At 35.2% G+C, this 50,989-nt stretch overlaps 3 protein-coding genes across 5 annotated transcripts; 1 reads left to right on the forward strand and 2 right to left on the reverse strand.

Moving 5' to 3' along the window:
- Nucleotides 1-2,862: 2,862 nt before the first annotated feature.
- On the forward strand, nt 2,863-29,824 carry Ip3k1 (inositol-trisphosphate 3-kinase-like protein). The gene is made up of 11 exons (XM_076771624.1): nt 2,863-3,706; nt 21,299-21,583; nt 21,691-21,899; nt 21,986-22,457; nt 23,584-23,789; nt 28,131-28,301; nt 28,378-28,527; nt 28,586-28,688; nt 28,903-29,030; nt 29,110-29,374; nt 29,590-29,824. The coding sequence occupies exons 1-11, from the start codon at nt 3,590-3,592 to the stop codon at nt 29,668-29,670; spliced, it is 2,187 nt and encodes a 728-aa protein (XP_076627739.1). The 5' UTR covers nt 2,863-3,589; the 3' UTR covers nt 29,671-29,824.
- On the reverse strand, nt 23,894-27,388 carry Rad17 (Rad17 checkpoint clamp loader component). Of its 2 annotated transcripts, none has more exons than XM_076772005.1 (10): nt 26,831-27,388; nt 26,352-26,754; nt 26,127-26,283; nt 25,932-26,054; nt 25,683-25,861; nt 25,528-25,617; nt 25,245-25,435; nt 25,031-25,149; nt 24,807-24,943; nt 23,894-24,039 (listed from the first exon to the last, which is right to left on the reverse strand). In XM_076772005.1, exons 1-9 carry the CDS (start codon nt 26,843-26,845, stop codon nt 24,832-24,834), a joined length of 1,389 nt encoding a protein of 462 aa, XP_076628120.1. In that variant the 5' UTR covers nt 26,846-27,388; the 3' UTR covers nt 23,894-24,039; nt 24,807-24,831. The 2 variants fall into 2 exon arrangements, with proteins under 2 accessions (XP_076628120.1, XP_076628119.1); XM_076772004.1 differs by having other exon boundaries at nt 24,803-24,943.
- Nucleotides 29,825-29,834: 10 nt separating the features above from the next.
- On the reverse strand, nt 29,835-36,014 carry LOC143345147 (kinesin-like protein Klp61F). Of its 2 annotated transcripts, XM_076772000.1 has the most exons (18): nt 35,885-36,014; nt 35,499-35,646; nt 35,264-35,413; nt 34,991-35,151; nt 34,743-34,892; nt 34,390-34,626; nt 33,942-34,317; nt 33,604-33,875; nt 33,350-33,489; nt 33,161-33,279; nt 32,743-33,084; nt 32,436-32,663; nt 32,182-32,361; nt 31,901-32,123; nt 31,708-31,829; nt 31,391-31,637; nt 30,187-31,321; nt 29,835-29,972 (listed from the first exon to the last, which is right to left on the reverse strand). In XM_076772000.1, exons 1-17 carry the CDS (start codon nt 35,947-35,949, stop codon nt 31,311-31,313), a joined length of 3,171 nt encoding a protein of 1,056 aa, XP_076628115.1. In that variant the 5' UTR covers nt 35,950-36,014; the 3' UTR covers nt 29,835-29,972; nt 30,187-31,310. The 2 variants fall into 2 exon arrangements, with proteins under 2 accessions (XP_076628115.1, XP_076628114.1); XM_076771999.1 differs by having other exon boundaries at nt 33,604-34,317.
- Nucleotides 36,015-50,989: the final 14,975 nt, after the last annotated feature.

Below are 50,989 nucleotides of genomic sequence, written 5' to 3' on the forward strand. Positions count from 1 at the left end.
GAGGCGAAAGCAGTTTCAAGATTGTGTCACGAATAAATTAATTGATGTATTTACATAACGAACGTTTTCGTGCATATTCGTTTCGGAAAATGTGGGACACCGCGTATCTTGTTTTATACATTCAGCTATACAGATCGAGACTTCTTATACAAATTTTTTGCGTTAACAATATCGATCCGATACATTACAAGATACGTGTAACGACACTAATGAATGATTCATAAATCCTCGCAGGCAACCCTAGACCCTAATTGCATGGGGGAAAATGCATAACTCGGATATTGTGTAATACGAAAGATTCCAAGAACTACGAGAATCATCTCCTAGTACCGTTTCTTGTTCCTAGTGAACGGTTATTTTTAGTTAATTCGTGTCATTATGTATGCGTAAAGCAGATAATTACTATCGATTATGTGAATTACCTATCTGTTTCTAATTATTCTTCTTTTTACTGCGTTTCATTGTATCCGATAGGCGTATAAATTTAATATTATTCATCGTAGTGTTGAGAATGCAATCGCGAATAAGTAAATTTTCAAAAATTGTAAACACAAAGTATCGATGATTCAAAACGTGCAGTCTAAAGCTATTTTTAGAGTAAAATGAAATAACAGTACATAATTACTCGGTACATTTTTTAAAAAATGAATAAATATTTGTGTGTACTGTGAAAGTTAAACCACAACGGTACAAAGTGTTATTTTAATTATGTTTCTAAAATAATTATTCAACGTTTAATGGCATGAAGTCATATTTTGAAATATTAACTATGAAACCGTTGAGTAATGTGTCAACGATCATCGTAAAGTTCCATTCGCGGCAGAAATTTCGAAGCATGAAAAGGTTAATAAACTAAGAGGACTAAACGACGGTCATTTCAGTGCAATCTAAATACGCGATGATAACAGTATCAACGCCATGCGTCTAATTTAAACCGCATTGACGTAAGTTTAAGCGTGTATCTGCATGAATATCCACATCCCCGCGCAGAAACAGCGAAGATTATAAACCTTAAGGTCACCGGAAAAAATAATTTTCCAATCGAGTATATAATATTATTTCATTGATGTAGATAGGGTAATCTAAGACAAAACATTTTCAAAATTACGTCTAAAACAGACACATTGTGTTACAAGAATCATAATCCTGCACTAGAGATCAACGATACTTATAATTTATAGTCAAATGATGAAGCTAACCTCAACCATACAATCACGTTAAATATACAGGGTGTTCGGCCACCCCTGGGAAAAATTTTAATGGAGGATTCTAGAGGCCAAAATAAGACGAAAATCAAGAATACCAATTTGTTGATGGAGGCTTCGTTAAAAAGTTATTAACAATTAAATTCAAAAATTTCAAATCGTTCTGAAAAAATTATTTTAGGTTGCGGGGATCAATTACAATCATTTTTGGTGAATACACATACCGCCGAATTCCTATCCACTTTCGAGAAAAAAATTCAGGAAGGTGGTGAAATTTTTTGGCGAAATTAAAAAATTTCAAATCCTTTTGGAAAAAATATTTTCAGTTGCAGGGGTTAATTACAAGCATTTTTGGTGAATAGACATACACCCGAAATCCTACTCAGTTTCAAGAAAAAAATTCCTTACCGAAATTATAATTTCTGGTCAGAAATGTCTGCCCGAATTTTCATGCGAATCTTTAAAACATCATAACTCCTGAACGGATTGGAGGATTTTAATGTTTCAAATGGCAATCAACGCGTATTTTGGTGAAGTATATGTAGAAATGCTAACAAAATTGAAAAAGTTGTTCCTTGACCCTAAAAAATGAGAAAAACCCCATAAAAATGGCCCAATTTTCAAACAGCCATAACTCCTATAATAGTGAATATAGTTCAATGAAATTTTTTTCTAAACTAGAGTTCATGGATACTTACAAAAAAGTATTAATCAACTTTTCTGTATAGCGTCAAACAAATTTATTAAAAATCAAAAACGAATTTTTAAGGAAAATTGACAGGGGACAGGTGCTCAAATTTTTTGGCGAAAAAAAAAATTACTTTCGGCTGCGGAGGTCAATCATAATCATTTTTGATCAATATACATACCCCCGAAATCTTAGCCACTTTCCAGAAAAAAATTCGAGAAAGTGTGAAATTTTTCGATAAAATTAAAATATTTCAAATCGTTCTGAAAAAAATATTGTTAGCTGTGGGGGTCAATTACAATAATTTTTGATGAATAGACATACCCCCGAAATCTTGCGCATTTTCGAGAAAAAAATTCAGTACGAGCGGAACTTTAAACATTAATAACTTTTTAATGAAGCTTCCATCAACAAATTAGTATTCTTGATTTTCGTCTTATTTTGGCCTCTAGAATCTCCCATTAAAATTTTTCCCAGGAGTGGCCGAACACCCTGTATGTATTATTTTTTGTGCTCTAATCATATAATTATCTTCTAAATGTGTCATTTACAAAGAGATACGATAAAAAAACTTAATTAGCAGACATATTAGAGCAATTAGTTCATTAATCGATTATTAACGGAGTATTAGTTTCTAGCATAAAATCAGATTACAAAAGCCTACCCGTAATTTTTAAGGATACAATTCCTGTAAGATTCCAGAGGTCAAAAAACATTTTCATAATAAATTGCATTTAGTTGTCAATATTGATCTAATTTTCTATGCGGAACTATTCGATTTGTTAAAGTTGAAAAATTCTCGTCTAGCTCTATTCGTGAAAAGGGGCTGCGACCCGAATAATAGCCCTACTTGCGCCTCCGGCTTCAGAGTACGTACGCATGCATATACGCGAGAACGAGAATCGGACGTCGACACGAAATGGTGGGGAGAGAGCGTCGGGATCGAGACGATAAAACTACATGTAGCTCTCTCCGCTGACCAGTGCACATTCAGTAAGCAGGAGGAGGCGTTTCGCTGCAGCATTTCGAACTCGTTCACGCGGGAGCGAAAACTAGGAATAATTTGTTGAATCGTTGACAAAGAGTTCACCCCCCACCGATCACAAAGAATACCGTAACACCCTCTACAGGGTGAATTAGTATTCACGACGCACGCGCGCATATACGTCGAATGGTTCGCACGTTTCTAACGTTTGAGAAATATCGACTTTCCGTTGCGAATTTATCCGACTGCTGGAACTACGGAATATACGTTTGAAACGCCATCGTTTTCCGAACTGGACATAACAATCGGGCAACTATCGAGGCCTACGATTTTGGGAACTTTTGCTCGAACGTGCCGCGTGAAGTGACTTCTCGGCATGCACGACGTGAAAGCAACGGTATTCGAAAGCATTCACTCGTGGTATTCGTAAGCGATCCCGGAAATTATTAGACGAAAGGGACAACGGAAGTTTTACACGTGCAAAGAGAATTGTTTCGAAAAAAAACCGTATTCGATATTGTCATCGAGCAAGAGATTCGAGACCACGCCTACGGTAGACAACGATGAGCTCGTGAACGTCGATTGAGGTTAGCTTGCGTCCACAAACGATCGACGTGATTTAAGTGCGTGGCGGAGTGACGATTTTATTTGTACACACTGTACGTACGTGAGTGCGTGTTCCGGAGGAGTGTCAGCTCGAAGAGAGGAATAATGTCAAGCAGTATTTGCTACGCGCCCCTACCAGCACGAATGGAAGCGTTCACCACGCGGCTCTGTCTCCGTGCTGCTGACCAATATGAGCGGCTTCTGCAAGCTCACTTCAACAAGGTACGTGTATCGAAAACTACTCGGTAGTTCCCTCGTTCCCGTAGTTTACTCAGCGACCAGAACCTGTCGGATGGATTAATCGATTTACTGGATATCGTCAGTCGCTAATCGAAGTGCTAGAAGTATCGATATGCATGACCTAGGTTTCGTTGCAGGAGATACTGTTACTGAACGGTTTAATGTTTTCCGGTGCGTTAGTATGGTCGATATTACACCCTGTTTATTTGCACGTTTCTCGTATTTTTGTACGCGAAATATCCAAGGGAAATTGCACGTACAGACAAATGTGCCGGTGATTATGAAAGTGGCGTTTCATTATATTTCGTTTCAATGTTAGGCAGAAGTTATTTAGAATGACGAATAAATTCGATTTATTCATTGCTTGACACTTTAATAAACGGATAAATTTGTACACTTAGGATAATGCACTGCTATCGAAATGGACGAAATTTAAAGAAATATATGTAGCAATTGCTAGACATTAGATTTTGGACAGCTATGCTATGTGTTTCTTTTGCATGATTCTTGTTTTTTTATTTTTGCACAGATCATTTTGCTTATTTTAACAGAAACTACTTCATAATTGTTTGGTACTGTGTTAGACAATTCTAATAGTTATGTTGTATTGTTAGTATTATTTTTAAATATAAATTACTTATGTATTCCAGTGTATTGGAATAGAAAAACAATATTTCTCTTAATATTCGACTCCCCTGTGACATAACCTTTTATGGAACACCATATTTGCAACTAGATTGTGTTCACACTGTATGTGCTTAATGAAACCATTCATAAAGTCGATAACAGAAATGAGAATATTTTGTCCTATCTTACACCCAGCTAATTCTGCATGTATATGTATAAAAAAAAATGTGTAATACGAGTGAAAATGTTACGTCACTGTACAGTGAATGAGACGAAGTTATGCGGACAAAACGAGTATTTTTTCGTATCTGTACCGGCAAAGCAGATGAGATAAGTAGACGCACTGTCCTCGATGTACCAGTCTTTATCCAAGCCAATTAATCAATTTAATTTTTATAAAATATTCCTGCGAAACAAGTTGATTTTAAAATAATTCTGAAGCGACACGTGTACGCTGCAAATCAGTTAAACCTCCGATAACGGTGAAATTAAGCCTTGCAAATTGACGTTGTATGTTTAACGTGTTTTTTCCTACGGTTTCGATCGAAAGCCACGTTACTAATCGTACGTGTACGTAATTAAAGCGTCGTGTCACGTGTTTGCCCATAAATGTCACTAACGCGAATGGTGTATCGCGTTAAGCCCGATTGAAAAAGATTTAGAAGAGGCCTTTCGAAATTTGCCTCGGATACGACCTTCGACGAAGACAGATGAATGAATAAATTCAAGGCGGTATTCGATGACAAACTCAAGGATCGCTTGTATCTGGAGCAGGAAACGCGTTAAGCCATTAACCTCGTGCAATTTATGTTTCACGATAGGTGCCTGAAAATAAAAGAAGACGCCTTTTAATCGTTATCTTGAATATGAACTTGAGCGGTTGAAGCAGTATTTATTTATTTCGCAATTATAGTCTTATTCGTTGCAAAATTTACTGCCAGGCCTGCATTGTAACTTCATAATACAATGAGCCATCAATAACATATGTTATTGAATCAAACACAATGGAACGTTTGCAACTAAGAGTCGAATAAAAAAAGATATACAAGGTGTTCGGCCACCAGTGGGGAAAATTTTAATGGGAGATTCTAGAGGCCAAAATAAGACGAAAATCAAGAATACTAATTTGTTGGTGGAGGCTTCGTTAAAAAGTTATTAACGTTTAAAGTTCCGCCCATTCTGAATTTTTTTCTCGAAAACACGTAGGATTTTGGGGATATGTGTATTCACCAAAAACGATTGTAATCGACCTCTGTAACTAAAAATAATTTTTCCAGAACGATTTCAAACTTTTCATTTTCGTCAAAAAATTTGTCCACCTTTCTGAATTTTTTCTCAGAAACACGTAGGATTTTGGGGATATGTGTATTCACCTAAAATGATTGTAATCGACCCCTGTAACTGAAAATAATTTTTTTTGTATGATTTGAAAAATTTTTTTTTCGCCGAAAAATTTCAGAACCTACTCGAATTTTTTTCTCGAAAATGAATAGGATTTCAGGGGTATATGTATTCACCAAAAATGATTGTAATTGAGTCCTGCGACCAAAAATAATTTTTTCAGAACGAATTGAAATTTTTGAATTTAATTTTTTAATAACTTTTTAATAAAGCCTCAGTCAAGAAATTGATATTCTTGATTTTCGTTTTATTTTTGCCTCTAGAATCTCCCATTAAAATTTTTTCCTGGGTTGTTTGAACATCCTGTATATCAAGTTTGTCAGAGTTCATTATTTTCACGTTAAGCAATGGTTTCTTTAACTTTAAGATAAATATCTTTACTTAGGCATCTAAATTGTTCGACAATTTATTATTTTATATAAATAGACGAATATTCTTTCTTCTTTATATAAAAGTATATTTTTAGACCTGCGACTGTAGCTACTTCCTCGGTTTGTATCGGGACGCAATGACGCGTTCGTATCGATCTCAGAAAGATGACCATTAATCCACGGTAATTAAAAATGGATTACGTCGTAACGAACTTTCAAACGATGTCACGAAGAGAAAATGTATGTTGCTCGAACGTTTCTATATCTAATGGGAAATATTTCTTCCCCGTGAAATTGATTTACTGCTCGGCCAGGAAGTATAGCTTATACTCGTCGGAGCGAAGAGAACTAAAAGAAAAACATTCAATTGTCCGCCACGTGGTTCGATTTCAAATTGACTCTGTTAACCGACGCGGGCTCGTTTCGATCGTTTCAATTATTATAATCGCGATGTTTGTATGCCGTTCGAACGCAAACGAATCTTGACGCCGGCAATATTATTAAAGCGATCTATAAATAATTTAGGAGCAAATACAACGTACAAACTGCTGACACTGGATTTAGACACGAAGCATCGACCTTTTTACTTTCAAAAACAATTCTGTAATTTATATAAGAAAAAACAATAACTAATATGACTTATTTATTTCTTTTTTTATTATTTATAACTTCTGCATGCCATATTTATATACATATAAATAAATAGACATACAGAAACAAAAGTGGCATGCAGAAATTTTAAATAATAAAAAAAAATTTTTTAAATGAATAAGTCATATTAGTTATTGTTTTTATAACGACTATAGTAGATTATTGATTATTGCAGGAAATCAAGACTAAAAATATTGATATTAAATCCAGCGTTTTGAAGCTGGTGACAGTGAAAGTCATCGAAAACGTTAAATACTAAATTTATTATAAATACTTCATTGCTCGACGCACGACTATGGTTTTTCAATTTATGCATCAAAGGCGAGCACACAATTTCCTGCTGTTGACTCGAAGAAATTAATTTTCTGGAATATATAGCAGCATTTTATATAAATAAACAAGTTCTATAAGAAACTCTAACAAGCAACACGCAGAATATTTAGAAGAATGTGGCGATCCATAGCCTATGCGGTTATTGCAATTACTACATTCTCCTTGATTGACGTCGTCGGTTACGTAGTAAGAGTATGCACCTTGATTTCCTCGCCGCGTTAATATTATTCGATTTAACGCGGAAAAAAGATTAATAGTTACAAACACGAGTGATCATTTACATCTTCCTAATTTTGACTTTCCATTTAATTCTCATGAAAACTACGTTTCTTTTCCCACACTGCACCCAAATGGAAAAATTGAGGGCTACAACCATATTGATCACAAATTATCCAATGATCACTGAAAAACTTTTGTGTTCCACAATTTCCATTTGGTCCACTGTTAACATAAAATTAAGTTTAAAATTGGGCTTGTGATAAATATACATTATTTATAAAAACGTTTTACGTATTGTAATTATAGTCACGTATATAGAAGAAAGTAGTAAACAAATATGTATATACGGAATTTGTGCTGCCTCGGTTTGCCATCTAAATGACCTTCACGTTTAGTTTTTAAGTTAAATATTTATACATAGTTGAACCCCAGCGGTGCAAAACAACGTAATTAGAAGATTAATAGATGTTATAGGTCAATGTCAGTTAAAATTTTCAATTATTCCAAACTAAAATAATTTATCCTTGAAGAGGTTAATGCGATTCTGTGTTTTTGCGAAACGATAATACCAAGTAACTAACGTTGCGTAATGTTAAGGATGTCGAACTATTCGTATTATTCGTATTATTCGTGTAATTTCTTTCGATAAAGTAATCGTTGCATGTGACTCGTTACTATTGGTTCACCCTGTAGGTACGTTCCTGGCTCGTTCGACCTCCCGGTACAGCAGACTACACGTATTTTTCATGCCATAAGAATTATTTGATACCATATTCACGTATCTGCGTATGGTCATGGTGATGTCAACCGGTCTGCAAGTAGAAAGTATATCTGCAATCGCGGACAAAATCGTCGAATTAAAGATTAATTCTGTTGCGTATGAAAGTGATCGTGGTGAAAAAAGAATTACCGCGCGCGCGATAGATTTATGAGTTCGCTCGCGAGAGGCCTCTGACGCACTTGCATTAACCGTTTCGGTGTTGAGATTTGAACGCTCGACACGCGCCATGTGCGGAAATCCGGTAGTCAAGTTCATTAAACGTATGCGCCGAACGCCTTTGGGCGTTACACGCATGAATTTTACGGTTAAATACGAATTTAAAGTCGTTAACTTTGCACCGAAGGAAAGTCCGTATTTGTCTGCATTAAAATATCTTCTCTAAAAGTCTCCGCTAGGAATTTGTCCTCCCTACATTGAAAAACATTATTGCAATACATTTGAATAATAAAAGTTCTTTTGTAACTGTTTACATAAGCATTGTCATAAATATCATTGAAATCAAGTTTCTACGAATGTTTTGCTTCGTCGAGACAAAGAGGTTATGTTACAGGGTCCGTGATGTCCGAGATAACGACAGATTATTAAGAATCTAGTCTAGGTTAGGTACGCCTTTGGGTGTTACACGCATGAATGTTACGGTTAAATACGAATTTAAAGTCGTTAACTTTGCACCGAAGGAAAGTCCGTATTTGTCTGCATTAAAATATCTTCTCTAAAAGTCTCCGCTAGGAATTTGTCCTCCCTACATTGAAAAACATTATTGCAATACATTTAAACAATTAAACGTTCGAATAATGAAAGTTCTTTTGTAACTGTTTACATAAGCATTGTCATAAATATCATTGAAATCAAGTTTCTACGAATGTTTTGCTTCGTCGAAACAAGGAGGTTATGTTACAGGGTCCGTGATGTCCGAGATAACGACAGATTATTAAGAATCTAGTCTAGGTTAGGTACGCCTTTGGGTGTTACACGCATGAATGTTACGGTTAAATACGAATTTAAAGTCGTTAACTTTGCACCGAAGGAAAGTCCGTATTTGTCTGCATTAAAATATCTTCTCTAAAAGTCTCCGCTAGGAATTTGCCCTCCCTACATTGAAAAACATTATTGCAATACATTTAAACAATTAAACGTTCGAATAATGAAAGTTCTTTTGTAACTGTTTACATAAGCATTGTCATAAATATCATTGAAATCAAGTTTCTACGAATGTTTTGCTTCGTCGAAACAAGGAGGTTATGTTACAGGGTCCGTGATGTCCGAGATAACGACAGATTATTAAGAATCTAGTCTAGGTTAGGTACGCCTTTGGGTGTTACACGCATGAATGTTACGGTTAAATACGAATTTAAAGTCGTTAACTTTGCACCGAAGGAAAGTCCGTATTTGTCTGCATTAAAATATCTTCTCTAAAAGTCTCCGCTAGGAATTTGTCCTCCCTACATTGAAAAACATTATTGCAATACATTTAAACAATTAAACGTTCGAATAATGAAAGTTCTTTTGTAACTGTTTACATAAGCATTGTCATAAATATCATTGAAATCAAGTTTCTACGAATGTTTTGCTTCGTCGAAACAAGGAGGTTATGTTACAGGGTCCGTGATGTCCGAGATAACGACAGATTATTAAGAATCTAATCTCGTATGGTCCATGGGTCACTTGTCCAACTGAAAGATAGAATAATAATAAGTTGAAGGCATTGTTTTGTAAGTTTCAATGATTTTTCGAAACATCGAAAAGAGACACGTCGATAAACGACGATTTTTCTTTCAAACGCGTTTTAGAAACTAACGTGAAATTTTATAGAAAGAAAAGATACGTAAGATAAAGTGGAAAAATATTTCTGTTTGCGGAAAATCTTAAGCTTACGGTTGTCCCACGAAACTATATATGGTAATCGGTCGATAATTAAATACATAGAGATGCGTGGATCGTCGAATATTTTTAGAACGACCTTCGTTTTACCGTTTGCTGATTCCACTGTTTGTAAACACTAATGGCGCTAGGGATTCTGTTTACGCGAGTCGAGTTGGAAAATATTTTTAAACTGTGAAACATTTTTCTATATGGAAAACTTCTCTGCTACGCTTGATATATGCCTGATGTAAATTTATTTTCTTATATTCGACCCGTTCTAAATGAATAAATTATCAGGCATGTGAAGTCATATTAATGAAAAGAAACTTTACGAATAACTTTTTATTTGAATCCTAAAGGTAGAAATAATTAAAGAATAATATTGCACAAAGATACGAGACAATTCTAATGAGAACGGTATTAATTATACGCGACACTGTATAATTAACTTCTTTTTCGAACATTTTTATTTCAAAGGGTAGAAATGATCAGAGAATGCACAATGTAAATGCATACGAGAATTCTAATTAAAAAGATATGAATTATACGTAACAAGCACTTCATAATTAACTTTTTGTTTTACAAATTTTAATTTCATAGATACAAATGAGAGTATACACTGTTTACAGATACGCAAGAATTCTAATTAAAAACGTATTAATTATTCACTTTGAGGAAAAAGTTTACTTAATGAGAACCGTAAGACTGTTATTCTTTGGAAAAAAACTGAAATAGAAGTCATGAGAGGATAAAAGTGTTTACTTTATATCAGAATGACATGATCTTTATCCTTAATAAAACTTTTATTCAAGAGATATATTATAAAGAGTATTTCATTTAAACGAATTTCACTTATCAGATCTATATGCATCAGGTTTTGTATCTACAAGTCTGTATTTGTCTTGACAAGAAATTCTGTTTACGTAAATTCTTCAGCGATACTACTCGAACATTTGTTATTTAATGTTATCTGCTGATATCAAAATACAGGAATGTAATTTTTTAGATACACGTACTTCTTAAATTTGATCAATGAGTTTGAAACGATTTTAACGCGAAACCGTAACAACAATAATTAATTTTTAATTATTACAGTTCATTCGCAACAGAGTTACGAAACTCATAAATATATTACTTTAGTTGTTATCGATTTACTTGCGTGGACATTGCTTAGACTTGCCTTTTACTGATAGATATGTCATTATATTAATTACTAGCGTAATTAGGAATGTATTTAATACAAAGATAGCGATATGATGAAATATTTCTTACAATGTCTCCTTTTACAAAAAGTAATCACTTTTTGTTTGTTTTAAATATAGTCTTTTGTCAGATGTTTTGCTTAAGCTTCACTTTCTTCATACCGTAATTTAATGGCAATTAGGTTCCCGCAATGAATTACTTCAAAGCTGGTTAATTGAAACAATGGCGATTTCATTGATAAACAATTGTCAGTTCGACAACATTAATTATGAGTATACAGGGTAGTGAGCAGCCACACCTGGGAAAAATTTTAATGGGAGATTCTAGAGGCCAAAATAAGACAAAAATCAAGAATACTAATTTGTTGATTGAGGCTTCGTTAAAAAGTTATAGAAACATTTCTGGCCACACAGAAGATTTTCAGTAATGAATTTTTTTGTCGAAAACTGGTAGAATTTCGAGGGTATGTGTATTCACCGAAAATGATTGTAATTAACCCCTGTAGCTAAAAATAATTTTTTTAGAACGATTTGAAATTTATTTAATTTTATCGAAAAATTTCGCACCTACTTGAATTTTTTTCTCGAAAATGGATAGGAATTCAGGGATGTGTCTATTCACCAAAAATGATTGTAATTGACTCCTGCAACTAAAAATAATTTTTTTAGAACGATTTGAAATTCTTTAATTTCGCCAAAAAATTTCAGCGCCTACTCGAATTTTTTTCTCGAAAATGGATAGGAATTCGGGGGTACGTCTATTCACCAAAAATGATAGTAATTGACCTCTGCAACTAAAAATAATTTTTGTAGAACGATTTGAACTTTTTAAAGAAACCTCAATCAACAAATTGATATTCTTGATTTTCATCTTATTTTGGCCTCTAGAATCTCCCATTAAAATTTTCCTCAGGGCTGTATATGTACAATTTTGATTCGTTATCCACGAATAAAATTCATCCAACTCTGATTAAGAGAAAATTACGATTAGAGTTTTTAATTTTATACGTATACAGTAGAACCTCGATTGTTGCACGAGAGCTTCAATCAGGGCTGAAAAATCCTGCAATAATCGAGGTTCTACTGCACACAAGCGACGAGTACATTAACCGTGGTCGATAGAAAGTCAACTGTCGTTGGTTATGAAACAAAACCAGAATTAACAAACAAAAAACTAGACAAAATTATAATATCTGGATAAGTCGAATACTGCTAGCTTCCTAATAAGAGGCTCGTCTGCCGACATTATTCACGAAAGAAACGCGAATACGTGATCGTCTCGCTTCCCATCGACGGCGACATAAATTAAAGTCAAGCTTGATTTATAAATTGTTTTTTTCCTGTGGGGTCACGTTTGCAGGGGATCGTTTGTCGACATTTTAAAGCCCTCGTTTGCTTAAAGCGACAACAAGTAGCGCGTATGTATAATACTTACGCGTATGCATTGACGTAGTTCTGGCATTTAATTTCCGTGTCGGTTCGGGAAAAACTGGCTTTTTGTCACCTTTTCGTACCGGTAACACATTTATTGGCCGGTCGAGCAATTTTGCTACGCACATACGTGTATTTATTAACAAATTGTCGAAATTGTTACCGTACAAACGATTCAACGACCCGTGAACGACCAACGTTAAAGACAATTCCAAAGTGATTCTCTCGACCACGAAATTTTATGCAAAATAAATATTTATTTTACGTTTTCGACTCACTCTGACACCCGGAAACCTCTTGCATAATATTCTGCAAGGTCTCGTATTGTACATACAAGATCTTCCGCGTTTTTCACGGCAAACTGAACGTATATAGTCTACGAATGGAACAAGTGGAAATAAAATATGCGTACGAAGATTATAAACCTCGTTAATAGCTTTGTCAGAAAGGTACAAGGAAATATTGAATGTAATATAAAATAGGTAACAACGGTTATTCCATTGCAGAATGTAGAAGGCTGATCATGTTTATCTTATCTCTCTATTTGTATAATGTTTACTATCTTGAAGCGATTCAGTATGATTAATAGTTTGTATCAGTAATAGCGATGTCATAATAATTTCTCATTTTAAAATGTCATTGTACGTTGATAGAATCTTCGCATCGACCTGTCACAACATTCATTGCATAGCGTATTTCACGAAAGTTTTGCTAAATTAGAATTTACTTATTAATTCGTACGAACTAGTTTTTTACGCAGACACAGCGTAAATCTTTCGATTCAGAGTTTTAAAAATCAAGAGTCGTTGGATCTGGTTATCCTGACGCTTAAGGACTGGTCTCCCGCGACCACTTTTGTACATAAATTCCATCCAACCAGTTTCTAACTTTTTCTGCACAGTGAGATGAACAACCATCTAACAGAACACAAAGTTGTACGCGAACTGTTTCGACGAAAAAACAGCGACAAATTTTACATTAAGTTCAGTAAATATATATAAATTATAATATCGTGTTAATATATAAATTGAACAAACACAATCGACCTTTTCACATTTAAAAAAAGATCTACGAGGCCCCCCTTTTTCCTTCTAACAGTCACGTTGAGATTAGCCCCCGTGGACTGTTCAATTTAAAAAAGAAAATTAAGTCTACATGTTCATTGGTTTCTGAGGAAACACCTTGTATGTAACAGTTTACTTCGACCACATGGTATACAAACGCTATCACAAGTAGAAATAACAAATAATAGTCTGACGCGTGAGTCGAGTCGCGATCGAGCATACGCAAACCAGAATTTTCAGAGTAATTTCCCTCAAAAACGAAGCCTCGTATGAAAATATCTCGTTCCTCATTTACAATTTATCTTTAGACCAAGAATTATGCATGAATATTGCAGCACCCTGTACACCTGAAAAATAAAAACAGTTAATTAGTTTTGATATTAATGTTATCAATGTATTATAGAATATACTATACTTGCAAAATAAATAAATAAAATAATTGAAAGTAAATTCATTATACAAGAACGAAGATACATGTCTATTCATTATTAACCAGTATTTTTGTTTCAAAAAGTGCTAGTATGATTAATACGTAGGGTATAATAGATTTAAATACAAGAAAACTGTACAAAATGTACTTATTTCTAATAAAATAATAATAAAAAAAAGTTTCTAGTAAAATAGAAATTATATATCATTAACATTAACACGCGATAAATTACGATTTATCAGATCACAATTTCAGTACTTCTGTAAATCATTTTCAAGAATTTCAAGTAACACATAAATAATAAATAATTGATCATTGAAACATAATTTTGTTTACTCGTTTATTAACGTTTCGCCAGGGACCTTAAAGTTCGCACGACCCTGAGCGCACTAATGGATGCATAGTACGAAATCAAATTTCATTTTAGCGATGCAGGACGTCCGCGTATTTTCTGTCGCCGCTTCGGCATACAAATTCATTGTGAAACCTTGCTCGATCGACTTTATTCATATCGCGCAAGGATTCGTCGTGGCGTTAAAAAATGCTTGCGTATTTTCTTGATTCGCGATGGTTTAAAAGTCGTTTTTCGCAGCAACAATAATAACGTAGCTTATTAAATTAAGAATTTAACGTCGATAAATTCCAGAAACATTGCCTTTTCTAAATATTTATCATTTCTTCCTAGATTGCTGGCGCTTGCGTATCCAATTTCTTTACAGTATAATGAATGATGACTTCTTTCTAATTACAAGTTGTACGATTTGTATAATTCACTATTCATTCTCTTACCTAGTAATCTTCTGGAATCCTTAGCCAGAGTTCAAATACTTTTCAGAACTACTTCTGGTACCTTTTTTACAATTAACATATATATTTCATTGATTGAATGTTATAAATCTAAGCGTTTGAATACTTTAGTGTACGACTATATCTTCCTTCGATACAATAATAAAATCTATAGCTAAATTAAACGAAAGATTGATAATTTATTGCTCCTGATTACTCACGATCTGAATACAATTGATATTCAGTTACAATCAACTGCATTAAATTTCATTTAACTATTTTGGTACCGAATGCACGTCGAGCGTGCATGGAACGCTTTGCTAGATGTGGCGCATCCTAGCGCCACCTACTTACTTTTTTACGTATAAAACCAACCGTTACAGCCGTTACTAAACACGAGTGACCTCTACGCCGAGCATATGTTGTTTACATTTCAAGTTCTGAGGTTTACTTTATCCTATATTCGCGATTCGACGCCATGGACGATTGATTTTTCAGTTGAAATGCACTCTGCAGGTCGTCCAAGCATACGTTGAAATAAATATCGTTGACAACGATCAATTTAGAGGCTGTGAACGTTTCCGAAAGCGTGCCTCAACATCGACGACATCCTTTGGTCGAGCAATATTACACTCTCACAGAGGAGACAAGACACGATCGCATTTTTATCAAATCGTTTCGCTCGCGCATTGACGCACGCCGACCGAGGTCATTGTCGTTGGCCAGCGGAATTTAGTCCGGTTGAAAATTCTGTGATTCAGTTTATCGAGGACAACACGATTTTTTTTCGTGAAAGCGTGGAAATGTGCGATGAGATTTCACGTTCGTATCAGAGATGAGCAAAATCTTTATCTTAGATTACAATTTCGAACAACGATTAAGTATAACGTACGAATAAGTTAAAATTATTTTTCATCGATCGAAAAATTATATTCATTTGTCCGTATTACCGAAGCACGTATGTATAAACAGTGAATTTTGAGTATGATTTTCCTCCTATCGAACTGGATACAACGAGTATGCGTTATCTCGTGGCACTCGTTGTTAAGCGTTAAAACTGGAGCGGTACTCGATTGAAACTTATCTGCAACAATGCAATCTGAATACACCGGTGACGTCAATGCTCCGTAAAACACGGGTCTGCTTACGAAGCGAACACAAGTTACGAGCTTCTTTTTTCCGCTTCTCTGGCCACCAAGTAACCAGAAGGCTGAAACGAATGTGTGTGACTTATCTTTCCAGCAAAATCTTTCCCTAAATGGTGTTCCAGTTTTCGTTTATTCTGTTCGAGCAAACCGCCAAAATTCGACGTGGCAAAAAATACCTTTAAAAGTCCATACTTCGTGCGATAGTAGTATACAGGATGTTCAGCCAACCCTGGGAAAAATTTTAATGGGAGATTCTAGTGGCCAAAATAAGACGAAAATCAAGAATACTAATTTGTTGATGGAGGCTTCGTTAAAAAGTTATTAACGTTTAAAGTTCCGCCCATTTTGAATTTTTTTCTCGAAAATGCGCAAGATTTCGGGGGTATGTCTATTCACAAAAAATGATTATAATTGACCCCCACAAACGAAAATAATTTTTCCAGAACGATTTAAAATTTTTAAGTTTAATTGTTAATAACTTTTTAACGAAACCTCCATCAACAAATTAGTATTCTTGATTTTCGTCTTATTTTGGCTTCTAGAATCTCCCATTAAAATTTTTCCCTGGGTTGACCGAACACCCTGTATATGTGGAAGATTCTATGTTCAAGATAAGAAAAAACATTTTTATTTAAACTATTAATAAGTAAACGAAGAAAGGGTATTTTTTTCTTTTATTTTACAGAATAATCGTCAAATTTATTTCCTCTTTATTCGATAACGTTGTTTTCTTATCCCTAGAATCCCTAGAATCCCTAGAATCCCTAGAATATTATCCCCAGAGCGACGAATAATTTTAGCAAAACCAAACTTTAAACATACTGCAGAATTTCCGCGCAACTTTCCGATCCTCTTTCGATAACCGTTCCTCGAGAGCTGTTTTGCTGGTTATGCGTCAACATTTACATCGAAGACAACTCGTTATGCATTCCTGGCATATTTTACCCTGGGAGTGCTATGATTACTGCGTTCGAACGATCGAGATCGCACACAGAATGCAAATGTTCACGTGTGCCCGCAAACGTGATTTGAACTCTTCAATCGACTTGCCAAAGATCGCGTGATCCATTGAAAAATTGAAAAAGAATCTACATAACTTCTTATAGTTAAAATAAATTTTCGGATAAGTACAATTAGATCGAGTAAATAATTCCAAAAAAGTACAAAATTTAATATTAATAATCTCTGTTCTATATTTAACACTATTAAACAATTAAGTATCGGGGGATATTTATATCTTTCACGTTTGTTTTGAATCAAACCGGATATGCATATCTAATGGATGTGTTGAAAATACGAACAAAACAGTAATAAACTCCGGTTTCCATGTGTCACTTCAAGGATAAAACGTAAGCAATTGTGAAATACTGCACAATGGGATTGAATAACTACCGTTTTATTGTTTGAAGCTGCCGCTGTGTTTGCCATAACCTGTTCCGTTGATTTGTGCTTCCTAAAACGTGTAATTTTGTGGTTAGAAACGAAACCTTTTCGAGCTGCGAAGTATTTCAGGCAGGAAATACATTACGTTTTCTTGTAAAATTGTCTTTTCAAACGAAACGAGTGATCGTTATGAAAATAACAGAAGTTACATCAAAAACTATTAAATATAAAATACGATCATCGAAATATTTTGTTATACTCCGTTGGCAATAAAATTTAATCGTATTTCCGAACTAGTAATTAGTTCTTACGTCTCTCACAGAGGGAACGAGCGTAGGGTTCCAGTCTTCGTTGATCGGTGTAGAAAACGTAATCTATTTTGTTCGTCTCGTATGTGTTTACAAACTATTTTATATTGGTAAGTATTAAAGAAATCCTGTTAAAAAATAAAGAAAGCTTTAATCACGAAAAATAGTTCCATTAACTTCGTTATCTCCTTTAACTACGTTTCGCTTCTAATAAACACCATTTCATAACATACTCGTTAATGTCGAACGAAATCGTCCGGTGTGCTTCGTTTGCAATCGTTCGAGGTCTGCCACTGCGTACGTTCAGATGACTAATTGGGCAATTGTTGCAATTATCATCGCGACAACAATTCTGGTACCAGAGGAAGACGAGTTCGAATGCTCTCCGACCGCTGTACAACTATTACTGTTTTCCACGATCGATCTCGCCGGACTCGTAATACTATACGACCTTGTCTGCCCGTAATACGAGTGGCGCGAATCACAACAACGATAAAGTCGTAATCGAAATCGCCAGACGAGAAACTGCGAGCCCAATTTCGCGATGTCCTCACGTACGGACCTTGTCGGGTAGATTAAAATGAACGGCGTATCGCGAAATCGAAAACTACGTTGAACCACCTGCCCCTATACGAATATCGCCGTCGAAGCACGCTCCCTGCGATAACAACGTGCCAATAAGAATAATAATAATCAACCTTCGTCGCTAAGAAAGTGCAATACACCATTCAAGATGTCGAACCATTACTTTGTCGAATACGTTATTCAGGTACACGAAAATCGTTCGTTTGAATTTCGAAACATTTGTCAGGATGTAATCGTTTTCTCTTTGATCGTGTTTTTCGTAATTGTTCTGTCGTAGGTATGATATTTCATTGTGCAAACCATTATTAACACATTCACGTGTCACAATTTTCGTAATAGATTAACGTCACGTATCTGTAACAGCGATAATTGTCTATTTTATATCTCTGTGGTGTCGCCTCACGCGCTCGCCGCCAGAGGGATCGTGCTCTCACAAGCGCTCGACCAACCCCTCAGTTGCTATATGTATACAGGGTGTTCGGCCACCCCTGGGAAAAATTTTAATGAGGGATTCTAGAAGCAAAAATAAGACGAAAATCAAGGATACCAATTTGTTGATGGAGGCTTCGTTAAGAAGTTATTAACGTTTAAAGTTCCGCCAATACTGAATTTTTTTCTCGAAAGTGGGTAAGATTTCCGGAGTATGTCTATTCACCAAAAATGATTATAATTGACCCCCGCAACCGAAAATAATTTTTCCAGAACGATTTGAAACTTTTCAATTTTGCCGAAAAATTTAGGCAGCTACCCCCTGTCGATTTTCCTTAAAAATTCATTTTTAATTTTTAATGATTTCGCTTGACGTCCTACAGAGAAGTTGTTTAATACTTTTTTGTAGGTACCTATGGGCTCTACTTCAGAAAAAAGTTTCATTGAAAAATATTCACAATTGTAGGAGTTATAGCTGTTTGAAAATTGGACCATTTTTATGGGGTTTTTCTCATTTTGCGGGGTCAAGGACCAACTTTTCGGACATTCTTAGAATTTCTACATATTCTTTACTAAAATACGCGTTGTTTGCCTTTTTAAACATTAAAATCCTCCAATCCGTTCAGGAGTTATGATTTTTTAAAGATTCGCATGAAATTTCAGGAGAATCGGAATGTCAGGATCAGACATTGTACTTTCAGTAAAGAATTTTTTTCTCGAAACTGCGTAAGAATTCGAGGGTATGTCTATTGACCAAAAATTATTATAATTGGTCCCTGCAATCAAAAATAATTTTTTTAGAACGATTTGAAAGTCTTTTTTTCACTCAAAACTTTCAGCACTAACTCGAATTTTTTTCTCGAAAGTGCGTAGGATTTCGGGGGTATGTCTGTTGACTAAAAATGCTTGTAATTGACCCCCGCAACTGAAAATAATTTTTTTAGAACGATTTGAAAAATTTTTTTTTCGTCGAAAAATTTAGGCACCTACCCCCTGACGATTTTTCTTAAAAATTCCTTTTTCATTTTTAATAATTTTGTTTGACGCCCTACAGAAAAGTTGTCTAATACTTTTTTGTAGGTACCCATGAGTTCTACTTCAGAAAAAAGTTTCATTGAAATATATTCACAATTGTAGGAGTTATGGCTGTTTGAATATTGGACCATTTCTATGAGGTTTTTCTCATTTTGCGAGGTCAAGGACCAACTTTTCGAATATTTTTGCGATTTCTACATATTCTACACTAAAATACGCGACGTTTGGCTTTTTGAACATTAAAATCGTCCAATCCGTTCAGAAGTTATGATGTTTTAAAGATTCGCATGAAAATTCGGGTAGACATTTCTGGTCTGAAATTATATTTTCGGTAAGGAATTTTTTTCTCGAAAATGGTTAGGATTTCGAGGGTATGTCTATTGACCAAAAATGATTGTAATTGATCCTCGCAACCGAAAATAATTTTTCCAGAACGATTTGAAATTTTTTAATTTTGTTGAAAAATTTCACACCTTCTCGAATTTTTTTCTCCAAATTGGGTAGGATTTCCGGGGTATATCTATTCATCGAAAATGATTATAATCGCCCCTTGCAATCGGAAATAATTTTTTTAGAACGATTTAAAAATTTTTTTTTTTCGCCGAGAAATTTCACCACCTACCCGAATTTTTTTCTCGAAGGGGGATAGGATTTCGGGGATATGTGTATTCACCAAAAATGATTGTAATTGACCCCCGCAATCGAAAATAATTTTTCCAAAACGATTTGAAGTTTTTGAATTTAATTGTTAATAACTTTTTAACGAAGTCTCCATCAATAAATTGGTATTCTTGATTTTCGTCTTATTTTGGCCTCTAGAATCCCCCATTAAAATTTTTCCCAATATCCCAATCGTCTAAGGTCCTTACTGATGAGTCCACTAGCAAACCTGGACAAAACGCACCCCCTCCTTTCCTTTTCTGTCCTACGAATTCTCCAAGTTCCTACCCACAATATAAACTTGAAACGCAAGTTTCAAAATTGTTACAAAGTAATTCGATGAAGAAATAATATCGAAATAATGCTTGACCCAAAAAATTGTTAAATTCTCTGAAGATAAATACGAGTTCTCGCGAATGCGCTTTTTCTTTAACCTCGCGCTCGTAGCACGTGTTCGATCATCGTATTCACAATTGTCTGAACGTTACGCGTCAACCATCCAATTGGTCGAATCGCGTCTGTTCTCTCGATGTACAGAGGAGAGCATGCAACGCATCATAATTGGATCAAGTGGCAGCCGCGTCGCGTTAATTAGCACGAATCTTCCATCGCTAAATATATAACTTGCTAAACTCAATTAAACCTTTCGTTCCGAAGGGCGTATATTTACGTCGAGCAGTATGCAAAGATGCTCATACTTCCTAGTTTCGTTTCTTGCGATTTAAGAATCGAAGAGCAAGTTACTAAGTATTTGAAACTTGTACCATCAATTTCTTAAACGTTATTTTAACGCTTGCGATGGTAAATTTGTAAAATCGCATTTAACGTCGGCTGGATTAAATTCTTAGTAGATTTCTTTGGTTCCAGCCTTCGAAGAAAGAACAGGCGCGACTGAACCATAATTCCAATCAGAAGGATCACCGAAGGCAGAAAGATGCTTCGTCGGGCAGCACCTATAGTGCCTTTCGTCAATGGCGGAGGAACACTTCTACGGGCACGAATCGGTCCAACAGCGTTGGGTCCAGCTCGACCCGGGCTATCGCCAAGCTTCCCCATGATCCAGCGACGATACAGAAAATGGAACAATTCCCTCTGGTTCTCTCCGATGCTACCATGCCGGAAGAGGACCTCTCGTTGAAGTTCCTAGCGCTGGTATTGATCTTTCCTTTGATACCTTAACGGCCGTTGTCACGTGTACGTGATCGCTATTTTAATCGTAAAATCGTGTCGCTTACATATCTTTCGTCCTTTCGTTGCAGAATGCTTTAGATCTAACTGCACCAGCCAGCGACGTTCTATTGAAGAACAGATTAAAGTCTTGGTTCCAATTATCGGGCCATCCGGATGGCTTTGCGCCAGCCGGACCCGGCACAGTCTGGAAAAGAAAAATGGGAGGATCTGAGAATACAGAGAGGATCGTTTACGAGGCACTAAGCAAAGACAAGGAATTACGAGATTGTATACCAAGGTAAATAGAACCCAACGATGAAAGTTACGCGCGTAGGTCACGTATACTGTGTTCAGCCTTTTAAATGAAGCCTTCTGTTTTCGTAGATACTACCGAGAAGTGGAGTACAAAGGCGACACGTTCATAGAACTGCAGGATCTGCTTTTCGGCTTCAACGATCCGCACGTGATGGACATCAAGATGGGCACAAGAACGTTCCTCGAGTCCGAGGTGTCGAAGACGACCGCAAGACCGGATCTTTATCAGAAGATGATCGCCGTCGATCCTAGCGCGCCCACGAAGCAAGAACACGAGCAACGCGCCGTGACTAAGTTACGGTACATGCAGTTCCGTGAGCAACAGAGCTCGACTCGTAGCCACGGATTCCGGATCGAGGCTATGAAATTACCTGGAGCACCGCCCATTACCGATCTGAAGAAAGTGAAGTCTCACCAGGAGGTTCTCGATACCATGAAGCTCTTTCTAGGGACACGCGAGGCCACGCGAGAAAAGCTGCTCGTTCGCCTGAAGAATCTTCGTTCGAAAATCGAAGCGTCAGAGTACTTTAAAACTCACGAGGTGCGTATTGTTATCGCATCAATTTCTGTTTAAAAAAAATAATATTTAATTAATAGTACCAGTCCCAGCGCGAACACACTGAAACTTTGATTACCCTAACTTGTTTCGTACCGTATGTTCAGTTTGCATATGTAATTATGTTTCAAGCTAGTCAAAATGCTAAATAGTCACTCGTGTAAAAAACTGTTTCGCTTGGAGCGAGAAATGTACTGTTGATCTTGAACTCTTTGCCAGATCATTACTTTCAAAGACTTCGGTGTCACCTTCATCTTTTTTTTGTGATAGAATCGTATACTTTTATTGCACGCATCTCATTTGATAATGGAGTAATTAAATTTGCATTTCACGTACCTTGTTAACTTCTTGCATTTAACCCGTTCCCGTGCCATTTAGAACAGACCAGACTGATGCTAAACTGCTTTGTAACAGAGTTTATAAGAATCGTGACACCGGCTCTTGCGGCGTACCGATAGGAACTGAAACTCAATCACGATCGTGATTTGCTGTCCATGAGCCTAGCTCGTGATGTTTACGTTTGGGCCAAAATCTTCATCGCGAGTCAGACTCGTTAAAGTACGGGAACGGGTTAAGCAGTAGAATCTTCTTACGCAACAGTTTCTATTTCTCGGTGTGTATTTTATCGATATCCAAAAGAAAAAAACACGTAAAATACTCTAACTAAATATCAACGATTGAAAACAGCGACAGAACTTGCTTAGTACGTCGAGCAACGACGACTGGGACCCGGAATTTTACAGATGCTACCTGATAACTTTGTTTTGCTTCTGACATTCCCTTGAAATACCGGGTCCCAGCTGTATTATGTCTACCTCGCTTCTTCCCATTATATCTACAGTGATGCCTTGGAAAATGGCCTGTTGTTATCTCCGCCGGTTCTTGGAATTTCCGCTTGTCCCGTCGGCCAAGTATGTTTTGTGTTTTTAAATTTGCGAGATATCGATGTGCCGTGTTGTGCATCTCTATCTCACTCGCACGGTCTGAAAGAAGAAGACACTCCGGATTTCCTGGAAGATCTAGCGCCCAACAACCTTGGCCAGTTTCAGTCCCGAACGTCGAGCAATGTCCAAGGCATTGCTGATAACACGGGCAATAATTTGTGTTACAGATAATCGGCAGCAGTATCTTTATGATCTACGACGACGACAAAGTTGGCGTGTGGTTGATCGACTTCGCCAAAACACAGAAATTGCCGAATGGACAAAGAGTGACGCACAGAAAGCCCTGGGAGCAAGGCAATCACGAAGAAGGTTTTCTATTTGGTCTCGACGTTCTTATTTCGACGATAGAGGAGACTGCCCTCTCGAAGGCGGCGTAGTCTTTGTCACTTATTAATATTCCCGTTCTGGTATCATAATGATAACTTTCAATCATCATTATTCACGTTTATAAATTAGCCAATGAATATTCAATTTTCGCTTAAAAATGTACCTTTATTCGTTTTACAAATAGTTTTTTTTTTAACACGATTTATAATATACCTAAGACTTTGTAATACTGACAATTTAATCAATGGTCGCTCTATCATCGGTTCAGTGTTTTTCAAATTCCTTTCTCGTTCTTCCTGTGAATTCAAAGTAAGAGACTGTAATCGATATACAAATTATTTAAAATACTTTGAAATAACTTGGAACAATTTGACAAACACTGACGCATAAGGTATTCAAAGCGAAAGACTGCTTATTACTGCATTTTTTCTATAAGCCTTTTTAATCGAGGGTGATTCGCAAACGGTACCCCCGTCACATATTTAGTATATGTACAAAATTTATTAGTAATGTACAAATATAGTTAATTAAATGTAACCATTTAAAAATTATTTATGAAGGACAGTTAGATTATAAAATGTACACGTTTTTTAAACGAAATACTCGCTATCGGAAACAATATTGATTTAAACGTTAAATATATTCATATATCTGTATTAAATTATTTTCTTCTGTAACTGCCACAAATTCAATTTCGAAGAAAAATATTTGTAATAAAGACCATTTCTTTCAAACTACATAGACTATACAAAAGTCTATTTAATGGCGACTTCTGTTATTTTCGCTGCAACTATCAACATAATTCGGAACGAATATCTATTTGCTGCGTTAAAAGTAATTACTATACAGAATAAACAAACTATTACGAATATTGAATAATTATGTGAAAACTATTACAATAACGATGTATATAAATTTTTTAAGAACTGTTAAATAATCAGAGCTATTCGAAAAGTAATTCGTATTTATATTCTTCGCGTTGTTCGTTTCCCGCTGATATTATATTTGCATCTACATAATACTAGTAGAAAATAAATCTTAAATAAATACATAATATACTCACTTCCTTTTATCAGTTTCCATGAATGTCACTCGATAATTGATTCCATATCAATATTGAGCAATTCCTCCGCATGCTTTGGCTTTAAATTAATTATAGACTCGTACCATCGAACTTCGGCGGTTGCCAAACATCTTCGCCTGTATGTAGAATTTATACATATATAAAATGTTAAAAAATAACATAATTACGTTAAAAATAGACCACTGAAAAATTCATGTACTAACATGTCAATTCGATCGTTCTGTGGTTTTCTTACGGGATTCCAGCCAGACACTGGCTTTTCATTCGCTACCATCAGACCTCGGGTGACGAAAGATAAAGTAACTTTAGTCAGATTTGAGTCCTAAAATTATTCATTTAAAAAAACATTCGTTTCATGAAACTCAAATTTTTGTTAAACCTTTCTTTATTAATTTTTTGTGAAAGTAACGGACGTACACGCCATTCGGTATTCAAAACGTCTGCTAAACTTAAAATGTTTGCAGCGATGTTCGCTTCCTCTATCCCTCCTATAGTATTTAAATAATTCTCCTGAATAAACTTTAGAAATATTGTCGCTTGCGATTGAAAGAAAGCTGCTACGTCATCGGGATCGTGAACAAATTTCCACGAATTTCCACTTTGAATTCCTACAATTTTACTTCGAATTTACAATTATACTACTTGATTAATTAGTAAGATTCATCGATTTCGCCGTTTCTTTTTATTTTCTTGCACTCACTTTTTGGATTTATTACTCGACCAACGCCATGTAGAAGCCCTACGTTCTCTTCTCGAGAAATACATTTATTTTCAAGCTGTTCCTCAGGTACTAACAACAACATGACAATATTGCATTTAGAAATGAAACATCTTTTTACCGCTGATTACGCTTACCTCTCAGTGAAATGAAAATAAGATTTAAGATAACATTTCTAATGTCTCCTATACTATTAGACAATATTTCATCTATTTTATGTTGAGAAACATGTATCATGTGCCCAGCAATTAAATTTAAAGTATCACTTATTCGTTTTAATGCATTCTTCATTGCAGTTTGTGTAACAGAATTTATGCTAGATTGTAAAGAGTTTAATAAGCACATATATACAGTGAAATAAAACGATATATTATTAACTTACTCACTTGATTAGGTCTATATTAAACTTTTCTCTTACATCAACAGGAAATAGTGTTTGTAGCAATTTTGAATTTCCTGATTCCGAGCATACAAACACTATAGGTTCTTTTCCCATTTCAAAGTATTTTCTGAAAATATAAAAAGATCAGACATAAATAAATAAAAAATATATACGAACTAAATATAATAATTTTACTTACTCCAACAGAGAAAAGAAGCTATTTTTATCTTCAAGGTAAACATTTGGGAAATCCTTTACGAGAAGAAGACGACTGGAGTTGTTACTCAAAACTGAATTATAACGAGTAACTCTAATTAAAAAGTCCTCGAATCTATCTCCTTGACGCATTACCCTATCTGGAAAATAATGAATAATTAATGTATTTCTATTAAAATCATTACTTTGTGTTTATTAATTTGATTACTATTTTCATCCATGGCTTGATCAATTGGCGTAATCCACTCTGTAACATTAAAACCATTCTCCTTGGCAAGTAATCTTATTGCTGCTGTCTTCCCACAGCCGGATGGACCGGACAAAATCAATGCAGAAGGTTGACCCTTCAGAACTTTAAATTGTAACCATCCTGAAATATCTTTCTGTTTCTGTTTACTGACTACTAATTCAGAAGGCTTTCGTGGTTCGCAAGCTTCTAGCAAAGTGGACAGACTGCTTATAGTTTTTCTCTTAGGAACTATGTCACGAGTACTTGAAATATTGAATATACTGCTTTCCATTGTCTGCGAGATAGAACATTTGGTTGACAATGATGTCTTCGCAGATTTAGTTGGTGTATCGAACGATGGCATCAGCCAGCTGCTGTTTCTCTGAATACACATGTGTATAACGTATTATCATTTACGAAATATCGAAAAATATTGAATTGTACAGTTTTTAACATACCTTTAAATGAGCCATACTGTGAATCGTATAAATTTTTAATTCATAAAAAACATATCACTGTAAAAATACAAAGAATATCACGTGAAATAACTTTATGTACATATTTCGTAAACAGTCATGACTTCATTTTGACAAGTTACAATTTCTCGATTAAATACGTTCGTATTGTGTTTCTGTAATCAAATGTTTAGGTTGATATTTTGTCGATCATTAATAATAACAGTTATGTGAAATAACGTATACATCGTACGAGTTATTCAATCTACGTATGTTTATTCGTTATTATGAAATTCTTTTACAACTGCAATAAAGAACATTTTTACTTCGATCAATCATCGTTTGCTATTTGGAAATGCATTTAAGCTTGTGGGCTTGCAGAACAATTAAATATTTATATATTATAATAAGTAATACATAAATGTTTAATGAATTGCAATATCATTTACAAGTACAATACATTGCACATTTGGCATCTAAGTATTGTACATTTTTTGTATGTAACTTATGTTGTAATTATACTGTTCTCAATTAAAAGTAAATTATAAAAAGTTGAAACATTTTAAACGAAGCATATATTCGCTATAGTTCGAAGTCTGTATTAAATTTTGTTCAATCTTGTATCATATGATTTTATTTTTATTCTTATTTACAATTTATTTACATTGCATTTGAGTAAAATTAAATATATTTGATACATGTTTTTTCATCTTGCAAATGTACATAGTATAAATAGCTTAATACTTTTTGTAGGAAATATCGAGCTGTATCCATTAATTTGTTAAAAATTATATTTTCCTCGAAACCGTTATAATTCTTAAATTTAGGGGGGTAATTTTCGAATGATTCATATTGGTAGATTGAAAACAGGTATCCTGTATACAATATAGAAAATTAATATTACTAGAAACATGTGATACCAGTATTAAAACGAATATCTTTCTTTCAAATAATACACGAACTTTCTATACATAATTTATTTTTATCGTATAGTAATTTTTTAAAAAATAAACCAACAAACTTATGAATCTATATTGACTAGTTTTTCACGGAAAATATGAATTTAAGGTTAGAATCCAACTGTTATTGATAAGGTTAATGCTACCAGTTATACAGGCGTATAGCAGTTTGCAGTACCGTATAATTTGTGTACAGTAATAAGTTGAACCTATAGGTAAATACCGTGATTGTATTTAAACAGTTTTGTAAATTGTGAATACATTGTACACTTCTGTTAATACGAATTGTACAATACTTATATAAAATACATGTACGATGTCTTTGTTCCTATTTCCATTTGAATAAATGTTAATTATGCATTATACATTACATTGTATCATTATTTTACGTTAAATGTTAAGAAGTATAAAATGTCTATAACTCGATTGTGCGATTTCTTTAAGACATTAACTAATATGGCCCCGTCGTACTATGCTGTAGCCAAAGGTCATAAACCTGGAATTTACAGCACTTGGTAAACAAATGTCATTTTTCAATTTCATTAATTATTTTAAATTTATTTTACGAAAATTGTATTTACTTTCGATAAGGGACGAGTGTAAAACACAGATTTACCAATATTCTGGTGCTGTATTCAAAAAGTTCAAATCACAAACAGATGCTGATAATTTCATGAAAGAAAAGAGAGGTACAATTAAAGAAAATAACAGTAACGACACAATACCCGTAGAAAAGAAAAGGTACGGTAATTGTTATATAGTTTTAAGTAAGAGTATTTTAATTTAAAATCTATTTCAGACCGGAGTTAAGAAGAAAAGCACCTCCAATAGTTGATAATAAACAATCTAGTCCAAAAAAATGTAAATTAATAGACTTACAAAGCGAATGTGTTCAACGAAAAGTAAGTACTTGCATGTATAATTGCACACACAATGAATAAATAATACTTATGTATATTTTTTAATTAGTTTTAGAGCTACTGGAACATTCCAAGTACTTTTTTAAGTTTTCAAGAACAATTTAATTTTTTCAAGTAGAATGACCAGTTTTTTTTATTCCAGAACTCACGTTTAATCATATCGATCAAATTCATAACGTTTTTAATTCCTTTTTAGAAATTGTCAGATTATATTATGGATGATAAAGGATATGTGAATGTATATACAGACGGTGCCTGTAGTTCAAACGGTACTAAAAATGCGCGAGCGGGTATAGGCGTTTGGTTCGGCGACGATCATCCCATGTATATTTCGTTATAATTTTCTTACATTCAACTCTCAAGATGACGCAGTTACTGTATTTGACAAAGTTGATGGTTACAGGAATATATCACGACCTGTTGTTGGTAGAGCAACTAACAATATGGCAGAGATCCAAGCGGTTACCGCGGCTGCAGTACTAGCAAAACAAGTGGGCATTAAAAAATTAAAGATTCACACGGACTCAGAATTTCTCATCAAATGTATAACAGAATGGTTGCCGAAATGGAAAACCAATGGATGGAGGACCTCGGACAAGAAACCTGTTATAAATAAGATTGAATTGCTAGAAATGGAAGAAGCTCTCACGTCTTTAAACGTGACCTGGGTAAGAACAATACGCAATATATATCGCGAGATGAATTCTCGAAAACAAAGCCTCCGCGTAATTTCGTTATTTTTTTATTTTTGTCTTATTTCGAGCCGTACAATCTACCTGAAGAAATTTGACATAAAATAATTTTTTATAAGGATCACACTCTATCCATTAGTACTACATCTTGGATATCCCCTACAATTGCTAACTTTTCAATGGTGTTTTAGAAACATGTCAATGGCCACGTGGGAATTTATGGTAATGAAATGGCTGATAGATTGGCAAAGGCAGGCTGTTTAAAATATTAATTGTATTTATTTATTCCATGAAATATTTTTTTATTTTCAGTCGTGTAACTATTTATATATTTTCAGTTACATTGTGCTTGTTAAACCGTAATTATGGATAATATTACTTGATAAATATTTGAAACAATAAACAGAAATAAGAAAAATACAAAAATAGATATCGATTTGTGGTTCATGTATCAGTTCCGTCTTCAACATTCTTAACATCCGGTTCTCTGTCTTTTGTTTGCGGACATATTTCTTTCAGTAGAATATATATGTCCTCTGGTGATATTTGAAGTGCAAGAAGTTCCACTATAATACTAAAAGAATGATTTTTTTAAATTGTTAGATAATTTTAATATTGCTTTGACGTGTTTTCGTACGAGTTAATATATTAACTTACGTATGTATGGTATGCACTTTACAATTCTATAACCTCAAAAATACTACCCTTACCACCAAATATCAAAATGTAACTAGGGCTGTTAAAAACTATCGAAAAAATTAATTTATATACGTGTTGTAAATTATTACCGATAAACTCCCGGAACTGCCGATATTCCTGCCAATTCCGCCAGCGTTATTAGTTCTGTTTGATGAGCTTGTGGGAATGTCATTTTATCCATCGATGAAATTCGAATAGTACGGAAATCTAATTTGCTGCGTAAGATTCTGCTTTTTACAAACTACAATTGTATTTTTGATATTTGATCACAGAAGTCACCAAAATGATTTAATATACTTCGACTAGCGAGTGAACTTTTATAAACATAGCTACGCGATTTCCGGTAGAACTTAAATGATAGAACGCTGCACCCCAAATAAATAAATTCGATAATAGAAATAATTATTCACGTACAATGATTACAGTTTTCTAATGAAGGATCGAATAAAAGAAACTATATAAAGATATTAAATAAAAATATATTTATAATATATTTATCGATCAATTCGTCGGAATCCAACGGTCGGATTTATAATACGCCTCTAGCTGAAGATATCAATAATAAATTTCCGTGTAAACACATAGTTTTGTTTATAGAGTTTTATTATAGCTGTACAAATTTTAAAGAGTAGGAAACCTCAAATTAAAGATCGAATAATTCGACCTTCTCTGTTCGACTTTTCGACTGTAATTGGCTTGAGACCACAAGTTTCGAATGTAGAAAGGGGTTTGACGATTGCGTATAATTATACTGTGCTAATTGTCAATTGCCTGCGAGCAATTAATTTCAGCAATAAAGTCAATCACGATTAATTCCGATCATATCTTCATCCGTGTAATCGATTAATGTTCAACTTTGCTTGCAAGTGTATTAAACTTTTTATCATTTATTAAGAAACGCATGGACAACATTTATTATTCACAATCTTATTTTATTTACAAAATTTGTTCAAATTACTTATGGACTTTACCGAGTGTCATACACCTGTAACCATAATGTATAGAAGTTATTTTTAAAAAGGTAAAGTTTTGTATTTAATTAGAGGGAAGATATTAATCGATAAAATTTTCTTTCCTGTAATGTAAACGCAGTTTCGAATTACGAGGATCGTCGATATTTATTTTAATCGAAGTAAATAATGCAGTAGAGCTTGGTGTCCTGACGTTAACGACACTTCATATTGCAGTAAATCGTGGGAATTAATTGTTCTCCTCACCTTCGTTCTGCAAGACAGACGTATAATTGTTATTAGTGTACAGACACGTATCATAAAATTTCACTTAAATTCGTACCTTTGTGCGAGCTTCTAGATACGGATGAAACGCGAGATTGACAAAATATCGAGGAATTATCGAATGTCGATGTAATAGTTTCATCAGGAGAATCGAGAGGGTTGTACAAATTCAGATGCGATGATTCATCGCCGTTCGAAGTAGATGCAGCGCATATTGTAGTATTATCGAGCGAAGTAACATCGAATATACTAGTCGAATTAGCAACAGCTTTCATTGTCATGTCAGCGTCCATGAATGTGTCGTTCTATCCATGCGTTTAAGAAAAGTAACAAAATATTTAAACATGAATAACGACATGTATTATGATTACTTACATCACTTTCGGATGTTTCATCAAATCTCCTAGCTTCCCTAAATCTCTGAAGAATTCGTTCGTGCGGCGATGTTACTGTAAATTGACGAGGATAAGAAAATTCTTTCTTGGCTGGCGTTGTTCCTGAAAATTAGTAAGGAGAACGAATGTAATTTTACGCTTACCATTTTGTGCTTTGCATACGATATTATTACCTGTTGGGGCATCATGTTGTATCTCGACATCAAAGAATTTGTTAATTTCATCCGTTGCTGTACGTAATTGTTCAATATTTCTATCACAACATGCAGTCGATTCTGCAATTAAATTGTCCAATTTACAAGATATATCTTCGGAAATATTAGAAGCTTTAACTTCCTCACATTGCAGGTTGTCTACATGATTTTTATTTGCATCTAAAACTACTTTATTTGCATCCTGAAATCATAAAATGTTAATTTTTCATAAATTGCGTTCAAATATTTTTCAAGTTCACCTTTAATAAGAAAAGTGCTTCTTTTTTATCTTCGTTCATTTTTTGTTGTATTTCCTCAGTATTGTGCTCAATGAGGTTCTTATAGTGTTTCAGTACATTACAGCTTGTATTTATGTTTGATTTCAATTCATTTATCAGACTTTTTCCTTGCTCTTTAGTACTGATCGCTAATTCCTCGTTCTATCACGAAATACAGTGTAAAATATTATAAACGGCATAATCAATTGAAATTGCACATTATACTTGTAAATTACCTTCTCTGCTTCGATAACAGCATCAGTTTTAATCGCATTCAAATGATCTTGTGCCTCTTCTCTGAAACTGTTTCTCATTTTCACACTGGTATTACAAGTGTTCGTTGTATGATCGTAAACTTTGTTGCAGATTTCGCCGATGTAATCACATTTATCGCTCACGAGGGCGCGATATTCTTCTTGGCTTTTATTTAGAAGATTGAACTCGGTTGATACGTCTTCCATCATCTAAAACACAATATACCCCGAATATCTTTAAAACTGTACCAATGAAAACGTTAAATTTAGGCGCGACAATTTCTTGTACCTTCGCAAACGAACGCTGCGTTTCTGTCAATTCTTGCATTCTACAAACATCTTGCGCATCTCTTTCAATGTCCTTTATATTTTTAGTTATACGCTCGCAAGCTTCCAATTCACGCTGACATACAGAATCTATCATATCATTTAACTCGCTCGTAATTTCATTTATTTTTAACAATAAGTTATTTTTCAAAAGTTGCAACTTCTCGGCGATTTCGTTCTCAATTATGTCATTCAGATCTTGCGTAGTTTTCACAACAGCGGAATTTAAGAAGTCATTTTCATGTTCTACCGCGTCCACTGTACTTTTCATTTCGCATTTTATCCAATTCTGATCATTCGAGGACTGAAATATTAAAGGCATATGTTAAGTTGTATGTACAAGAATAATATTGTCTTAGTAAAATGCATTAAATACATACGAGCTCATTTATATTTGTTACTAAATTATTAGTCATGGTTGAATATTGATCGGTGAGATTTGTTGAACTTTGCTGTGTCCCTGTATTAATATTTTTGTATCTCGTAACAGTTTCCGTGCCTAATAAATACGGTAAAAATGTAAATCGATCTTCGCACGAAATCATATCTTACGTTAGAATTTTTATTACCTATACCAGTTTTCATGTATGTACAAAACTGTTCTACGTTCTTTCCGTATTCGCAAATATCCTTTTCAGCGCTTTGCATGGATTCGTAAATACTGTTTCTAAACTGTTCACCAAGAATTTCAAACGTCTCTTCCGCCTTGCTAAAAAAGAACGAATCATAGGAGGGAGTGCAATTTATTTTCTCTAAGTGAATCCAATAGAAAATCGAGATATATCGATTATAATCGATGTTGATCTGCTCATAGTTCACTTACGTTTTACGTTCAATTTTATCGTACAATTTCTGAGAATCTGCAGTTGCTGTATCTGCAACATTTAACAGAGATTGACCTTGAGACAGTAAAGCTTGTTCTGTACTAACATGCTTCTCTAGTAAATATTTGTGCTCGTCCCGTTCTTGTGAAACTACTTTTAACTGTTGATGCGTGGATTCCAAAGCATTTGTAGTACCGTCCAACTTTACTTTTACTTCGTGCAACTCTTCCATTTGAGTAAGAATCTCTACCTTAAGGTCGTTATATATTTTCTGAAAAAAGATAACATGAAAAGTGATATACAGTAACATCGATGAATAGCTAATAATGAAATCTACCTCCTTGTCTTCCATCATTTTTTCCAATGCTTTTATTTGATTATTTTTCTCCTCGATCTCTTTGGTCTGCTGAGAAAGTAATGTCTGCATTTCATTGTAATTTTCGTTTGGAACATAAATGCCGGTTTTATCGCGCGTCGCTAATAAATCGCGTCGTAATCTTTCGATTTCTGCTGTGTATTGATTAATAAATTCTTTCTTTGAAAGCTTCTGGTTTACTTCAGGACGATTTGTAATATTTTTCGCGCGGTGCGCATAATCTAACGTCGACAGAGTTTCTTCGAGATTGATACTAGCGGGAGACACAGTTGCAATAATTGACGTTTTTGTGCGACCACCCAGTGATTCTTGCAATAATCTGGTGAGTTTAGACTCTCTGCGTGATAGAAAGGTAATAGATTAGAATACTCCCTCCGCGGAGTAAGGTTAGAATATCTAGTTTTATTACCTATAAGGTATGTGAGGTGCACCTTCAACAAGGGCTGTTATAACTCTTCCGAGAGTTAATAAAGATTGATTAACACAACCAGCTTCTCTTGCTCTTTTATCAATGGAACCAGACCTTCCAATATTCTCACTACCTGCAAGATCCACCAAATTTAGTTTTCCTGTTTTTAAAACCTCTTCTCCGTCAATGGTATTCTCTTTCATGTGTACAGTAATGGAAAATACTGTATGAGATCGGCTAAAATCATTTCCATAAACATTATGCTAGTAATAATAATAGTATGTTTAGATATTGCAAACATACAGTAAATACATAAACATTCCATTAAATCAATAAATAATTAAAATAACAACCTAGAATTAGCATTCATCAATGTTGCAGCAGTTTGCCTCCTCAATAATCCCATTTCAAGAAATTTGTGAATTTCACTTTTACTATTTATTGTTACTTCTTCCAATCCATGAATAATTACTGCACCTTTCTTCGATGTATCTTCGTATAACCTATTCAAGAAGTTTTTATTCCAACGTATTTTATACAAATTTATTAAATAAAATAGTAAATTTCGTAATATATATCGTTTGTGTTTTGTACCATATACCTTATTTTAGATCCATCGTCATTAGCTGACAGAAGGTCAAATAACTCTTCGTTATAAAGTTCTAAAAAGCTAACTCTGATTGTATGTTCCGGTGCTTGTAGTAATTGTAACTCGTCAAATATATGACTCAACGAACGTGGAATCATACCAGCAGTCGAATCCTGTATGTTACAAATTTTTAAATCTTGTTTCCTTGACTTTACAATTAACGTATCCGATAAATTAAGATTATTCTTGTATCGAGTCGAGAAATTATACAAACGAGAATCTTACACTTTTCCAATGCAAAGTAGGATTAGTATTGATTCCTTCCATTGTGAAAGTTTTTCCTGTACCGGTTTGGCCATACGCGAATACTGTACAATTATAGCCAGCCAAAACTTGCTCCAATAATGGACTAACAACAGCCCTATACACGTCCACCTATCAATTAAAATTAAGAAAAAATATATGGGGGTACACTTGTTTGCTTAATATACATAGTATTTACTCGCTGAAAAGGCAATACCTGCTTCGAAGAAGGTCCAAATACATTGTCAAATTTAAATTTCTTTGAATACTTTTCTTTCGGACGTTCGTGTATTATTATCTCCTTATCACTGGGTATTTCTATTATAGTTGTAGATTTATTAGTTCGTTCGAGATTACTTATTGGTCTGTTCAATAGGAAAAGATCAACAATGATTTGATGGTGACAAAATATTAATAACAATGGTTGCCTGTTCATTGCATCTATTAAATCTTTATTTATATGTAAATCATTGTAAATTAATACGTACGTATTTCATCATATGTACGTAATAAAATTTGTAATAAATCACTTTGTGCGTTGTTAATAGTATGACAGACGAAACAAACTGGCGTAGAAAATGAAATTAATTGTTATTTACTCACCTAATGCGAACAAATACTTGTATGTGTTGAGATTTACTCTTTTTTCCAGTCCGTGTAACGTTCATGTTTAACTTTATGACGTTTCGACGAGAAAACCTATAAATCTATTTATCGTACGTCTGTGTTTCTGTCAGTTAAAAACTGCTACAACAGCATCCGTTAGAATTTGAATAAAGAAAACTTTGAAATGTAGTTCTGGGAATGGTCGATAGATGCCTTACGTACGCGCAGTTCGCAATGAACGTAAATCAAACGAGTTTACATGAAACCACTTTAGTAACGACAAAGTTTGTTCGGTAATTGGTAGAATGTAATGTGCAAGTTTCTTGAAATCAGTGATATACGTACAAAAACCATTGATTCTGTGTTACTATAGTGACCAATTTACATGATTTTTTGACGCTACGTTTAAAACACACCATATCGGTCAATGCGCATTCCTACCGCGCAGAATTTTTGTCCCGCGCAAAATTAGCCAATAGAAGACAATAAAAGGCGCGAAAACCCATGTCGATTGTGGCTTCTACTACCTTTACTTTCCAATTGAAACGTGCTGATTTAAACTACTTTGGATATGTTCGAAGTAATTACAAATTAAAACAACGAAATATTAATTATACAGTGTTATATCGATCATATCTGAGTCACGAGTGAGGTACAGCAGTGGTTCTTAACCTGTGATCTACGGATCCCAAGAGGGCCGTAGTTAGGTATTAGGGAGTCCGACGTTTACACATTTTAGCTATCAGACTAAAATAAATCTTTTATCGTTATGTCTTGTAGCTCTTTGAAGTGTAGAAGTTGCCTTTGGAAAGTTTTATACGTCGTGCGTGAAAATCGAAAGTTTCTCAAGAAGTGGCAGACATGAATCTGATATAAAGGTTTGCCATCTATGAACATTATCTGGGCCAATACAGAAGGTAAAACTAAATTTGTACTTATAGACCCGATACTATGGAGCCTACAGTTCCTCAAATTTGATATGGGATCTAAAGCCAATTGTGGTAGGATTAAGGTTAAATTCCAAGGGTGTAATCACAATTTTGTCTAGTAAGGGGTAAAAATGCTAAAATTTAATTACTAATTTCTTATTCTTTAATACAAAATAATTAAACAATGATCGACATGATATCAAATGCTTATGATTCTCGTTTTCTTTTATATTACAATTACATCAAACTTTCATTTATTAAAATAAATTTATTTTCAAAGAAAGTTTAATTTAAAATTTATTTATTTACAAATAACTAGAAGGGGGGAAATATCCCATTTGCTCCAATCTAGCTACGCCATTGTGACGTCCATGCAATTTGTCGAAAGAAACCCAGGCTATCCTGTGTATCGTCTTTCCACGAGAAGACACAGCGTGTTTACAATCCCTACTCTTGTTGCAGTCCGCTGACTCACAGGTATTGGTCGAAAACTGTGACGAAATCGGTGACAGCCAATCAGCGGACTGCAGCAAGAGTGGGGATGTAAACACGCTGTGCCTTTTTCTCGTGGAAGGGCGATAACTTTGTTCGTCCTTATTCTCTCACAATTTGTGGCAGTGAAATGTATCGTAATCGCTTTATCGTTGCACTAGGTCGTAATAATCTTTTACTACGCGCGCGTGTAACTTAACAAAATCGGATTGTCTCGTGGACCACAGGGTCAATTGTGCAATCATTCGATCGATTTCGTCCTCGTCTCGTTCCAGAGTTGCCGTTTTGTCGCGACAGTCTTCCAATTCGAAGTCGTTTGGATCGCGCTCGGCCCTCTCGCAGATCAACAGCCATTTCTGAACTTGCTTGTCGGAAATCGCCTCGTTCAAAATCGTTCTCATCGCGTCCTTGATCGCGGTAATATCCGCTTTCTCGTAACTCTCCTTGTTTTCTCCTGTAGCCTCTTCTTCCACCGTTGTACCGAATCCCACTAATCTTTTCCACGAATTGTAGATCTCGACCTGCGTGACGTCCGTCCAGGCTTCGTTTACCAAGTCGATGCAGTCCTTCACGTCGTAGTCCGTATAAAATTCCGCCACGCCGCCTGGAAAGTCCAAGATCCGACTCAGAATGCGACGACGGAAGGACACTTTCACGTTTTTTATTATCCCCTGTTGCATCGGATGTAGATTCGACGACGTGTCCAGCGGAAGGTATATAATTTCGAAGTTGGTCTCTTCCGTTTCTCTGTCACGCGGCAAAGTATGAGCTTTGCACTTGTCCACCAAGAGCAACACCTTTCCTTGGGTACCATTTTCCATCTGATATTTTCTAACGGCCGGTTTGAAGTACTCTTCCAGCCAATCGGCGAACAGGTTCTGGTCTATCCAAGCATTCTTTTGCGCCTTAAAAATTACAGGCAAACGATCCCTGCAATGCTTCAGCGCCTTTGGTGTCTCATACTTGTGGATGAAGAGCGGTGGTAGCTTGTGGGTTCCAATCGCGTTTGCGCACAAGGCCACGGTAACTCGATTCTTTTTGATTCTCTTTCCGTAGACTCTCCTCGCCGTAGCGTACATCACAGTTTTTCGGGGAAGAGCCTTCCACACGAGGCCCGTCTCGTCCATGCTGTAGACGTTCTGCAGCTGTATGCTTTTATCCTCGAGACGCTGCAGGAAGGAGTGGGTAAATTTTTTGGTCAATCTCGTGTCGAGTTTTGCGCCTCCGTTATTGTAATCGCGGAATGTGAAACCATAACGATGTTTGAACCGACATAGCCAGCCGTAAGAGGCTTGGAACGTCGACGGACCGCCAAATTCCTTGTGCAGTTCCATCGCCTTCTCTTGGATCATAGTACTAGAGACGCCATCGTCGACTTCTTTGTGCTCTTGGTACCATTTATAGAGACGAGTTTCTAATTCTTCCAGGAGGGACTTCCGAAATCTCTTTTTACCTTTGTCTACCGGCTTCTGCGACCGCCTTCGTATCTGATCCTCCTGGTTCTTGATACGGCGTATGGATACAACGCTGTTGCCGTAATCCTTGGCCAATTGGCTCATCGAAACACCGTCCTCCAATTGCCGCAAGACATCCAGTCGCTGCTGCAGCGACAAGCAAACGCGCGTTCGTTTCTGTCCAGGCAACATCGCGTTTTTTGTCGGTTGCTAATGGAAAATCGTAGCTTTCTGTCACAAAGTGCGAGTACTTTCGATGTTAAATACGCTTTAGAGTCTAGTACACGGATCTTCCGTGAATCAATACAGTGAACGTTGGATATATGCCCGAACTGATCTACAGCATAAATGCCCGATGCTCATCCCCACCACTGAGGGGAGATTCCCCTTGACGCGCCACAAAGCTCGACAGCCCAAGAAGGACCTCCTTCTCTTTTACTCGCTGTCCTTTTCTACGTTCGACGGTCGAGTCGGGCTGTTTCTATAATTAGAATCGATCCATCTGCTCCATAAGCGCAATAACCTGGCTTGGGGTTCCAATTTTCGGGCATACATACAACTTTCACGCGTTTCTTACTGATCGTAAGAAAGCATCGAACGTAATCGAAGAACCGTGCACTCGTTTCACCAATCAGCCAGTAGAATTCCAGAACTACCCGGATATCTGATGGCGGATGTGTCCCCCCACCACTTGCTCCATTTAGCCTGCGCAGGCGACTCTTTTGTCCATGCACAGTCACCTAACACGCGAGAAAGTAAACGTATTCAGTGACAAAAATTTCAATTTTTGTCGCTATGATCCGTATGCACGTAAGTCCAAGGAAAACTGAAGAATCAGTCGTAAATACAGAACACCGTAATTCCTCGTTTTACGATCTAATTTTTGCTCTGGCTGTAAGACTCTGAATCCCCCCCTCTTCGTACGTTATACTTTATCAGCTCGAGCAACCGGTATCTTATTTGGATTATGTTTTATTATACTGTGTTGAGTTAAGGGGCCGTATCTCAAGTGACTAGTTTTTTAGATCTTATATTTAAATAGCTTAAATTTTCCTTTAATTATTTGTATACGTCTAACTTTACTAGCACTTTAACGTCGTTTGTGACTAAAGTAAATAAAATAGAAAGGTATTCCCAGATTGAATTTCTCTTTGCTATTGTTTTGTTAAATAATATTTTACTACAAATAGTTTGCGTACAACAGAATAGATTGGAATAGTTTCTGGGGTATTTCTAAAATGAGTCTTTGAAATTGGAATTGAGGTTCTGTTTGGACTCATTTTCATTGACAAAATTTATTGATACACGAAAATATGTAAAATAGGAGTGCATTAAATTGTGCACACAGCAAGCAAATGACAATTCGTTTAGCTTGAGCTAGTATTTAGTCAGGCGATATCGTCGAGCTGCCGAGTTGCCATTTTGCTGAACATCAGCAGTGGACGGTCGAAGAAAAGGACAACGAGTGCGAGCGAATGAGAGGAAAACTTCGTCGGCACCTAACGTATTTCACTGTTACTTATTTCATCTTATATCGTTTGTCATGCTCCCCTGGCTTCGAGGGGGACCTACCCCCCATTCCCAGTTAATAGGAATGACGATAATCTTACAACGAATGGAATCTAGCGACCTAACAACGGAGACGTATTGTACACATAGCGTTTGGCACGCCCACACGCTTTCTGCATAGTTTTTAGGCTTCAGTCACGAGGAATAAGATACGTAGACGGATTGGATTTCCAGTTGCCGAACGTACAGTGCTCGACAAAAGTATTGGTGCAACATGCACTCAGAGTCAAACAAATTTCCGTAGGTTTTTCTAATTTTTTGTGAAATTCTATTATAGACTTTAGCTGTTCTTCAATGGATTGCATTAAAATACGTTTTGAAAATAACTATAATATAAAGAGTGTTCGGCCACCCCTGGGAAAAATTTTAATGGGGGATTATAGAGGCCAAAATAAGACGAAAATCAAGAATACCAATTTGTTGATGGAGGCTTTGTTAAAAAGTTATTAACAATTAAATTTAAAAATTTTAGATCGTTCTGAAAAAATTATTTTCGGTTGCGGGGGTCAATTACAATCATTTTTAGTGAATACACATACTTCCGAAATCCTATCCACTTTCGAGAAAAAAATTCGAGTAAGTGCTGAAAGTTTTGGGTGAAAAAAAAGACTTTCAAATCGTCCTGGAAAAATTATTTTTAGTTGCAGGGTCCAATTGCAAGTATTTTTGGTCAACAGACATACCCCCGAAATCCTACTCAGTTTCGAGAAAAAAATTCTTTACCGAAAATATAATTTCTGGCCAGAAATGTCTGCCCGAATTTTCATGCGAATCTTTAAAACGTCATAACTTTAGAACGGATTGGACGATTTTAATGTTTAAAAAAGCAAACTACGCGTATTTTGGTGGAGAATATGTACAAATCGCAAAAATATTCGAAAAGTTGGTCCTTGACCCCGCAAAATGAGAAAAACCCCATAAAAATGGTTCAATTTTCAAACAGCTATAACTCTTACAATTGTGAATATATTTCAATGAAATTTTTTTCTGAAGTAGAGCTCATGGGTACCTACAAAAAAGTATTAGACAACTTTTCTGTAGGGCGTCAAACAAAATTACTAAAAATGAAAAAGGAATTTTTAAGAAAAATCGACTGGGGGTAGGTGCCTAAATTTTTCGACGAAAAAAAAAAATTTTAAATCGTTCTGAAAAAATTATTTTTGGTTTCGGGGGTCAATTACAATCATTTTTGGTGAATACACATACCCCCGAAATCCTACCCACTTTCGAGAAAAAAATTCGAGTAAGTGCTGAAAGTTTTGGGTGAAAAAAAAGACTTTCGAATCGTCCTGGAAAAATTATTTTTAGTTGCAGGGTCCAATTGCAAGCATTTTTGGTCAACAGACATACCCCCGAAATCCTACTCGGTTTCGAGAAAAAAATTCTTTACCGAAAATATAATTTCTGGCCAGAAATGTCTGCCCGAATTTTCATGCGAATCTTTAAAACGTCATAACTTTAGAACGGATTGGACGATTTTAATGTTTAAAAAAGCAAACTACGCGTATTTTGGTGGAGAATATGTACAAATCGCAAAAATATTCGAAAAGTTGGTCCTTGACCCCGCAAAATGAGAAAAACCCCATAAAAATGGTTCAATTTTCAAACAGCTATAACTCTTACAATTGTGAATATATTTCAATGAAATTTTTTTCTGAAGTAGAGCTCATGGGTACCTACAAAAAAGTATTAGACAACTTTTCTGTAGGGCGTCAAACAAAATTACTAAAAATCAAAAACGAATTTTTAAGAAAAATCGACTGGGGGTAGGTGCCTAAATTTTTCGACGAAAAAAAAAAATTTTAAATCGTTCTGAAAAAATTATTTTTGGTTTCGGGGGTCAATTACAATCATTTTTGGTGAATACACATACCCCCGAAATCCTACCCACTTTCGAGAAAAAAATTCGAGTAAGTGCTGAAAGTTTTGGGTGAAAAAAAAGACTTTCGAATCGTCCTGGAAAAATTATTTTTAGTTGCAGGGTCCAATTGCAAGCATTTTTGGTCAACAGACATACCCCCGAAATCCTACTCGGTTTCGAGAAAAAAATTCTTTACCGAAAATATAATTTCTGGCCAGAAATGTCTGCCCGAATTTTCATGCGAATCTTTAAAACGTCATAACTTTAGAACGGATTGGACGATTTTAATGTTTAAAAAAGCAAACTACGCGTATTTTGGTGGAGAATATGTACAAATCGCAAAAATATTCGAAAAGTTGGTCCTTGACCCCGCAAAATGAGAAAAACCCCATAAAAATGGTTCAATTTTCAAACAGCTATAACTCTTACAATTGTGAATATATTTCAATGAAATTTTTTTCTGAAGTAGAGCTCATGGGTACCTACAAAAAAGTATTAGACAACTTTTCTGTAGGGCGTCAAACAAAATTACTAAAAATCAAAAACGAATTTTTAAGAAAAATCGACTGGGGGTAGGTGCCTAAATTTTTCGACGAAAAAAAAAAATTTTAAATCGTTCTGAAAAAATTATTTTTGGTTTCGGGGGTCAATTACAATCATTTTTGGTGAATACACATACCCCCGAAATCCTACCCACTTTCGAGAAAAAAATTCGAGTAAGTGCTGAAAGTTTTGGGTGAAAAAAAAGACTTTCGAATCGTCCTGGAAAAATTATTTTTAGTTGCAGGGTCCAATTGCAAGCATTTTTGGTCAACAGACATACCCCCGAAATCCTACTCGGTTTCGAGAAAAAAATTCTTTACCGAAAATATAATTTCTGGCCAGAAATGTCTGCCCGAATTTTCATGCGAATCTTTAAAACGTCATAACTTTAGAACGGATTGGACGATTTTAATGTTTAAAAAAGCAAACTACGCGTATTTTGGTGGAGAATATGTACAAATCGCAAAAATATTCGAAAAGTTGGTCCTTGACCCCGCAAAATGAGAAAAACCCCATAAAAATGGTTCAATTTTCAAACAGCTATAACTCTTACAATTGTGAATATATTTCAATGAAATTTTTTTCTGAAGTAGAGCTCATGGGTACCTACAAAAAAGTATTAGACAACTTTTCTGTAGGGCGTCAAACAAAATTACTAAAAATCAAAAACGAATTTTTAAGAAAAATCGACTGGGGGTAGGTGCCTAAATTTTTCGACGAAAAAAAAAAATTTTAAATCGTTCTGAAAAAATTATTTTTGGTTTCGGGGGTCAATTACAATCATTTTTGGTGAATACACATACCCCCGAAATCCTACCCACTTTCGAGAAAAAAATTCGAGTAAGTGCTGAAAGTTTTGGGTGAAAAAAAAGACTTTCGAATCGTCCTGGAAAAATTATTTTTAGTTGCAGGGTCCAATTGCAAGCATTTTTGGTCAACAGACATACCCCCGAAATCCTACTCGGTTTCGAGAAAAAAATTCTTTACCGAAAATATAATTTCTGGCCAGAAATGTCTGCCCGAATTTTCATGCGAATCTTTAAAACGTCATAACTTTAGAACGGATTGGACGATTTTAATGTTTAAAAAAGCAAACTACGCGTATTTTGGTGGAGAATATGTACAAATCGCAAAAATATTCGAAAAGTTGGTCCTTGACCCCGCAAAATGAGAAAAACCCCATAAAAATGGTTCAATTTTCAAACAGCTATAACTCTTACAATTGTGAATATATTTCAATGAAATTTTTTTCTGAAGTAGAGCTCATGGGTACCTACAAAAAAGTATTAGACAACTTTTCTGTAGGGCGTCAAACAAAATTACTAAAAATCAAAAACGAATTTTTAAGAAAAATCGACAGGGGGGGTAGGTGCCTAAATTTTTCGGTGAAAAAAAAAATTTCAAATCGTTCTGAAAAAATTATTTTCGGTTTCGGGGGTCAATTACAATCATTTTTAGTGAATACACATACCTTCGAAATCCTACCCACTTTCGAGAAAAAAATTCATGAAGGTGTGAAATTTTTCGGTAAAATTAAAATATTTCAAATCGTTCTGAAAAAAATATTGTTAGCTGGAGGGTTCAATTACAATCATTTTTGGTGAATAGACATACCCCCGAAATCTTGGCTATTTTCGAGAAAAAAATTCAGTACGAGTGGAACTTTAAATGTTAATAACTTTTTAATGAAACCTCCATCAATAAATTGGTATTCTTCATTTTCGTCTTATTTTGGCCTCTAGAACCCCCATTAAAATTTTTCCCAGGGTGGCCGAACACTCTGTATAGAATGTCCCATGTAACACGATTTTTCAAGTACTTCTAATAATCAGACACAAAAATTGATCAGATTTCAATTGTAAATGCTCCGTAAAATAGACGATGTAGTCAATGCTAACTCGTAAAATCATGGACTTGAGAGGATTCTCATATATTTTTATCATTTCCAACGTTATCGATTTAGATTGGAATACGCTTCTAGCGCTACCTGGATTAGGAATTTAAACTAAACATGTTGATGATTAATTTACAGGTGGAGATACTTCATACTAGTAAGATTATATACAATAACACTATCATTGAGAATGTTATAAAATAACAGATAGATCATTAACGCGTTCACTGTCCGAGCTCATGGAGGCGTATCTAAGAACGCGACGCTGTGACCCGTATACGGGTCCCGGACTGTGAAAGTGTTGAACAATAAATAAACAAGTATATAATTTGTATTTGAAATTTACTGTAATTGAAATTCAAATGAAATCGGAGATTTCAGTTCTATTATAAATACATATTGCAATAAGCTCACAATTATATTTACTAATTGATTCAAATCAAATGATAGTCTGTGCAGTTTATACAATACTACAAACAAGTACAGTAAGTTATTGTCATTATTAAAAATTGTAGCTATGGAAATGGTAATGGCATAAATGAACAAAGATTCTATCAAATTCTATCTGATAAGCTCTGATTTTCCATTTCTTACAAATCTGTAGAAAAGTTCACCTAGTCTTCAAAAAAGTAAATATATAGCATGTCTTAAATTAAACTTGGAAAGATCCAAGCAGAAAATTACTAATGATAAAAATATACTCATGTGGATTCCTCTGTATAATGGCATTACTGACAAATACAGACCTAGTATAATCCATTAAACAAAGAATCTATTAATAATTAAAAAAAGAATGGAAAAGTCAAGGAACGCAAAGGATTCTCATACTTCTAGCTGCTCCATAAAATATCTAGAACCCCTAGTTTTCTAATTAAAAACTTATTTTACAGTTTGAATAAATAGGATTAGAGCTAATCATTAGAACTTGGTAGCTATGTTTACATTTAAAACATATATGGAAAAGAAATGTAAGAAACAAAATAGTTAAAGTTTCATAAATTTTTGACACTTTTTTTAACAAGCCATAGTAATCAAATTTAGAAATAAACATTAAACCAGAATAACACTAAAATGTGGTACAGTTACCTGATTGAGTTAATTTAGAATACTTCCGACTTTAGTCTAGAATTATACATGTATGTGCATTGCCTTTAGTATAGTACTAAAACTTACATTATAGTTCCTAGTTATTATACTCTTAAAATGATATGCATGTGCAGTGATTGAATATATATTTCTGTGATTATTAATAGACTTGAGAAAGGCTCAAATTATCATTAATAAAAGGGAAAAAGAAAGTATATTATATTTTAGATCAATTTCTGTAGTTGTGGAGAATCGGTTCCAAGAGACCTCTAGAGTGCACCAAAAAATCACTGACTTTAATGTTACTAGACGAATTTAGTGACTTTACATAATTTTTCCTAAAGTTGCGTGATATTAATTGCTATTAAATGTCTATTAAATTTCTATTAAATGAATAATAAATAAATTATATCTTGTTATTTGCAACCATTATTAGATGGAAGCACTGCCATTGGTTTTCTGCAATACTGGCCAAAGAGATGAACCAATGAGATTCTGTCGTAGTCATGTGGTTTCGTTCGATGAAATGTATATTTACGATTTAATTGCAGTAGTTTATGTTTTATCTATATTAAGAATCCGAAAAATACTCTGTTTAATTCATCTTATTAATCAGCTTCAGTAATTATTGTATTAGTTGTAACAACTGAATACAATATTTCAGTGTCAGCTTGGTTCCCGCGTAAAACGAAATACACAGTTGTCACGTTTGAGATCGATTCAAATTTCTATCGTTCGAATTAAGAAATTGTCGCTAGATTTGACCACGGAATAATAAGAGGATTTGCAGACCCAAAGGTGTGCAACACAGTTTTTCATAGTTTTGTATTTTTACATATCGAAAATAACATACGTATTGTCCTTCCACGAGAAGAAGGCATAGCGTGTTTACATCCCCACTCTTCCTGCAGTCCGCTGATTGGCTGTCACCGACCTTCGTCATCGTTTTCGACCAATACCTGTGAGTCAGCAGACTGCAACAGCAGTGGGGATGTAAACACGCTGTGCCTTCTTCTCGTGGAAGAATGATAACTATTTCTTAAATTGATAAACAGCAACAATGAATACGATGGTACTATTTTACTATTAACTATTAAAGACGCTACTAAAGTAACCAAACGAGTCAGTTAAGTTCTTGGAATATTTATTAGATGATAAAATTAAATATCACTTGTTGCACTTTTATTTTGCAGTAGTCGTACGCTTCTAGACTGAATTTTTTCCCCGTCATGTTAACATCGATTATTAAACACTATTCAAGGTTCTGAAAATAATTATTTTAAACCGTGATATAAGTTTTCAAGTCCTAGTATTTACATGCACGTGAAATAGGGATCTCTGTTAAAAATAGCTGCAGCGAAGTCGTATTTAGACTTATTTTTATCGGGAATATCTCACTACTTCGTTGATAGTAATCTCATGATGATATAACGAAAAATGCAACAAATTTTCTATCGCTGTGGTGGTCGAACATCGATACACGGGCGGTATCTCTTTGATGTCTCGGCCGCTCGCTCACTGTTCCTTTTTCTCGCTCGTTTTCAATGTATCCCATTCTCTTTCTTCGTCGAACGGTTTACGCATGGCTGGGTCTCGTCTCGAAATAGAATTCGTTGTCGGGACCCTACATTGGAGGTATCTGGCGTACCCGATTCTTCGCCTCGAAGCGAAGGACTACTGTAATAATAATTCTACTGCATCGTAAAACTAACATCTGAGAATCGTATATAGTTCGTTGATATTTTAAACTCGGTAATTTTAATAGAATGGCACTCTTTACGTAACAAAACGTTCGAAAAAATCTTATTTCGTTTTATTCGTAAAAATGTAAATAACGACCTAATAATTATTATTCTGCAAAAATAGCCGTCGATTTATTATGATATGTACATACATGAATGTATACAAAGTTTTTGACCGATCAGTTATTTGGACTATTAAAAGAAATTTCCACAGCTCGATCAGAGGTATTAGCGTGACGGATGCTCAGCTTTATGGCGCAATCATAGTCGGTGAAGTATTTAATGAAAAGTTTCCTCACGATTAGATCGGTCACTGTACAAATATACAGGCTGTTCGACCAATTCTGGGAAAAATTTTAATGGGAGATTCTAGAGGCCAAAATAAGACGAAAATCAAGAATATTAATTTGTTGATTAAGGCATCATTAAAAAGTTATAGAAACATTTCCGGTCACACAGAAGATTATCGGTAATGAATTTTTTTCTCGAAAACGGGTAGGATTTCGAGGGTATATGTATTCACCAAAAATGATTGTAATTGACTCCTGCAACTAAAAATAATTTTTTTAGAACGATCTGAAATTTTTTTTTTTAACCAAAAAATTTGTCCACCTTCCTGAATTTTTTTCTCGAAAATGCGAAGGATTTCGAGGATATATCTATTGATCAAAAATGATTGTAATTGACCACTGCAACTGAAAATAATTTTTCCAGAACGATATGAAATTTTTTTTTTGCCGAAAAATTTAGGCACCTACCCCCCGTCGATTTTTCTTAAAAATTCATTTTTCATTTTTAACAATTTTGTTTGACACCCTACAGAAAAGTTGTTTAATACTTTTTTGTAGGTACCCATGAGCTCTACTTCAGAAAAAAGTTTCATTCAAATATATTCACTATTGTGGGAGTTATGGTCGTTTGAAAATTGGACCATTTTTATGGAGTTTTTCTCATTTTGCGGTGTCAAGCATCAACTTTTCGAATATTTTTGCGATTTCTACACGTTCTCCATTAAAATACGCGTTGTTTGCTTTTTTAAACATTAAAATTCTTCAATCCGTTCAGAAGTTATGACGTTTTAAAGATTTGCATGAAAATTCAGGGTAACATTTCTAGCCTCAGATTAAATATTCGGTAATGAATTTTTTTCTCGAAAACGGGTAGAATTTCGGGGGTATGCTTATTGACCAAAAATGATCGTAATTGACCCCTGCAACTGAAAATAATTTTTCCAGAATGATTTGAAATTTTTTAATTTAATTTCTTAATAACTTTTTAACGAAACTGCAATCAAGAAATTGATATTCTCGATTTTCGTCTTATTTTGGCCTCTAAAATCTCCCATTATAATTTTTCCCAGGTGTGGCCGAACACCCTGTATATGTACTCGATGGCCTGCACTTACGCCATTGGATTTCTTTCTGTGGGGAGCTGTTAATGCATCCCACTTATGGCGATATTCCCATAACGCCGGATGTTATTATAGAATTATTATAATCGTCAAAAACAAGTGAGATAATTAAGCTGCATAAGTTACATAGAACATACTGTGTAATAGATAGAAACTGTTTATTACAGAATAAAATTATTTTTAAATAAAGGAACATAGTCATTTTTACCTAGAAGTAAGATATAAAAATAAAAACAAACATAAAATAGTTCATTTTTTCGATTTTGTTTGTAAGAACATTATGTAATATAAAAGAATAAGAAAAAGAAATAATAACAAAATAAATCTTTGTTGACAATAAATTCGAAGAATTCTTTACTGCGTATATACAGGGGTTTATCGTCACACGTTGGACCTATTTTAGCGATCAGATAATGTAAAACCATACATAAAGTTTATGTAAACATACTGCTATTCGATCCCATTTTCGAGTTGCACTCATTAATAATAGTTGTTCACTTTTACAGGATGTTGCATCAAAGAGTTCATCTACATACCAAATATGTCAGGATCTCTTATAATCCTCACGATGGGCAAGTAAATTTTAATAACAGTAAACAAATATTTCTCTGAACGACGACATTGGTACTTAATAGATTAGGTACTGGGGGATCGTTTAAAAACGCTAAAAGTTCTAATTACAAAATTTACGTCCACGACTCGATTATGCAAATATGTTTCGTTTGCTCTCGTTTTCTCATAATTTCTATCAATAAAATGTGTTCGTTCTAACAATTTTATCGCTGCACCAGGTCGTAATAGTCCTTCACCAGACGCGCGTGCAACTTAACAAACTCGGATTGTCTTTCAGACCACAGGATCAGTTTCGAAATCGTTCGATCGATTTCGTCCTCGTCTCGATGGAGGATCGTCTTTTTGTCGGGGCAGTCTTCTTCCTCGAGTTTGGAGTCGTCCGGATCGCGTTCGGCTTTCTCGCAGATCGACAGCCACTTCTCGACTTCTTTATCGGAAACTGCCTCATTTACAATTGTCTTTATTATATTCTTCATCACGATAATATCCGAATCGTCGGAGGGCTGTTCGTCCTGCACTTCCACCGGTTCCTCTCCTATAATCGCAGTAAACCCCGCTAACTTTTTCCACGAATTGTAGATGTCGATCTGCGTCACGTCGATCCAGGCTTCGCCCACCAAATCTATGCAGTCTTTCACGTCGTAATCCGCATAGAATTCCGCCACACCGCCTGGAAAGTCTAATATCCGACTCAGTATGCGTCGACGAAAGGATAACTTCATACTTTTTATTATTCCCTGTTTCATCGGATGCAGATTCGACGACGTGTCTGTCGGAAGATACTCAACGCTGATGTTATCGTCGTCCAATTGCGTTTGCGGTGGCAACGTATGGGCTCTACATTGGTCTATCAGCAGCAACACCTTTCCACGAGTATCAGTTTCCAGTTGGTGTTTTCTGACAGCTGGCTTGAAGTGCTTCTCCAGCCAATCGACGAACAGGTTCTGGTCCACCCGGGCATTTTTCTGAGCCTTGAAAATCACAGGTAAACGATCCCTACAATGCCTAAGGGCTTTTGGTGTCTCACACCTGTGGACGAAGAGCGGCGGTAGCTTGTGGGTTCCAATCGCATTTGCGCACAGCCCCACGGTGACTAGATTCTTTTTAATTCTTTTCCCGTAGACTCTCCTCGCCAGAGGATGCATCAGTGTCTTTCGAGGAAGAGCTTTCCAAGCCAGGCCCGTTTCGTCCATGCTGTAGACGTTCCGCAGCTCTACGCCCTCCTCCTTCAGACGCTGCAGAAAGCAGTGGGTTATATTCTGCGCGATCCTCGAGTCAACGTTTGCGTTCTCGGTGCTGTAATCGCGAAAGCTGATGCTTCGACGTTGCTTGAACCGCCATACCCAGCCCTGCGAGGCATGGAACGTCGGTGGACCGCCGAACTCCTTGTTCAGTTCCACCGCCTTCTCCTGAAGCATAATATTAGTGACGCCATCGTCGATCGCCTTCTGTTCTTGGTACCACTCGAACAACCGATCCTCCAACTCTTTCAGCGGCGGTTTACGAAACCTCTTTTTATCTTTGTCCCTCGGTGTTTGCAACCGGCTG

This window comes from Colletes latitarsis, chromosome 8 (genome assembly GCF_051014445.1).
Source record: "Colletes latitarsis isolate SP2378_abdomen chromosome 8, iyColLati1, whole genome shotgun sequence".
NCBI lineage: Eukaryota > Metazoa > Arthropoda > Insecta > Hymenoptera > Colletidae > Colletes > Colletes latitarsis.

Excerpts from the sequence above, each read along its gene's own strand:
- Ip3k1 (XM_076771624.1), top strand. The coding sequence starts at position 3,590 with ATGTCAAGCAGTATTTGCTACGCGCCCCTACCAGCACGAATGGAAGCG. Across the intron at positions 28,302-28,377 it reads CCTGGAATTTACAGCACTTG|GGACGAGTGTAAAACACAGA; the intron begins GTAAACAAATGT and ends ACTTTCGATAAG. Across the intron at positions 28,528-28,585 it reads ATACCCGTAGAAAAGAAAAG|ACCGGAGTTAAGAAGAAAAG; the intron begins GTACGGTAATTG and ends AATCTATTTCAG.
- Rad17 (XM_076772005.1), bottom strand. Across the intron at positions 26,055-26,126 it reads AGCTTCTTTTCTCTGTTGGA|AAAATACTTTGAAATGGGAA; the intron begins GTAAGTAAAATT and ends TTATATTTTCAG. Across the intron at positions 25,150-25,244 it reads TTTTGAATACCGAATGGCGT|GACTCAAATCTGACTAAAGT; the intron begins GTACGTCCGTTA and ends GAATAATTTTAG.
- LOC143345147 (XM_076771999.1), bottom strand. The coding sequence starts at position 35,949 with ATGAACGTTACACGGACTGGAAAAAAGAGTAAATCTCAACACATACAA. Across the intron at positions 35,647-35,884 it reads CAAGTATTTGTTCGCATTAG|ACCAATAAGTAATCTCGAAC; the intron begins GTGAGTAAATAA and ends CCTATTGAACAG. Across the intron at positions 32,124-32,181 it reads AAGCACTTTTCTTATTAAAG|GATGCAAATAAAGTAGTTTT; the intron begins GTGAACTTGAAA and ends TTATGATTTCAG.